This window comes from Lactuca saligna, chromosome 5 (genome assembly GCF_052625555.1).
Source record: "Lactuca saligna cultivar CGN05327 chromosome 5, ASM5262555v1, whole genome shotgun sequence".
NCBI lineage: Eukaryota > Viridiplantae > Streptophyta > Magnoliopsida > Asterales > Asteraceae > Lactuca > Lactuca saligna.
Genome location: NC_136421.1, coordinates 16,437,243 through 16,509,331, shown reverse-complemented (window position 1 = coordinate 16,509,331; position 72,089 = coordinate 16,437,243).

Below are 72,089 nucleotides of genomic sequence, written 5' to 3'. Positions count from 1 at the left end.
AGAGGTGAAGTTGCAAGGATTAACGCTGGCATAGAGACTATCAAAGGAGAAATTAGTCAAGCATTCCTTTTAATGTTGTGCTTTATTTTTCTATAATAAATATTATTCAATATTATCAATTTATTACATTTAATAACTATTAGAATGAATATTCGTATTTGACATATGATATATTGTGAAATGAATTATCTTTATTGTGTATCGTATTTTATTTTGTATTATGAGAATTTAAATGTATTATTTATTTTGAAAATTAGTAAATCAATTATATATATATATATATATATATATATGTATATCATTTCAAACTACAATACAGATAGTGTGTCGTAAGTGTGTGTCGTAAATGCGCATAGTAAGGTTACGATACATAAATGCGTGTTGTCTCTTCTTTTATGATAGTGGGTTCGTTGGCACGCATTTGTGTGTCATTTGTCCCTTTTATGACACGCATTGTGTGTTATTAAAGGCACTTTTATACTAGTGTTTGATCTCATCTATGACTTGGATTTCTCATGCTTAGGTGACCTTTATCACACAAGATTTCGATCAAGTCCTCCTTTTTTATATAACTTGTGGTATCGAAATTCTACTAGTGGTTAGGTGACCCATCACCCACTATCAAATCCGAAAACCACATCACCATCATAAGTCAATCCTAATAGTTAGGTGACCCATCGCCTACTAAAACCATACAAATGATGAGCGAGTATTCCTCAAAAGGGACAACAATGACTTGCATTTGTAAGAAAGGGTTTTATATATGTTTCACGAATATAATTATAAAAACACGGTCTCATGAATATTCCATGCATCTAACAATTCATGTACACGTTTGTAAAACTCATATTACTTGTTATAAGGTTTTTTAGGTTCAAAATAAAACTTCATTTTATTTGCCATTGGCCGCGATCAATTATACACCAGAATCCGATATTTAAAATTTAGTTGTAGAATGCTTTAAGAACGGGTTATAATCTTTAAACTAATTTTATTTAATAAACTCATTTTATACATCTTATAATAAAAATTCATATTTTGATAAACCAAAACTTAGTGATGATAAATATGTTTGAAATCTCATTTAGCATGCCTAAAACATAATATCAACATGTTGTGTTAAGTTTTAAAAAATAATATCATATATTAAGTTTTGACATAAAAAATTACTATTATTATTATTATTATTATTTTTATTATTATTATTATTATTATTTGGCGTTATAACAATATAAACCGGTTTTTAGTCTTTTTAATAAAAGTTTTATTTATTATAAAATACATAGAGTTTATATAGAGTTTAAACACTTTTTAAACCATTTTAAATACTTTAAAGTAGGTTATTTAAAAGTTTTACTATAAAACTATTTTTTTAACAAAAACTCAATTTTAACTGGTAACCTTAATAATTAATCATTTATAAACATATGATCTTACCTTTTAAATATTTTCTTTGTCAAACTCCAAGTGATATTATTTTTTGATAAATGTTATTTGAAATGTAAAAACCATTTTCATACATACAACAACTATAAAATAAACATAAAAATAATTCATTAAAATGTGTACAAACCAAGTCATAACTAGTAATAATTTTTGGAAGTCAACACAAGAATTATTAATTTTCTCTTAAAGGACTTCAGGGACACTTCAAAAACTCTTCCAGTTCCAACTTGCTAGAACAACTCTTTCTTGCAAAAAGAACTTCAAATCTTGATGTGTTTTAAAGGATGTGACACTTAAACCATTATGATTATAATTAAGCCCAAAACCAAGAGTAGAAGTTTATGGTTGGGATTATAGTCTCAAGTGGTTAAGTCATCTTCAAAGTGGGCATTTCTTCATCTTGTTACATTTAAATGAAAATACAACTAGTATAACTAATTTATTAAATAAAATAAACAAATGAAAAAAAATACATATTTATCTATTACATCATATGAATAAATAAATAACAAACAACAACAATCCAAAGGTCCTATTTACACAATAACATATGAAACATAATAACAAACACTTTGTTTTTTTCTAACAAAACATTATACAACCAAAATGCATTAAAACTTGGTTACATAAAATAACAATTAAAAAAAACAATTTGCCATAGAAAATATATTTGATGCTTTCTTTAGTAAAATAAATACCAAACATATTTTCCAAAACCAATGGTTATCAAACACTTAAATAAAATTTCTCTAACGTGTATAAGAGGCTCATATATCACAAATGGATTTTGATAACTTAAAATGATCTTTTTTTTTTATAAAAATAGTTTTATGAACGGAAAACGAAAGACTTTTCTAGTAACTAGTTTATTTGTAAATCATGTTAGCCAAACCACCAAGAGGATCCAAATACATGAACTAGAAAGATAATAACAACCATAGGTTGTTTAAGGGATAAAATTTGAAGCCTTTCATCCCACTTAGAACCAGTGAGTTGATAAAGATAGAAAAAAAATTCAAGAATAGAATTTCTCTACAGTGTATCCACCATCAAGAATATGGCACTTGGAATGCTACTTTCCATCGTGTATGAAGTACTTCTTAAGCCTTTAAGAGATTATCTCAAATAAGTACCAATGGAAAGGCCCTTCTAAGCATCAAATATTCACTAGACTTCAAAAAAAAAACAAAAAAAAAGGGAGAGATGATGGATTCAGCCATCACTTCGAAGAGAGAAAAAACTAGCAAAAAAATGCAAGTCCCATGCATTGTTTTATTGACCATGTAAAGAAAAAGCAACCCTATATAGTAATCTAAACTACTATATACACTTTAGAGACATGGGGGACAAAGGAGAAACGTTGACAAGCAACCTCTCATGCCTTAGACAACTTTTTGCCATGCAGAGACAAGGAGACAAATCCTAGTGCTACTTTCTTTAACGGTAACCAATTAGCTAATGTAAAGTTAGCCAAATTGTCCAAAAATTTATACATGATGTATTAAATCATACCATATGATATAATAACTAGTTATACACTCTTTATTTATTATTTTTCACAAAAACAATAATTTTTGTAACATCCCATTTAAAAATAATAATAATAATAACAATAATAATAATAATAATAATAATAATAATAATAAACTCGAAGCCCTGAGAAGTGATTATTATTATTATTTTATATTATTATAGCCCAAAATCAAATTATAATTACCGGGGGTGTTGGTTTCGGGGAGTAAAATGGTATGATTTAGAGTCTCGGGCGTTAAAGCGTAATTACGGAACTTCTTTTGTAAAGTTTTTTAGAAAACAGGGGCTAAAGAGTAAAATTTGGACTTAAATTGTGAAGGATTTTTGGAGGAAGGGTGTTAATGGTAAAATATGGACCTGCCTTGTAAGAAATGGGAAAAGGAGGGGCTAATGTTGTTATTATGGAGTGCAGTTTTGGAGAACCAGTATATAACCCTCAGCCTTCCGTAACCCTAACCTTAAAATCATAAACTGGCCGCCACCCCCACTTCATCTTCATCCCCTAGCCGCCAGAGAAGAGCACTATTATCCCTCCTGTTGTCAAAGTCGCAGCCTCCATTGAGCTTCTCCACTGCTTCAACCTCCGCTGAAGGCCAAGGCTGCCATTAGACACCGTGGTAGTGGGTAACCCCCGTAACTCGTTGTCGGGTGTCGTGGTGGTGGTTTCCAGTGGAAGTTGCACACCCTCACCGCCTCTTCGTTCCTGTCGCATCGCCACCACTTCAACAGTGGCTCCTCCACCGTTTCTCTTAACTCCTTTCGATTAGCGTCCACCGATAGCCGTCGCTAGGGCCAGTAGAACTGGTGTTGCCATTGTTACGCAACACCAAGTGGTGGTTGCATCCAGGATTTGCAGCATGAGCTTGATGGTGTATGTTGCTGCTGGTCAGGGAGCCAAAAGAAGTCATCACCACCATCGTATGTTTATTGATTTGCGAGTTGGTGATGTCGAAGATTGTAAAATGACCCACCATGTTTCGTCACCACCAGCCACCATCAAAGGTGGCTGTGTGTGTGATTTTGTGTGCGTTAGTTCGGGAGTCTGTCAATCAGCAGCTGGAGTTTTATTTGTGGGACTTCAACAGTCCCAGGTGAGTTATCCTCACCATACTAAAGGGTCTAAGTTACCAAGGCCGGCCCTTTTTGAATTTTTATTTGGTTATGTTATGCGGGTATGATCTGTTAGATCGGTATCCTAGAGGGTAGGATGATATTATGTGATATGTGGTATGACCTGTTAGTTCGGTATCCTAGAGGGTAGGATAATATTATGTGGTATGTGGTATGATCCATTAGATCAGTTGTTATCTATAGATTCTTATGTGGTTATCTGTTATATGTGCACATGTTTGTTTAGCGGTTGAGGCTTATCTGCTTCGTCCGAAAGCCAATAGACCTAGGCATTCCAACTTGTTGTTTTTGGGCCGTGAGTATTCCATCCCGAGGATGATTAGACTCATAGTATGTGGGCATTCCAACTTGTTGGTTGTGGGTCGTGAGTATTCCATACCAATGATGATTGGACTCATAGTATGTGGGCATTCCAATATGTTGGTTATGGGCCTGGGGTAATCCATCCAGAGGATGATTGGACCCATAGTATGTTGGCATTTTAACCCGATGGCTGAGAGGCTGGGGTATTCCAACCCGATGGTTTACTGGACCCATAGTATTTTGTTTATGGTTATGTGTATTATTGTGGGTATGGGTATTTTGGGGGAACTCACTAAGCTTTCGGGCTTACAGTTTCAGTTTATTGTTTCAGATACATCAGGGGATTGCGGCAAGCTGAAGGCATGATCGTACAGCTCCTCATGTTTAGTTTATGCTTCTGGGAAAACTCTAATATTATACGTTTTGAAAACAAAGATGTAATGATTTTTAATGGGTTGAAATGTTTTTAAAAGTTTAAATTTGGCATGATTTTTATGGGTGTTACAAGTTGGTATCAGATCCTTGGTTTGAGTGAATTAGAGGAACATTCGTGTGAATCTAGTCTCAAATCAATGAAAATTTTTCAAAATGATTTTCAAATGGTTTTCAAAATAAGTAAAGGAGAATGTAGGGTGTACGATCAGCCGAAGCCAGTAAGTTGACCCCAAAATACCATATAGTTATTTGATTATGTGATATGTTAGAACAACATGCTAGTTCTAGGCTAAGGATCTTCAGGAATTGCATGATAGAATTTCCTGATTACATGATGCCTGGTAGCCTAGGGTTTTCTTTATATAAGTACTGCAGGGTTGGTGGTAGTTTCATAGGTGGGTGCGTTGTGTGAGACCGGTAGGTCAGTAGTGAGACAGTTAGCCTTCCTTTATGGTGAGGTTGAGCGACCACCATATGTATGTATGTTATTAGGATGTTGTAGTAATACTTGAGACAAATATGGGTAGGTGTGGAAGGTAGTATGGGCTTGTACTACTGAAAGCATAGGACCTATACACATAGCAAGGAAGTCACACCCCCAAGGATTTGGTTGGGAGTTGGTACCCTGTCATTATATGGATTATCATAGATCTTTCTAGTGTATTACCAGAATGGTGGTTATGATACATCTTGAGACGGATCCGGGTCAGGATCGACAGCTGGAAGCCTGGATAGGCCAACATTGTCAGAGGATCGTGTTAGTGAGATCATCCGGTAAAGGGTGATCGGGGTGGTCCGAGGACAGTTTCCGTAGATGTTTGGGTATATTAATACTGCCATGGTAGAGTATTTTGACGATGACTAGGCATCAATTGTCGAGACGGTTTTCGCGATAGCTATAGCAGCTGTAACGACGACAAGGGGAGGAGTTGGTCGAGCTTTCTAGTACTGAGACTTGTTACTGGGACATATTCTGATGAGCAGAGGGCTGCAGTTATTTGGGATCAGGAAGATGATCTGTACTCGTTATATTTCTGCGGGTTGAGTGGGAGAGGATAACACATGAGTTTCTAGATTTGAGGCTTGGGGGTTTTGCTTGAGGTCAAAATGTGAGTCACATGGACTCGGCAAAGGAGTGATGATTATGTTCAGCTGGGGTTTTGCAGCTTGAAGTAGAAGGGTTAATTGATGGATTGGAATGTCGTTTTCCAGAGTAAGGATTGTGCCCTTTTAGTTTACGAGCTCGAAGGATTGAGCAGGCTTGTAACCCAGGATTAGGTTGTATTCCAGCTTCGGGTCAGTTTGTCTCCGATATTGGCGATAGTAGTTCAGCGCTGGTGAAGGCGAGTGAGTCGAGGTGGCATAAGTATCTTGTGAGATCCAATTCGCCTTGGATCTCTTGCATTTGACAGTAAGGATTGATTGTGCGATATATTGCACTTTTGGGATTGAAGACTATGTGTTGGGAGTAAATTGTAGCCTAGTTTAGGGTAGAGGTTGTTTCAGCTACTGCAGTTTAGCTATGGACGAGTGAGCTGGTGAGTGAGTCAGGGTGTGAACCTTGAATGAAATGATTTCTAGAGCTGAGAGTGGGATATTTGTTGGATCACTTTGGGAAGAAGGGTATTATATGGGAGGTTTGGGGACAAGGTCCCACAGGATGGTTATTCAACATTGTCAGGATTTAATGGTTTTAGTAACCGTTATTGGTTGGCAGAGGAAAGCGCCAAGGGAAGTAGGTCGTTGTAGACACACTAGTTGGAGCATCTATCTTTGGACTTCAACATTTGGCTGTGGGGTCATTCGAGCATTTGGAACTGTTGGTTTCCCTAAGATTTAGGAAATGTTCATCTAGTTATTAGAAACGTTTGATCATTTGGGGTTGGCTCGTAAAGGAGTACTAGTTGGAAAGGTCTAATTGTCATCATATCGATCGTTTGAATGTAGGAAGGATTGTGTATTCTCCAAATTTTGTGTATTGTGAATAATTAGTTAAATATAAGTGGGGGAGAATCGACCCGAAATGCAGAAGCATGATCATTTTTGAAAATGGGATAAGTTTCGCATCAGTGTCAGGAAGGAAGACAACCCAAGTGGTTTTTGGGATTGAGGGTTGTATGAGTTGGGAGTTTGTAAAACTCCCCAGTATGTGGATTGCATCTTCTCGGTGCTTGATAGGCAGAACATTGGGAAATCAGGTTGGCATTCTAGCCATGAATTGAGTTCAGTTGTGTGTCAGTTCGAGTGTGTGTTCGACCACTATGGAAAGTTTTGTAAGACTACGGTGGTAGTCGTAGCATTCAATAACAATCAATTAGTATAGGAAGTGTTGTAAGACTATGGGGGTAGCCGTACCATTCACTATCGATCAGTTAGTATGGGAAGTGTTGTAAGACTACGGGGGTAGTCGTAGCATTCACTTTCAATCAATTAGTATGGGAAGTGTTTTAAGACTGTGGGGGTAGCTGTAGCGTTCACCAGGTTGACAGATAGTGTGCGAAGTGATGTAAGTCTAAGGGTGTAGCCAAACCTTTCTCTAGGTTGGTAGATAGTATGAATGTGTTGCTAAGACACGGAATGGATAGTAGTAACCACCAGTTCGAGTGTGGCAGTGAGAATATGGAATTACATAGAGGGATTAGACCTGGTTAAGTCAGTGATAAAACTGTAAGAATGTCACTTGTAACGCCCGTGTTTCTAGGCTTGCCATTTTTAGCAATGTAATAGTCTAGGTTAAGCTTGTAACTCAACTTGAAATAATAAGAATGTATTATTTGTGAATTATTTGAATTATGTGATTTATGTGTGTATTTTCTTAATTTTTATAATTTAATGAATTAAGAATAAAATAAGCGTCAAAATTAAAGTGTGAGATAAGCCCGACATCTTTGCATAAAGTTGTAGTGGTCGAAACAAGGATTCCGGGGATATAAGGAATGCCAAAATCCGAGTTATAACGAAGAAGTTATGACCTGTCGAAGTTTCGCGACAGAACCGACACGACGCCGAATGACGTAAAATATGAATTTAAGATAGAGCGATATTTAGCCTTAGCGATCTAAACGAAAGTCGTAGATTTCGTTAAACCGAGAGCGTGCATAAAAGGAACGCCCAAATCTGACTTCGTATGAGGAACTTATGATTTTTCTAAGTTTCGACTTAGCAGTATGCAGCCCGAATACTCGATTTGAGATCGAGCGGTTTTTAGCCGAAACAATCTAAATGAGAATCGAAGATCTTGTTGTTAGTAGCGAAGCAATGAAAAGTTAGGCGAGAACGGACGTCAGACGAAGAAGTTATGAATTTATAACGAAGTTTTTCTGTCCCGGCCTTCTAAAAATAAATAATAAAAATAAAAGTCAAAATTAGCCGACGGAGTCTAAATGAAAGTTGTAGAGTATGGTCTAACCTTCGCGTGGATATAAATAACGTCGAAAACGGAGCTCGTATGCGAAAGTTACGCAATTTAGAAGTTTGACAAGTCAATTACGTCCCGCGTAATTTGAGTACGCCCCGCGTACTCAGTCGGATGCAACTTGTCTGACCAATACTCGAGTGCCACCAGTCGACGCACGCAGTGACATCAAAGTACGCCCCGCGTAACCCGAGTACGCCCCGCGTACTGAGTACGCCCCGCGTAATTTGAGTACGCCCCGAGTAATCCCAGACCCAGCAGCCTATAAATAGAACTCGAATTCAGCCATTTTCTCTTGTTCAAACTCTTCCCTCTCTCTAAGTTATGCCTTGATTTGCATGCCGTTTATACCCCAAAGCCCTGGTAATATTCCCGAGCCCCGAAGTAAGATCCGAAGCCCCGAGAATCCCGAAGAGCGTTATTCCCGAGCCGAAACGCTGCCCGCGAGGAGCCCGGTTTTGTGAAGATCTTCCAGATCTACGGAGAAACACCTCTTCTGCAAGCCGTAGTGCTGCCCGATCATCTTTTAATCATGTGAGTGTGTAGTTATTTTCATTCCAACGCAATATTATGAAGTATTTCATATAAAATACGTGTTATGTGTATATATTTGGTTGTTATACGTGTGAGTGTATATTCACTCTCTTCTATCTTATAGATCTGATGTATTCTCTATGAAATACATGTTATGTGTGTATGCCTCATCTGTTATGTGGAATATGTATTGATTAAAACATGTTATACAGGTTTTTAAACTATGTATAAAATTGTATATTTTTATCTACTAATATGTTGGGTAGAACATGGGTAGATAATTGGTGTGTAATAAACAGATGAGAGGCCTCGGTGTTATTGGTGTTATTCTAGTCATTCAGCAGAGTATGGATGACGACCACGGACTATTCTAGACTGTCCTGTGGAACACTAGCAGGCTCATTACCTGTAGGTGTTGTGAACGACGTGTTCACCGGTGTACTCTATCCCCCACATGGTTGCCTTTAGGACACTTATTGTTGAGGAAGCCCCTCTGCAGTGATGTCCGTCCCGATGAAAAATCCTGAAATAGGTTCCTTATAATAGACGTTATTTTTAGGAACATAAGGTGAGGATAACGGGAATGGGTAATCGGGTTTATTGTTGATTGTTGAAATTAAATATAATTATTGTGGGTTGAAAACCCTATATGCTCACCAGGCTCCCAAGCCTGACCCACTCAGTTGATTTATTTTACAGGAAGTGGCGCAAGAGCTTAAGATGGGCGAACATCAAGTTGTTTTGTTTACAAGTCTGTATATGTATATATTTGTTGAATGACTTGTAATGCTATCGTTTATGCTTTATGATCTGTATCGGAACATGACATCCCATCTTTTGATTATGAAATGAAATCATATTTCTTTATGAAATGTTTTGATAAATATCTATTTTATCATGTTTTGTTTTTGGAAACAAATTCCGCATCTCTTTTAAAATTAAAAGGATTTACTCTGAAAATTATTTTAAAAAGCATAAATGAAATCGGTCTTTTCTGGCCGAGATTTTGGGGATGTCACAGTTGGTATCAGAGCATTAGTTTAAGCGAATTAGGAATTTGTAGGATTTCTAAACTTAAACTTAGCATTCTAAGTGGAGATTGCGAGGTGTGTGTCTGTTGGATTTTAGACACAAGCACTAGTTTATTTTAGGAATGTTGCCTAAAATGCTTTTATGTGCTAAATGTTATATGTTGCCATATATGATATTATTTGTTCGGATCTACGGTTTATTGCCAACCGGATCTGAAGGTTTATGTGTTTAGGATTCTAAGCGTATGTATACGATATTAGAACTAGCATGTAATCGCTTGGAGTAATAAGGTGAAATTATTCGGTGTATAGATCAAAATGGTGAGAACAAGAAGCGGAGTTGGAAATGCTAATGAAAACAGGAATCAACCGCCTGTAATCGAGCAAGTACGTATCGTAGCTGCTGCACCTGAGCCGATAACAATGGCTGGTGTATAAATGATGATTCAAATGATGTTGGATCGTCAGATGGAAGAAACAAGACGCATGCTTAGGCATAATCGTGAAGAACCGTCAATTCAAGCGGAAGAGCCCGAGGAGAATGGAGGGCAGTCTGAAGGAGAAAACTTTAGTGGGATCATTGGTCAAGACGAACAACCAGTGGTTAGACACAATAACCAGTATGGAGGAAATGATGGTCATGGGTGCAAGTATAAGGATTTCATGGCATCCAAACCACCATGTCTATCCGGAAGCCCGACGCCGGTGCAAGTTATGGACTGGGTCTCTGAAATGGAGACTATGTTTGAAAGTTGCGAATGCAGCAACAGGCAGAAGACCGCTCTTGCGATCCCTCTGCTAAAATCTGGCGTCTTGAGTTGGTGGAAGCTGTTAGCTGACTCTATGCCCAAGGGAGAAGCAAGCAAAATGTCTTGGGAAGACTTTCTGGAACAACTAAAACTGCAATACTGCTCCGAGCAGGACCTTCTGGAAATCAGTAATGAGTTTCAGAATTTGAAGAAAGGGAAATTGAGCGTTACTGAATACGCTACAAGTTTCACGGAAAAGATGAAGTTTATCCCATATTTGGTGCCTACAGAACTCTCTAAGGTCAACAAGTTTGCCCTTGGACTACCAGCGAACTATGGTCCAATGGTTAAGCAAGCAACCACATTGAAAGCCGCCATCTGGGCTGCTAGAAATGTTGAGACCCAGATCAGGGAAAAAGGTCTAGAAAGGTCAGAGGTTGGTGAGAAAAGGAAAATCGATGGATTTTCAGGGTCCAGCAAGAAAAGTAAATTCTCGAAGTCTAGTTTGAGAGGAAGTGGAGGAAAGGTAGAGGCGAAATGGTGCGACAAGTGCAAGAAGAAGCATCATGGGAAGTGTGGCGGGGAAACCACATGCTGCAAATGTGGAAAGCCAGGGCATTATGCCAACGAATGCACCTTCACCAAGAATGTTTGTTATGGTTGCGGTGAGGAGGGGCACATCTCAAGGGATTGTCCGAAGAAGAAGGAGGCAGCAAGACCCAACATTCCGCCAAAGCCAAAGGCTAGAGCATTCCAGATGACACTGGAAGCTGCTAAAGATGAAGCTGATGTCGCTTCAGGTACCTTTCTCGTTAACAAATTGCCTGCCCAAATTTTATTTGATTCTGGAGCCAACTACTCCTTTATATCACATGAATTTGGTAGAAAACTAGCTTTGCCTATTGTGAGACTAGATAATGCTTTGTTAGTCGAAATTGCTAGTGGCAAGATTGTACCTGTTAGCCATCGTATGAAAAACATTTTAATTGATTTGAATGGGAATAAATTCCACGAGGAATTATTACCTATAGAACTTAATGGTTTCGACATCGTTTTGGGAATGGATTGGCTTAGTGCCAATGATGCCGAAATTTTATGCAAGAAGAAAATAGTGAAAGTGAATCTGCCTGGAAAGGAATCTTTTATGGTGTATGGAGATAAACGCAGAGTAAATTCTGGAATCATTTCCCTAATGAAAGCCAGAAAGTGTTTGACCAAGGGATGTACATCATATTTAGCATTCGTGATCGATGCTAAGAAGGAAAAGAAGGTGATGCAAAATATTCCTGTTGTGTGTGATTATCCGGAAGTATTTCCCGGAGATCTTCCTGGATTACCGCCCGATCGACAAGTAGAATTTCGTATTGACTTGTTGCCCGGAACAACGCCAATTGCAAAAACACCTTATCGATTAGCACCGACGGAGATGAAGGAGCTAATGATGCAACTTTAGGAGTTATTGGACAAAGGTTTCATTAGACCTAGTTCATCACCTTGGGGAGCTCCGGTGTTATTCGTAAAGAAGAAAGATGGAAGCATGAGGATGTGCATTGATTACCGAGAGCTGAATAAGGCAACAATAAAGAATAGATATCCGTTGCCGAGGATTGATGACCTATTCGATCAGCTACAAGGTTCAAGTTATTTCTCAAAGATCGACTTGAGGTCAGGATATCATCAGCTAAAAGTAAGAGAGCAGGATATAGAGAAGACTGCGTTCAGAACTAGATATGGACACTACAAGTTCTTGGTTATGTCGTTTGGACTAACCAATGCTCCCGCAGCATTCATGGATTTAATGAACAAAGTTTGTAACCCGTTCCTTGATAAATCTGTGATAGTGTTCATAGATGACATTCTGATTTATTCAAAAAGCCAAGAGGAACATGGCAGACACTTACGAGAAGTTTTGGAAGTCTTGAAGAAGGAGAAGCTGTATGCGAAGTTCTCTAAATGTGATTTTTGGATTCGAGAAGTCCAATTCTTGGGTCACGTGGTCAACCAAGAAGGTATAATGGTTGATCCAGCAAAGATTGAAGCTGTAATGAAGTGGGAACAACCAAAAAGTCCCACGGAGATTCGAAGCTTTTTAGGATTAGCCGGATATTACCGAAGGTTTATCCAAGGCTTTTCTTCGATCGCTAGTCCATTAACAGCTTTGACCCACAAAGTAGCTACTTATGCTTGGAGTGATAAGCATAAAGAAGCATTCGAGAAGCTAAAGAAGAAACTATGCGAGGCACCGATACTTTCTCTACCCGATGGAGTTGAAGACTTCGCTGTTTATAGCGATGCGTCTGGTGTTGGATTGGGTTATGTTTTGACCCAAAGAGATAAGGTGATCGCGTACGCATCTCAACAGCTGAAAGAGCATGAAAAGAACTACCCGACTCATGATTTGGAGTTGGCAGCGGTAGTTTTCGCTCTGAAAATATGGAGGTATTACCTCTATGGCACGAAGTGCAAACTTTTCACTGATCATAAGAGTCTCCAATATCTCTTTAGTCAGAAAGAATTGAATATGAGGCAATGATGCTGGCTGGAACTACTTAATGACTACGACTGTGAGATACTTTACCACCCCGGTAAGGCCAATGTTGTTGCTGATGCTCTCAGTCGGAAAGTCAATCTTGAAAAGAGAAGGCCAAGAGCGTTGAGAATTGAAGTTGTCTCAACCATTTTAGAAAGTATAAAGAAAGCTCAAGAGGAAGCTTCGGAGAAGAATGACCGGAAGGAGGAACGTTTGGGCAAAACGTTGGTGTTCAGTGTAAACAGTCACGGACTGAAGGTGTTCCAAGATCGGATTTGGATACCTAAGACAGGAGGAGTCAGAGATCTTCTGATGGAAGAAGCTCACAAGACCATGTACTCAATTCATCCCGGTAGCACTAAAATGTATAGGGACCTGAAACCCTATTATTGGTGGCCGACGATGAAGCTCGACATTGTGAAGTATATGGCCGAGTGTGTGACTTGTGCAAGAGTCAAGGCACAACATCAGAAACCGTATGGGAGTTTAGAACCATTGCCTGTGCCTATGGGTAAGTGGGAAGACATTACTATGGATTTTGTCACTAAACTGCCCAGAACAAAGAATGGTCACGACATGATTTGGGTGGTCGTCGATCGATTCACTAAGAGTGCGCATTTCATAGCAGCCAATGAGAAATGGTCTATGGAAAAGCTTGCGAATTCTTATGTGAAGGAAATTGTGAGACCTCACGGTGTTCCGCTAACAATTGTGTCGGATCGTGATAGTCGTTTCACCTCAAGATTTTGGAAAAGTCTACAAGAGGAATTGGGTACCAAGTTGTGTTTAAGTACAGCTTACCATCCACAGACTGATGGTCAGAGCGAACGGACGATACAAACACTTGAAGATATGTTGAGAGCGTGTACCTTGGAATTCCTAGGTAATTGGGATGAACATTTACCTTTGGTAGAATTTTCCTATAATAATAGTTTTCACTCGAGCATAAAGATGGCACCTTATCAAGCTTTGTATGGACAGAAGTGTCGTACGCCGTCTTGTTGGCTTGAGGCTGGGGAAAAGCAGTTCATGGGGCCGGAGATAGTCCATCAAACTGCTGAAAAGTTGAAAATAATTAGGGAGAGAAGGTTAGCAGCTCAGGATCGTCAAAAGAGTTATGCTGACAAAAAGCGAAGACCGATGACTTTTGAAGTTGGAGATTCGGTTTTGCTTAAAGTCTCGCCGTGGAAGGGACTTATAAGATTTGGAAAAAGGGGAAAGTTAAGTCCAAGGTTTATTGGACCGTTTAAAGTTCTTCAGAGGATTGGGAACCAAGCTTACAAGCTCGAACTACCAGAAGAACTGAATGGAATTCATAACACTTTCCATGTGTGTTATTTGAGGAAGTTCACGGGAGAAGTTCCCGACATAATTCCACTTTCAGAGTTGAGGATCGATGAGAACAAAAGGTTGATTGAGGAACCGGAGGCAATTGTTGACCGAAAGACTAAGAAATTGCGACGTAAGATGGTGGAGTTAGTGCTTGTCCGATGGAAACACACGAATGGGCCAAATCTCACCTGGGAGACGGAGAGTGACATGATGAGTCGCTATCCGCATTTGTTTGCTGGTGTGTGATTCCGGGGACGGAATCATTCTAAGGTGGAGAGAATTGTAACGCCCGTGTTTCTAGGCTTGCCATTTTTAGCAATGTAATAGTCTAGGTTAACCTTGTAACTCAACTTGAAATAATAAGAATGTATTATTTGTGAATTATTTGAATTATGTGATTTATGTGTGTATTTTCTTAATTTTTATAATTTAATGAATTAAGAATAAAATAAGCGTCAAAATTAAAGTGTGAGATAAGCCCAACATCTTTGCATAAAGTTGTAGTGGTCGAAACAAGGATTCCGGGGATATAAGGAATGCCAAAATCCGAGTTATAACGAAGAAGTTATGACCTGTCGAAGTTTCGCGACATAACCGACACGACGCCGAATGACGTAAAATATGAATTTAAGATAGAGCGATATTTAGCCTTAGCGATCTAAACGAAAGTCGTAGATTTCGTTAAACTGAGAGCGTGCATAAAAGGAACGCCCAAATCTGACTTCGTATGAGGAAGTTATGATTTTTCTAAGTTTCGACTTAGCAGTATGCAGCCCGAATACTCGATTTGAGATCGAGCGGTTTTTAGCCGAAACAATCTAAATGAGAATCGAAGATCTTGTTGTTAGTAGCGAAGCAATGAAAAGTTAGGCGAGAACGGAGTCTAAATGAAAGTCAAAATAAATAATAAAAATAAAAGTCAAAATTAGCCGACGGAGTCTAAATGAAAGTTGTAGAGTATGGTCTGACCTTCGCGTGGATATAAAGAACTTCGAAAACGGAGCTCGTATGCGAAAGTTACGCAATTTAGAAGTTTCACAAGTCAATTACGCCCCGCGTACTCAGTCGGATGCAGTTTGTCTGACCAATACTCGAGTGCCACCAGTCGACGCACGCAGTGACGTCAAAGTACGCCCCGCGTAACCCGAGTACGCCCCGCGTAATTTGAGTACGCCCCGTGTAATCCCAGACCCAGCAGCCTATAAATAGAACTCGAATTCAGCCATTTTCTCTTGTTCAAACTCTTCCCTCTCTCTAAGTTTTGCCTCGATTTGCGTGCTGTTTATACTCCAAAGCCCCGGTTATATTCCTGAGCCCCGAAGTAAGATCCGAAGCCCCGAGAATCCCGAAGAGCGTTATTCCCGAGCCGAAACGCTGCCCGCGAGGAGCCCGGTTTTGTGAAGATCTTCCAGATCTACGGAGAAACACCTTTTCTGCAAGCCGTAGTGCTGCCCGATCATCTTTTGATCATGTGAGTGTGTAGTTATTTTCATTCCAACGCAATATTATGAAGTATTTCATATAAAATACGTGTTATGTGTATATATTTGGTTGTTATACGTGTGAGTGTATATTCACTCTCTTCTATCTTATAGATCTGATGTATTCTCTATGAAATACGTGTTATGTGTGTATGCCTCATCTGTTATGTGGAATATGTATTGATTAAAACATGTTATACAGGTTTTTAAACTATGTATAAAAAGGTATATTTTTATCTACTAATATGTTGGGTAGAACATGGGTAGATAATTGGTGTGTAATAAACAGATGAGAGGCCTCGGTGTTATTGGTGTTATTCTAGTCATTCAGCAGAGTATGGATGACGACCACGGACTATTCTAGACTGTTCTGTGGAACACTAGCAGGCTCATTACCTGTAGGTGTTGTGAACGACGTGTTCACCGGTGTACTCTATCCCCCACATGGTTGCCTTTAGGACACTTATTGTTGAGGAAGCCCCTCTGCAGTGATGTCCGTCCCGATGAAAAATCCTGAAATAGGTTCCTTATAATAGACGTTATTTTTAGGAACATAAGGTGAGGATAACGGGAATGGGTAATCGGGTTTATTGTTGATTGTTGAAATTAAATATAATTATTGTGGGTTGAAAACCCTATATGCTCACCAGGCTCCCAAGCCTGACCCACTCAGTTGATTTATTTTACAGGAAGTGGCGCAAGAGCTTAAGATGGGCGAACATCAAGTTGTTTTGTTTACAAGTCTGTATATGTATATATTTGTTGAATGACTTGTAATGCTATCGTTTATGCTTTATAATCTGTATCGGAACATGACATCCCGTCTTTTGATTATGAAATGAAATCATATTTCTTTATGAAATGTTTTGATAAATATCTATTTTATCATGTTTTGTTTTTGGGAACAAATTCCACATCTCTTTTAAAATTAAAAGGATTTACTCTGAAAATTATTTTAAAAAGCATAAATGAAATCGGTCTTTTTTGGCCGAGATTTTGGGGATGTCACATCACTACAGTTATGAGATCAAGGAAGCAACGGAATGCTTAAGGTTGCATGTGATGTGAGGCTACCATTGGTCATGTAGCAATCACTTTTAGCTGTGGATTTGGTAATGACCGAATTCGATACATGGATCCAATCAGTTGGATCAGAAAGTTGTTAGAGTCACAGTGGCATGAGAACTAGTGGCAAGTAGTTCCAGGGAAGGATTTCGTTCGGAAGTCATGTGAGGTAACTATGTGGGAGTCCTTTAGCTCCACAATCGGGCCAGAACCCGGTATTTCAGATGAGTGTTACTCGGTTGTGACGAGTCAGAGAACTTTGGATGAGATGCAAGGATAGGTCCTTGGATTTCAAGTTATGGGTTAGACTGAGTTATGTATATAGTGGTATTCCAATCTAGGGTATTCCATCGTGAGGATGACCGGACCCTACGATTGAGTGGAACTGTCATGTTTGGTATTCGAAACCGAGGGTTGATTGGACCAAACATGTGTGTGATACGAGGGTATTCCATCCTAGGGATGACTGGACCCATCGTAGGCATGCCTGGTATTTAGAGATGCACACAAAAACCGGTTTCACTATTCAAAACCGGATCCAATCCGAAACCGGATTGGGTCAAAACCGGTTTTGACCAAACCGGATCGGATCGGATTTAAAACCGGATTTTCAATCGGATCCTAATCCTATATTCCAAATCGGATTTGATACCGGATCGTAAACCGGATTCGCTAAAAACCGGATCCAAATCCGCCCCAAAATCCGATTAAAACCCACTAAAATCGGTTTAAACCTGTTTCAAATCGGATTAGAATCGGATTCGGATTTCGGTTAGAACCGGATCGGATTTTGACCGGATTCGGATCGGATTTTGACTAGATCGGATTTTTGATGACGTAAGCGAAATCGGATCGGATTCGGGTTTTGTGCATCTCTACTGGTATTCCAGCACGAAGCTGATTTGGCTAGGTATGAGTATTTATTCTTATGAGCCGATTATTATATGTATGTCGTTCGGGAACTAAAGGATCATAGTTAGCAGTGTGGGATTTGTGATTTTGTTTTCTGGTAGGGACTTCAGGTTATCAGAAGTTGAGTAGCCAACTGGGAGTTAAGTGCAATGCAAACAATAATGATCCAGTCTGGGCAGTCTGTCAGGGAGTCAAACCATCACGAGACTTCAGATTACGGATTGAGTAAATGTGATCATATTGCAAGGGATTTGTTTATTTTCAGGTTTTAGAACCCTACGAGGGTTGGTTACGGTTTCCCTAGAAAGGTTAGGGTTATGCTTGAGATTCTAGTTCAAGTTGTTTGGCGTGTAAGGAATGAGAAGGAACGATTTCGAGGACAAAATCAAATTTAAGTGGGGGAGTGTTGTGACATCCCACATTAAAAAAAAATTAAATAATAAACCCGAAGCACCGAGAAGTGATTATTATTATTATTTTATATTATTATAGCCCAAAATCAAATTATAATTACCAAGGGTATTGGTTTTTGGGAGTAAAATGGTATGATTTAGACTCTCGAGGGTTAATGCGTAATTACAGAACTTGTTTTGTAAAGTTTTTTAGAAGAAAAGGGGGCTAAAGAGTAAAATTTGGACTTAAATTGTGAAGGATTTTCGGAGGAAGGGTGGTAATAGGAAAATATGGACCTGCCTTGAAAGAAATGGGAAGGGGAGGGGATAATGATGTTATTATGGAGTGCAGTTTTAGAGAACCATGTATATAACCCTCAGAATTCCGTAACCCTAACCCTAAAATCATAAACCGGTCACCACCCCTACTTCATCTTCATCCCCTAGCCGCTAGCAAAGAGCACTGCTACCCCTCCTGGTGTCGAAGTCATAGCCTCCACCAAGCTTCTCCGTTGTTTAAATCTCCGCTGAAGGCCTAGGCTACCATGGGCCGCCATGGTAGTGGGTAACCAGAAGAACTCATCATTGGGCATCGAGGCGGCCGTTTCCGTGTGGAAGTTGCCCCGCCCCCTCTTCGCCTGTTTGATCATGTTGCATTACCACCACTTCAAGAGTGGCTCCTCCACCGTTCTTCTTCACTCCTTTCTATTAGCAACCACCGATAGCCGTCGTTGGGGACAATAGAGCTGTTGCGGCCGTTGCTACGCACCACCAAGTGGTGGTTGCGTCCAGGATTTTGAGGATGGGCTTGATGGTGTATGTTGCTGCTGGATAGGGAGCCAAAAGAAGTCATCACCACCACCGTGAGGCGATGGCTGTTATCCGAAAACCTTGTTGTCGCCGCCACAAACCACTTGGTGGGTGGTGGTGTAACAATTACGGGGTCAGCATGTGTTTATTGTTGTGCGAGTTGGTGCTGTCGGTGACTTGAAAAATACCCACCATGGCCGCCAGTCATGGTGGCCGCCGCTTGCTGCCATGTTCCGTCACAACTAGCCACCATGGAAGGTGATTGTGTGTGTGTGTGTGTCATTTTGTGTACTTTAGTTCGGGACACTGTGAACCAATAGCTACAGTTTTATCTAGCATGACTTCAGTAGTGCCAGGTGAGTTATCCTCACTATACTCAAGGATCTAAGGCACCAAGGTAGGCCCTTTGAATTTTTATTTGGTGATGTTATGGTAGTATGATCTGTTAGATCGATATCCTAGAGAGTAGGATGATATTATGTGATATGTGGTATGACCTGTTAGTTTGGTATCCTAGAGGGTAGGATAATATTATGTGGTATGTGTTATGATCCATTAGATCAATTGTTGTCTATAGACTATTATGTAATTATCTATTATATGTGCACATGTTTCTTTGGCGGTAGAGGCTTACCTACTTTGTGCGAAAGCCAATAGACCTGCGCATTCCAACCTGATGGTTGTGGGCCATAAGTATTCCATCCCGAGGATGAGTGGACTTATAGTATCTGGGCATTCTAACCTGCTGGTAGTGGGCCGTGAGTATTCCATCCCGAGGATGAATGGACTCATAGTATGTGGGCATTCCAACATATTGGATATGGGTCTGGGTGTGACATCCCCAAAATCACGGACAGAAAAGACCGATTTTGTTTATGCTGTATAAAAATCAGAGTACTTCATTTTATAAAAAGGTTGCGGAATTTGTTCCCAGAAAAACATGGTAAATACGTTATTAAAACATTTTCGAAGAAACGTATTTATTTCATTTTAAAACATTTGGGATGTCATCGTTAATACAGGAACATAAGCATAAACAGAACTTACAATTATTCACACTAGTGGTCTACATCTCTTTAAATCTCTCAGTGTAATGTCACTTCATATCAACACATGTGATATAAATAAACTGAGTGGGTCAGGTTGGGAAACTTGGTGAGCACATAGGGATTTCAATCCCACAATGTTATACCATATATATAGTTTAAAATTCACAAAATATACAATTTCACCATACATATATGTAAACAACTCTTATCCCACCCCGTCGATCCTCGCAACAAGGCTATCCATACTCTCGGACCTAAGATTAGTCGTTTTACCTACTCCATACTCTCGGATCATAAATGAACGAATTTACCAAATCCATACTCTCGGACTAGGGACGAATGACTAATCCATACTCTCGGATTAAAGATGAATGATTTTGCCTAATCCATACTCTCGGACTAGGGACAATAGGTAATCCATACTCTCGGATTAACGACGAATGATTATGCCTAATCCATATTCTCGGACTAGGGACAATGACTATGTCTAATCCATACTCCCGGATAAGTGACATATACTAACTTCTATTCTCTGAGTTTAACTCACTTGTACTCGTAAGAATATACTACCCAATATTCCTCATATTTAATTTAGGTCTACTCTTTATCCTAAATTATCAAATATAATCAGGTATGTTCTTTAACACGAATTTCAAGCAACATCAATTAACTCGCACATAAACATATAATTAATACTTCAAATCAATACTTGTATTAAAATCATATTCATGAAAGGGACTATGCACTCACCTGAGAAGGTGGTGACTCGGTACTCGGACAACGCTTCATTTACTTTAAAATAATTTCCTTCGACGAGACCTAGTATTATCACCAATAGATTTTAGTCTATTATTCGCCGAGACTAATTAATAGTCTAGCTATTATTACTATTATATAAGCGTTAAAAAAATACTTATATAACCCATAATAATAGCCCAAGTATTTATTATATGTTCTTAATAACGTTAATATAATTAAATAAAAACTATATTAAAAATAGCGTAGGCGTAGCTCACTTACAGCGGGTTTTATAGAAAACCAGGCTTTGCTTGGAGCAGCGTTTCCGAGCCGAAAAGCTCTTCTTCTCGGAGCCATCGAGCACTTTGGGGCTTCCGCCTCGTGCTAGGTAGGTTCCCTAGGCATTTCGAGGGATTTCAGGAGATTTCGGGGCTAGAAAGAGGTTCTAGAGAGAGAGTAAAGAGAAGAAAGAATGGGAAAGGTGTGAAGAAAATGAGGGTGGGAGAGGTGGTATTTATAGGGTGAAAATGGCTGAACTTGGTGCCACATGTCACCATCTAGTGGCAAGACTTGGGGAGAAAGCAATGGCCAAGATTGTGCCACATCACCCATTTTCGCACAACACACTTCCGACTTCTAAAATCCGTAACTTTCACATACGACCTCCGTTTTTCACGTTCTTTATATCCACGCGTAGGTAAAAATAATATCTACAACTTTCATTTTGACTCCGTCGGCTAATTCTCGACCGATTTTAAATTTAACAGTACGAGGCGTTTAGACTGTTAAATGACCGCGAAGAATTCGTAACTCCTTCATACGGACTCCGTTTTCGTCTGTATTTTTACCGTTGAGTTCCTATTAATGAGATCTTCAACTCTCATTTATTTCACGTAAGCCAAAAACCGCTTGAACTAAAATTCGAGTTTCGGGTTGTACACTGCTAAGCCGAATCTTAGAAAAATCATAACTTCCTCATACGAAGTCAGATTTGGGCGTTCTTTTTATCGACGCTCTTAGTTTAACATATTCTACGACTTTTGTTTAGATTGCTAAGGCTAAAAAGTCTTTTATCGTAAATTCACTATTTACGTCTTCCGGTGTCGTGTCGGTTTTGCCGTAAAATTTCGGCGGGCCATAACTTCTTCGTTATAACTCAGATTTCGGCGTTCTTTATATGTACAGAAACCTTGTGACATATTCTAAAACTTGGTTAAGACTATTCATTCTAAATAATTTTTTGTCGAAAAGTCATTTTTGACCCCTATTGCCTCTAAATTGACTAGCCCGGATCTGCGGGCGTTACAATTATCTCCCCCTTAGGATGATTACGTCCCGGAATCATCAACGAAACAAGGATCGTATAATGACTCCATACGTCATCTCTTCATCCTAGGTAATAATTATAACTTCTTTATTCCTTCAAGTCTATCTCTTAGACTTATTGACTGTAAGCAGTACTTGATCGTGCACCTGCTCTCTACCTCATATTAGACTCCAAATTATGACCTATCATCATGTGATGTACGTTTAGACTCAGGTCTCTTAAATTCTAAAACAGACTAAGCCTTCTTTCATGTTCTAATGTGATATAATCACACTTTAACATGTAGCGTTTCTAGCTACCAACTTCTTTAACAACGAACGCGATACTTCTATTGATCGCTTTGATTTCAATTGTTTGGTTTAAGTCGGACGCTACATAGAACTTGGTTCCCTGAACCACGCAACATACTCATCGTAGTCGGACTCAATTCGGTATGACCACTAGGGTCGGAAATCAACAATCTTTTTAGTCTTTATCGAAATGATGGTAATGACATACTTGAAAAAAAACAGAATCAGTTACTAGCTTCTTGGTAACCTTGTGACTTTCCCTGATCCAAGTGTGAGTCCTGTGCTTCCGGTAGTATAGGCCTCTACTACCATTCACACCTACTCATACTCGTCCCAAGTATTGTCCCGCAGTTTCCCAAGTCACCATACAAGAAAATCACATAACATTTTAACACATCAGATAACAAAACGAAGGTTTTATTATTTCTTGAAACTATTACATAGGTGTCCAAGTTCACCCTAGACTATGCCTCTAATAGGCTACATCATACGACACTATGGCTACTGCATAACTTGATCTTCGGATATGAAGTCCTCATCATTGATTCCTTGCACGGTTTTCTCCTTCGTCGAGGATCATTTGAAATGCTCTCGCCTTTGGCTTTGGCGACACATTTGGCTTTGTAGCCCCCTCTCTCTTTGGGTAATCTTGCTTGAAGTGCCCTTCCTCATTACATTCGTAACACACCCTTTTATTGAATTTACACTCGTTGGCATAATGCCCATGCTTCCCACACTTGAAACAAGTTACTTCCTCACTACATTTTCCAGAGTGTTTCTTTTTGCACTTCTCGCACCATCTTCCTTCACTCCCGCCTCTTCTAAACTTCTTGGTACTGGATTTGCTTCTCTCATCGGGCTTCGCAGACCCCTCAAACTTCCTCTTTTCGCTAACCTCGGTCTTGTTGGCGGCTCTTCCCTTGATCATCTCCTCAACCGACTTGGCAGCCCAGATAGCTGCCTCCAAAGTAGGTGCCTGATGCACTGGCACTGCATATTCCCATGGAAGTCCTTTTGCGTACTTGTCAATTTTCGTCAGCTCATCCGGAACAAGACGTAAGGCGAACTCCATCTTCTCTGTGAAGTTGTTGGTGTATTCATCAATAGACATGCTTCCTTTCTTTAAGGTAAGGAATTGGTTTTCTAGCTCGAGCAGATTTTGGGCTGAGCAGTACCTACGTTTGAATTGCACCAGAAATTCTGCCCATGTCAGTTGCAGGGGCTCATTAGGGCTCAGCATCTTTCCCAACGTATTCCACCATCGTACAGCGCCTCCTCGAAACTTACGCACTGCAAACGTGGTCTATTGTTTACCCTTGCAACCGCACGTCATGAAAGCTAATTCCATCTCCAAGATCCAATCCATGACCCCGATCGGATCCTCCTTTCCAGTGAAAGTTGATGGCTTGCAAGTAAGAAAATCCTTGTACTTGCACCCATTCCTCTCGACTTCGTCATCTTGGTTGTTTTGTCGAACTATTGGTGGGTTGACTTGACCAACAGTCCCACTGTAGTTTCCTTCCTCAGTCTGCCCTTCGTTCAACTCGGGCTGTTCGATCTGAATAGTGGCTTCCTCACGATTTTGCTGGAGCAAACGTCTAGTTTCCTCCATTTGACGATCCAACATCGCTTGGATCATCGCTTGCACTTCGGCCATTGTGACTGGCTCAGCGGCGGCTTCCATCACCGGTATTTGCTCAATCACTGGGGGTTGGTTTCTGTTCCCATTTGCATTCATGTTTCCGCTACAGGTTCTTGCCATCTTGATCTATACACCGAATAAGGTGAATCTAGATCTTTACTTAGGATTGACGGTTAAATCATCCTTATCACTCCGAAACGTTTATATGCTAGTTCTAATATCGTAGTCGTACGTTTAGAATCCTAAACACATAAGGTTTCCAGATCCGGTCGGCAACAGACCATAGATCCGAACAACTAACAACATATCGGGCACAAGTATTTAGCACATAAAAGCATTTTAGGCATAATTCCTAAAATAAGCTAGTGCTCACACCTCACAATCATCGCTTAGCATTCTAAGTTTAAGTCTAGAAATAAATCCATATTCCTAGTTCGCTTAAACTAATGCTCTGATACCAACTGTGACATCCCCAAAATCACGGCCAGAAAAGACCGATTTTGTTTATGCTGTATAAAAATCAGAGTACTTCATTTTATAAAAAGGTTGCGGAATTTGTTCCCAGAAAAACATGGTAAATACGTTATTAAAACATTTTCGAAGAAACGTATTTATTTCATTTTAAAACGTTTGCGATGTCATCGTTAATACAGGAACATAAGCATAAACAGAACTTACAATTATTCACACTAGTGGTCTACATCTCTTTAAATCTCTCAGTGTAATGTCACTTCATATCAACACCTGTGATATAAATAAACTGAGTGGGTCAGGTTGGGAAACCTGGTGAGCACATAGGGATTTCAATCCCACAATGTTATACCATATATATAGTTTAAAATTCACAAAATATACAATTTCACCATACATATATGTAAACAACTCTTATCCCACCCCGTCGATCCTCGCAACGAGGCTATCCATACTCTCGGACCTAAGATTAGTCGTTTTACCTACTCCATACTCTCGGATCATAAATGAACGAATTTACCAAATCCATACTCTCGGACTAGGGACGAATGACTAATCCATACTCTCGGATTAAAGATGAATGATTTTGCCTAATCCATACTCTCGGACTAGGGACAATAGGTAATCCATACTCTCGGATTAACGACAAATGATTATGCCTAATCCATATTCTCGGACTAGGGACAATGACTATGTCTAATCCATACTCCCGGATAAGTGACATATACTAACTTCTATTCTCTGAGTTTAACTCACTTGTACTCATAAGAATATACTACCCAATATTCCTCATATTTAATTTAGGTCTACTCTTTATCCTAAATTATCAAATATAATCAGGTATGTTCTTTAACACGAATTTCAAGCAACATCAATTAACTCGCACATAAACATATAATTAATACTTCAAATCAATACTTGTATTAAAATCATGTTCATGAAAGGGACTATGCACTCACCTGAGAAGGTGGTGACTCGGTACTCGGACAACGCTTCGTTTACTTTAAAATAATTTCCTTCGACGAAACCTAGTATTATCACCAATAGATTTTAGTCTATTATTCGCCGAGACTAATTAATAGTCTAGCTATTATTACTATTATATAAGCGTTAAAAAAATACTTATATAACCCATAATAATAGCCCAAGTATTTATTATATGTTCTTAATAACGTTAATATAATTAAATAAAAACTATATTAAAAATAGCATAGGCGTAGCTCACTTACAGCGGGTTTTATAGAAAACCAGGCTTTGCTTGGAGCAGCGTTTCCGAGCCGAAAAGCTCTTCTTCTCGGAGCCGTCGAGCACTCCGGGGCTTCCGCCTCGTGCTAGGGAGGTTCCCTAGGCATTTCGAGGGATTTCAGGAGATTTCGGGGCTAGAGAGAGGTTCTAGAGAGAGAGTAAAGAGAAGAAAGAATGGGAAAGGTGTGAAGAAAATGAGGGTGGGAGAGGTGGTATTTATAGGGTGAAAATGGCTGAACTTGGTGCCACATGTCACCATCTAGTGGCAAGACTTGGGGAGAAAGCAATGGCCAAGATTGTGCCACATCACCCATTTTCGCACAACACACTTCCGACTTCTAAAATCCGTAACTTTCACATACGACCTCCGTTTTTGACGTTATTTATATCCACGCGTAGGTAAAAATAATATCTACAACTTTCATTTTGACTCCGTCGGCTAATTCTTGACCGATTTTAAATTTAACAGTACGAGGCGTTTAGACTGTTAAATGACCGCGAAGAATTCGTAACTCCTTCATACGGACTCCGTTTTCGTCTGTATTTTTACCGTTGAGTTCCTATTAATGAGATCTTCAACTCTCATTTATTTCACGTAAGCCAAAAACCGCTCGAACTAAAATTCGAGTTTCGGGTTGTACACTGCTAAGCCGAATCTTAGAAAAATCATAACTTCCTCATACGAAGTCAAATTTGGGCGTTCTTTTTATCGACGCTCTTAGTTTAACATATTCTACGACTTTTGTTTAGATTGCTAAGGCTAAAAAGTCTTTTATCGTAAATTCACTATTTACGTCTTCCGGTGCCGTGTCGGTTTTGCCGTAAAATTTCGGCGGGCCATAACTTCTTCGTTATAACTCAGATTTTGGCGTTCTTTATATGTACAGAAACCTTGTGACATATTCTAAAACTTGGTTAAGACTATTCATTCTAAATAATTTTTTGTCAAAAAGTCATTTTTGACCCCTATTGCCTCTAAATTGACTAGCCCGGATCTGCGGGCGTTACAATTATCTCCCCCTTAGGATGATTACGTCCCGGAATCATCAACGAAACAAGGATCGTATAATGACTCCATACGTCATCTCTTCATCCTAGGTAATAATTATAACTTCTTTATTCCTTCAAGTCTATCTCTTAGACTTATTGACTGTAAGCAGTACTTGATCGTGCACCTGCTCTCTACCTCATATTAGACTCCAAATTATGACCTATCATCATGTGATGTACGTTTAGACTCAGGTCTCTTAAATTCTAAAACAGACTAAGCCTTCTTTCATGTTCTAATGTGATATAATCACACTTTAACATGTAGCGTTTCTGGCTACCAACTTCTTTAACAACGAACGCGATACTTCTATTGATCCCTTTGATTTCAATTGTTTGGTTTAAGTCGGACGCTACATAGAACTTGGTTCCCTGAACCACGCAACATACTCATCGTAGTCGGACTCAATTCGGTATGACCACTAGGGTCGGAAATCAACAATCTTTTTAGTCTTTATCGAAATGATGGTAATGACATACTTGAAAAAAAACAGAATTAGTTACTAGCTTCTTGGTAACCTTGTGACTTTCCCTGATCCAAGTGTGAGTCCTGTGCTTCCGGTAGTATAGGCCTCTACTACCATTCACACCTACTCATACTCGTCCCAAGTATTGTCCCGCAGTTTCCCAAGTCACCATACAAGAAAATCACATAACATTTTAACACATCAGATAACAAAACGAAGGTTTTATTATTTCTTGAAACTATTACATAGGTGTCCAAGTTCACCCTAGACTATGCCTCTAATAGGCTACATCATACGACACTATGGCTACTGCATAACTTGATCTTCGGATATGAATTCCTCATCATTGATTCCTTGCACGGTTTTCTCCTTCGTCGAGGATCATTTGAAATGCTCTCGCCTTTGGCTTTGGCGACACATTTGGCTTTGTAGCCCCCTCTCTCTTTGGGTAATCTTGCTTGAAGTGCCCTTCCTCATTACATTCGTAACACACCCTTTTATTGAATTTAGACTCGTTGGCATAATGCCCATGCTTCCCACACTTGAAACAAGTTACTTCCTCAATACATTTTCCAGAGTGTTTCTTTTTGCACTTCTCGCACCATCTTCCTTCACTCCCTCCTCCTCTAAACTTCTTGGTACTGGATTTGCTTCTCTCATCGGGCTTCGCAGACCCCTCAAACTTCCTCTTTTCGCCAACGTCGGTTATGTTGGCGGCTCTTCCCTTGATCATCTCCTCAACCGACTTGGCAGCCCAGATAGCTGCCTCCAAAGTAGGTGCCTGATGCACTGGCACTGCATATTCCCATGGAAGTCCTTTTGCGTACTTGTCAATTTTCGTCAGCTCATCCGGAACAAGACGTAAGGCCAACTCCATCTTCTCTGTGAAGTTGTTGGTGTATTCATCAATAGACATGCTTCCTTTCTTTAAGGTAAGGAATTGGTTTTCTAGCTCGAGCAGATTTTGGGCTGAGCAGTACCTACGTTTGAATTGCACCAGAAATTCTGCCCATGTCAGTTGCAGGGGCTCATTGGGGCTCAGCATCTTTCCCAACGTATTCCACCATCGTACAGCGCCTCCTCGAAACTTACGCACTGCAAACGTGGTCTGTTGTTTACCCTTGCAACCGCACGTCATGAAAGCTAATTCCATCTCCGAGATCCAATCCATGACCCCGATCGGATCCTCCTTTCCAGTGAAAGTTGATGGCTTGCAAGTAAGAAAATCCTTGTACTTGCACCCATTCCTCTCGACTTCGTCATCTTGGTTGTTTTGTCGAACTATTGGTGGGTTGACTTGACCAACAGTCCCACTGTAGTTTCCTTCCTCAGTCTGCCCTTCGTTCAACTCGGGTTGTTCGATCTGAATAGTGGCTTCCTCACGATTTTGCTGGAGAAAACATCTAATTTCCTCCATTTGACGATCCAACATCGCTTGGATCATCGCTTGCACTTCGGCCATTGTGACTGGCTCAGCGGCGGCTTCCATCACCGGTATTTGCTCAATCACTGGGGGTTGGTTTCTGTTCCCATTTGCATTCACGTTTCCGCTACAGGTTCTTGCCATCTTGATCTATACACCGAATAAGGTGAATCTAGATCTTTACTTAGGATTGACGGTTAAATCATCCTTATCACTCCGAAACGTTTATATGCTAGTTCTAATATCGTAGTCGTACGTTTAGAATCCTAAACACATAAGGTTTCCAGATCCGGTCGGCAACAGACCATAGATCCGAACAACTAACAACATATCGGGCACAAGTATTTAGCACATAAAAGCATTTTAGGCATAATTCCTAAAATAAGCTAGTGCTCACACCTCACAATCATCGCTTAGCATTCTAAGTTTAAGTCTAGAAATAAATCCATATTCCTAGTTCGCTTAAACTAATGCTCTGATACCAACTGTGACATCCCCAAAATCACGGCCAGAAAAGACCGATTTTGTTTATGCTGTATAAAAATCAGAGTACTTCATTTTATAAAAAGGTTGCGGAATTTGTTCCCAGAAAAACATGGTAAATACGTTATTAAAACATTTTCGAAGAAACGTATTTATTTCATTTTAAAACGTTTGGGATGTCATCGTTAATACAGGAACATAAGCATAAACAGAACTTACAATTATTCACACTAGTGGTCTACATCTCTTTAAATCTCTCAGTGTAATGTCACTTCATATCAATACCTGTGATATAAATAAACTGAGTGGGTCAGGTTGGGAAACCTGGTGAGCACATAGGGATTTCAATCCCACAATGTTATACCATATATATAGTTTAAAATTCACAAAATATACAATTTCACCATACATATATGTAAACAACTCTTATCCCACCCCGTCGATCCTCGCAACGAGGCTATCCATACTCTCGGACCTAAGATTAGTCGTTTTACCTACTCCATACTCTCGGATCATAAATGAACGAATTTACCAAATCCATACTCTCGGACTAGGGACGAATGACTAATCCATACTCTCGGATTAAAGATGAATGATTTTGCCTAATCCATACTCTCGGACTAGGGACAATAGGTAATCCATACTCTCGGATTAACGACGAATGATTATGCCTAATCCATATTCTCGGACTAGGGACAATGACTATGTCTAATCCATACTCACGGATAAGTGACATATACTAACTTCTATTCTCTGAGTTTAACTCACTTGTACTCGTAAGAATATACTACCCAATATTCCTCATATTTAATTTAGGTCTACTCTTTATCCTAAATTATAAAATATAATCAGGTATGTTCTTTAACACGAATTTCAAGCAACATCAATTAACTCGCACATAAACCTATAATTAATACTTCAAATCAATACTTGTATTAAAATCATGTTAATGAAAGGGACTATGCACTCACCTGAGAAGGTGGTGACTCGGTACTCGGACAACGCTTCGTTTACTTTAAAATAATTTCCTTCGACGAAACCTAGTATTATCACCAATAGATTTTAGTCTATTATTCGCCGAGACTAATTTATAGTCTAGCTATTATTACTATTATATAAGCGTTAAAAAAATACTTATATAACCCATAATAATAGCCCAAGTATTTATTATATGTTCTTAATAACGTTAATATAATTAAATAAAAACTATATTAAAAATAGCGTAGGCGTAGCTCACTTACAGCGGGTTTTATAGAAAACCAGGCTTTGCTTGGAGCAGCGTTTCCGAGCCGAAAATCTCTTCTTCTCGGAGCCGTCGAGCACTCCGGGGCTTCCGCCTCGTGCTAGGGAGGTTCCCTAGGCTTTTCGAGGGATTTCAGGAGATTTCGGGGCTAGAGAGAGGTTCTAGAGAGAGAGTAAAGAGAAGAAAGAATGGGAAAGGTGTGAAGAAAATGAGGGTGGGAGAGGTGGTATTTATAGGGTGAAAATGGCTGAACTTGGTGCCACATGTCACCATCTAGTGGCAAGACTTGGGGAGAAAGCAATGGCCAAGATTGTGCCACATCACCCATTTTCGCACAACACACTTCCGACTTCTAAAATCCGTAACTTTCACATACGACCTCCGTTTTTGACGTTCTTTATATCCACGCGTAGGTAAAAATAATATCTACAACTTTCATTTTGACTCCGTCGGCTAATTCTCGACCGACTTTAAATTTAACAGTACGAGGCGTTTAGACTGTTAAATGACCGCGAAGAATTCGTAACTCCTTCATACGGACTCCGTTTTCGTCTGTATTTTTACCGTTGAGTTCCTATTAATGAGATCTTCAACTCTCATTTATTTCACGTAAGCCAAAAACCGCTCGAACTAAAATTCGAGTTTCGGGTTGTACACTGCTAAGCCGAATCTTAGAAAAATCATAACTTCCTCATACGAAGTCAGATTTGGGCGTTCTTTTTATCGACGCTCTTAGTTTAACATATTCTACGACTTTTGTTTAGATTGCTAAGGCTAAAAAGTCTTTTATCCGAAATTCACTATTTACGTCTTCCGGTGCCGTGTCGGTTTTGCCGTAAAATTTCGGCGGGCCATAACTTCTTCGTTATAACTCAGATTTCGGCGTTCTTTATATGTACAGAAACCTTGTGACATATTCTAAAACTTGGTTAAGACTATTCATTCTAAATAATTTTTTTTTGAAAAGTCATTTTTGACCCCTATTGCCTCTAAATTGACTAGCCCGGATCTGCGGGCGTTACAATTATCTCCCCCTTAGGATGATTACGTCCCGGAATCATCAACGAAACAAGGATCGTATAATGACTCCATACGTCATCTCTTCATCCTAGGTAATAATTATAACTTCTTTATTCCTTCAAGTCTATCTCTTAGACTTATTGACTGTAAGCAGTACTTGATCGTGCACCTGCTCTCTACCTCATATTAGACTCCAAATTATGACCTATCATCATGTGATGTACGTTTAGACTCAGGTCTCTTAAATTCTAAAACAGACTAAGCCTTCTTTCATGTTCTAATGTGATATTATCACACTTTAACATGTAGCGTTTCTGGCTACCAACTTCTTTAACAACGAACGCGATACTTCTATTGATCGCTTTGATTTCAATTGTTTGGTTTAAGTCGGACGCTACATAGAACATGGTTCCCTGAACCACGCAACATACTCATCGTAGTCGGACTCAATTCGGTATGACCACTAGGGTCGGAAATCAACAATCTTTTTAGTCTTTATCGAAATGATGGTAATGACATACTTGAAAAAAAAAACAGAATCAGTTACTAGCTTCTTGGTAACCTTGTGACTTTCCCTGATCCAAGTGTGAGTCCTGTGCTTCCGGTAGTATAGGCCTCTACTACCATTCACACCTACTCATACTCGTCCCAAGTATTGTCCCGCAGTTTCCCAAGTCACCATACAAGAAAATCACATAACATTTTAACACATCAGATAACAAAACGAAGGTTTTATTATTTCTTGAAACTATTACATAGGTGTCCAAGTTCACCCTAGACTATGCCTCTAATAGGCTACATCATACGACACTATGGCTACTGCATAACTTGATCTTCGAATATGAAGTCCTCATCATTGATTCCTTGCACGGTTTTCTCCTTCGTCGAGGATCATTTGAAATGCTCTCGCCTTTGGCTTTGGCGACACATTTGGCTTTGTAGCCCCCTCTCTCTTTGGGTAATCTTGCTTGAAGTGCCCTTCCTCATTACATTCGTAACACACCCTTTTATTGAATTTACACTCGTTGGCATAATGCCCATGCTTCCCACACTTGAAACAAGTTACTTCCTCACTACATTTTCCAGAGTGTTTCTTTTTTCACTTCTCGCACCATCTTCCTTCACTCCCTCCTCCTCTAAACTTCTTGGTACTGGATTTGCTTCTCTCATCGGGCTTCGCAGACCCCTCAAACTTCCTCTTTTCGCCAACCTCGGTCTTGTTGGCGGCTCTTCCCTTGATCATCTCCTCAACCGACTTGGCAGCCCAGATAGCTGCCTCCAAAGTAGGTGCCTGATGCACTGGCACTGCATATTCCCATGGAAGTCCTTTTGCGTACTTGTCAATTTTCGTCAGCTCATCCGGAACAAGACGTAAGGCCAACTCCATCTTCTCTGTGAAGTTGTTGGTGTATTCATCAATAGACATGCTTCCTTTCTTTAAGGTAAGGAATTGGTTTTCTAGCTCGAGCAGATTTTGGGCTGAGCAGTACCTACGTTTGAATTGCACCAGAAATTCTGCCCATGTCAGTTGCAGGGGCTCATTGGGGCTCAGCATCTTTCCCAACGTATTCCACCATCGTACAGCGCCTCCTCGAAACTTACGCACTGCAAACGTGGTCTGTTGTTTACCCTTGCAACCGCACGTCATGAAAGCTAATTCCATCTCCGAGATCCAATCCATGACCCCGATCGGATCCTCCTTTCTAGTGAAAGTTGATGGCTTGCAAGTAAGAAAATCCTTGTACTTGCACCCATTCCTCTCGACTTCGTCATCTTGGTTGTTTTGTCGAACTATTGGTGGGTTGACTTGACCAACAGTCCCACTGTAGTTTCCTTCCTCAGTCTGCCCTTCGTTCAACTCGGGCTGTTCGATCTGAATAGTGGCTTCCTCATGATTTTGCTGGAGCAAACGTCTAGTTCCCTCCATTTGACGATCCAACATCGCTTGGATCATCGCTTGCACTTCGGCCATTGTGACTGGCTCAGCGGCGGCTTCCATCACCGGTATTTGCTCAATCACTGGGGGTTGGTTTCTGTTCCCATTTGCATTCATGTTTCCGCTACAGGTTCTTGCCATCTTGATCTATACACCGAATAAGGTGAATCTAGATCTTTACTTAGGATTGACGGTTAAATCATCCTTATCACTCCGAAACGTTTATATGCTAGTTCTAATATCGTAGTCGTACGTTTAGAATCCTAAACACATAAGGTTTCCAGATCCGGTCGGCAACAGACCATAGATCCGAACAACTAACAACATATCGGGCACAAGTATTTAGCACATAAAAGCATTTTAGGCATAATTCCTAAAATAAGCTAGTGCTCACACCTCACAATCATCGCTTAGCATTATAAGTTTAAGTCTAGAAATAAATCCATATTCCTAGTTCGCTTAAACTAATGCTCTGATACCAACTGTGACATCCCCAAAATCACGCCAGAAAAGACCGATTTTGTTTATGCTGTATAAAAATCAGAGTACTTCATTTTATAAAAAGGTTGCGGAATTTGTTCCCAGAAAAACATGGTAAATACGTTATTAAAACATTTTCGAAGAAACGTATTTATTTCATTTTAAAACGTTTGGGATGTCATCGTTAATACAGGAACATAAGCATAAACAGAACTTACAATTATTCACACTAGTGGTCTACATCTCTTTAAATCTCTCAGTGTAATGTCACTTCATATCAATACCTGTGATATAAATAAACTGAGTGGGTCAGGTTGGGAAACCTGGTGAGCACATAGGGATTTCAATCCCACAATGTTATACCATATATATAGTTTAAAATTCACAAAATATACAATTTCACCATACATATATGTAAACAACTCTTATCCCACCCCGTCGATCCTCGCAACGAGGCTATCCATACTCTCGGACCTAAGATTAGTCGTTTTACCTACTCCATACTCTCGGATCATAAATGAACGAATTTACCAAATCCATACTTTCGGACTAGGGACGAATGACTAATCCATACTCTTGGATTAAAGATGAATGATTTTGCCTAATCCATACTCTCGGACTAGGGACAATAGGTAATCCATACTCTCGGATTAACGACGAATGATTATGCCTAATCCATATTCTCGGACTAGGGACAATGACTATGTCTAATCCATACTCACGGATAAGTGACATATACTAACTTCTATTCTCTGAGTTTAACTCACTTGTACTCGTAAGAATATACTATCCAATATTCCTCATATTTAATTTAGGTCTACTCTTTATCCTAAATTATCAAATATAATCAGGTATGTTCTTTAACACGAATTTCAAGCAACATCAATTAACTCGCACATAAACCTATAATTAATACTTCAAATCAATACTTGTATTAAAATCATGTTAATGAAAGGGACTATGCACTCACCTGAGAAGGTGGTGACTCGGTACTCGGACAACGCTTCGTTTACTTTAAAATAATTTCCTTCGACGAAACCTAGTATTATCACCAATAGATTTTAGTCTATTATTCGCCGAGACTAATTTATAGTCTAGCTATTATTACTATTATATAAGCGTTAAAAAAATACTTATATAACCCATAATAATAGCCCAAGTATTTATTATATGTTCTTAATAACGTTAATATAATTAAATAAAAACTATATTAAAAATAGCGTAGGCGTAGCTCACTTACAGCGGGTTTTATAGAAAACCAGGCTTTGCTTGGAGCAGCGTTTCCGAGCCGAAAAGCTCTTCTTCTCGGAGCCGTCGAGCACTCCGGGGCTTCCGCCTCGTGCCAGGGAGGTTCCCTAGGCTTTTCGAGGGATTTCAGGAGATTTCGGGGCTAGAGAGAGGTTCTAGAGAGAGAGTAAAGAGAAGAAAGAATGGGAAAGGTGTGAAGAAAATGAGGGTGGGAGAGGTGGTATTTATAGGGTGAAAATGGCTGAACTTGGTGCCACATGTCACCATCTAGTGGCAAGACTTGGGGAGAAAGCAATGGCCAAGATTGTGCCACATCACCCATTTTCGCACAACACACTTCCGACTTCTAAAATCCGTAACTTTCACATACGACCTCCGTTTTTGACGTTATTTATATCCACGCGTAGGTAAAAATAATATCTACAACTTTCATTTTGACTCCGTCGGCTAATTCTCGACCGATTTTAAATTTAACAGTACGAGGCATTTAGACTGTTAAATGACCGCGAAGAATTCGTAACTCCTTCATACGGACTCCGTTTTCGTTTGTATTTTTACCGTTGAGTTCCTATTAATGAGATCTTCAACTCTCATTTATTTCATGTAAGCCAAAAACCGCTCAAACTAAAATTCGAGTTTCGGGTTGTACACTGCTAAGCCGAATCTTAGAAAAATCATAACTTCCTCATACGAAGTCAGATTTGGGCGTTCTTTTTATCGACGCTCTTAGTTTAACATATTCTACGACTTTTGTTTAGATTGCTAAGGCTAAAAAGTCTTTTATCGTAAATTCACTATTTACGTCTTCCGGTGCCGTGTCGGTTTTGCCGTAAAATTTCGGCGGGCCATAACTTCTTCGTTATAACTCAGATTTCGGCGTTCTTTATATGTACAGAAACCTTGTGACATATTCTAAAACTTGGTTAAGACTATTCATTCTAAATAATTTTTTGTCGAAAAGTCATTTTTGACCCCTATTGCCTCTAAATTGACTAGCCCGGATCTGCGGGCGTTACAATTATCTCCCCCTTAGGATGATTACGTCCCGGAATCATCAACGAAACAAGGATCGTATAATGACTCCATACGTCATCTCTTCATCCTAGGTAATAATTATAACTTCTTTATTCCTTCAAGTCTATCTCTTAGACTTATTGACTGTAAGCAGTACTTGATCGTGCACCTGCTCTCTACCTCATATTAGACTCCAAATTATGACCTATCATCATGTGATGTACGTTTAGACTCAGGTCTCTTAAATTCTAAAACAAACTAAGCCTTCTTTCATGTTCTAATGTGATATAATCACACTTTAACATGTAGCGTTTCTGGCTACCAACTTCTTTAACAACGAACGCGATACTTCTATTGATCGCTTTGATTTCAATTGTTTGGTTTAAGTCGGACGCTACATAGAACTTGGTTCCCTGAACCACGCAACATACTCATCGTAGTCGGACTCAATTCGGTATGACCACTAGGGTCGGAAATCAACAATCTTTTTAGTCTTTATCGAAATGATGGTAATGACATACTTGAAAAAAAAACAGAATCAGTTACTAGCTTCTTGGTAACCTTGTGACTTTCCCTGATCCAAGTGTGAGTCCTGTGCTTCCGGTAGTATAGGCCTCTACTACCATTCACACCTACTCATACTCGTCCCAAGTATTGTCCCGCAGTTTCCCAAGTCACCATACAAGAAAATCACATAACATTTTAACACATCAGATAACAAAACGAAGGTTTTATTATTTCTTGAAACTATTACATAGGTGTCCAAGTTCACCATAGACTATGCCTCTAATAGGCTACATCATACGACACTATGGCTACTGCATAACTTGATCTTCGAATATGAAGTCCTCATCATTGATTCCTTGCACGGTTTTCTCCTTCGTCGAGGATCATTTGAAATGCTCTCGCCTTTGGCTTTGGCGACACATTTGGCTTTGTAGCCCCCTCTCTCTTTGGGTAATCTTGCTTGAAGTGCCCTTCCTCATTACATTCGTAACACACCCTTTTATTGAATTTACACTCGTTGGCATAATGCCCATGCTTCCCACACTTGAAACAAGTTACTTCCTCACTACATTTTCCAGAGTGTTTCTTTTTTCACTTCTCGCACCATCTTCCTTCACTCCCTCCTCCTCTAAACTTCTTGGTACTGGATTTGCTTCTCTCATCGGGCTTCGCAGACCCCTCAAACTTCCTCTTTTCGCCAACATCGGTCTTGTTGGCGGCTCTTCCCTTGATCATCTCCTCAACCGACTTGGCAGCCCAGATAGCTGCCTCCAAAGTAGGTGCCTGATGCACTGGCACTGCATATTCCCATGGAAGTCCTTTTGCGTACTTGTCAATTTTCGTCAGCTCATCCGAAACAAGACGTAAGGCGAACTCCATCTTCTCTGTGAAGTTGTTGGTGTATTCATCAATAGACATGCTTCCTTTCTTTAAGGTAAGGAATTGGTTTTCTAGCTCGAGCAGATTTTGGGCTGAGCAGTACCTACGTTTGAATTGCACCAGAAATTCTGCCCATGTCAGTTGCAGGGGCTCATTATGGCTCAGCATCTTTCCCAACGTATTCCACCATCGTACAGCGCCTCCTCGAAACTTACGCACTGCAAACGTGGTCTGTTGTTTACCCTTGCAACCGCACGTCATGAAAGCTAATTCCATCTCCGAGATCCAATCCATGACCCCGATCGGATCCTCCTTTCCAGTGAAAGTTGATGGCTTGCAAGTAAGAAAATCCTTGTACTTGCACCCATTCCTCTCGACTTCGTCATCTTGGTTGTTTTGTCGAACTATTGGTGGGTTGACTTGACCAACAGTCCCACTGTAGTTTCCTTCCTCAGTCTGCCCTTCGTTCAACTCGGGCTGTTCGATCTGAATAGTGGCTTCCTCATGATTTTGCTGGAGCAAACGTCTAGTTTCCTCCATTTGACGATCCAACATCGCTTGGATCATCGCTTGCACTTCGGCCATTGTGACTGGCTCAGCGGCGGCTTCCATCACCGGTATTTGCTCAATCACTGGGGGTTGGTTTCTGTTCCCATTTGCATTCACGTTTCCGCTACAGGTTCTTGCCATCTTGATCTATACACCGAATAAGGTGAATCTAGATCTTTACTTAGGATTGACGGTTAAATCATCCTTATCACTCCGAAACGTTTATATGCTAGTTCTAATATCGTAGTCGTACGTTTAGAATCCTAAACACATAAGGTTTCCAGATCCGGTCGGCAACAGACCATAGATCCGAACAACTAACAACATATCGGGCACAAGTATTTAGCACATAAAAGCATTTTAGGCATAATTCCTAAAATAAGCTAGTGCTCACACCTCACAATCATCGCTTAGCATTCTAAGTTTAAGTCTAGAAATAAATCCATATTCCTAGTTCGCTTAAACTAATGCTCTGATACCAACTGTGACATCCCCAAAATCACGCCAGAAAAGACCGATTTTGTTTATGCTGTATAAAAATCAGAGTACTTCATTTTATAAAAAGGTTGCGGAATTTGTTCCCAGAAAAACATGGTAAATACGTTATTAAAACATTTTCGAAGAAACGTATTTATTTCATTTTAAAACGTTTGGGATGTCATCGTTAATACAGGAACATAAGCATAAACAGAACTTACAATTATTCACACTAGTGGTCTACATCTCTTTAAATCTCTCAGTGTAATGTCACTTCATATCAATACCTGTGATATAAATAAACTGAGTGGGTCAGGTTGGGAAACCTGGTGAGCACATAGGGATTTCAATCCCACAATGTTATACCATATATATAGTTTAAAATTCACAAAATATACAATTTCACCATACATATATGTAAACAACTCTTATCCCACCCCGTCGATCCTCGCAACGAGGCTATCCATACTCTCAGACCTAAGATTAGTCGTTTTACCTACTCCATACTCTCGGATCATAAATGAACGAATTTACCAAATCCATACTCTCGGACTAGGGACGAATGACTAATCCATACTCTTGGATTAAAGATGAATGATTTTGCCTAATCCATACTCTCGGACTAGGGACAATAGGTAATCCATACTCTCGGATTAACGACGAATGATTATGCCTAATCCATATTCTCGGACTAGGGACAATGACTATGTCTAATCCATACTCACGGATAAGTGACATATACTAACTTCTATTCTCTGAGTTTAACTCACTTGTACTCGTAAGAATATACTATCCAATATTCCTCATATTTAATTTAGGTCTACTCTTTATCCTAAATTATCAAATATAATCAGGTATGTTCTTTAACACGAATTTCAAGCAACATCAATTAACTCGCACATAAACCTATAATTAATACTTCAAATCAATACTTGTATTAAAATCATGTTAATGAAAGGGACTATGCACTCACCTGAGAAGGTGGTGACTCGGTACTCGGACAACGCTTCGTTTACTTTAAAATAATTTCCTTCGACGAAACCTAGTATTATCACCAATAGATTTTAGTCTATTATTCGCCGAGACTAATTAATAGTCTAGCTATTATTACTATTATATAAGCGTTAAAAAAATACTTATATAACCCATAATAATAGCCCAAGTATTTATTATATGTTCTTAATAACATTAATATAATTAAATAAAAACTATATTAAAAATAGCGTAGGCGTAGCTCACTTACAGCGGGTTTTATAGAAAACCAGGCTTTGCTTGGAGCAGCGTTTCCGAGCCGAAAAGCTCTTCTTCTCGGAGCCGTCGAGCACTCCGGGGCTTCCGCCTCGTGCTAGGGAGGTTCCCTAGGCTTTTCGAGGGATTTCAGGAGATTTCGGGGCTAGAGAGAGGTTCTAGAGAGAGAGTAAAGAGAAGAAAGAATGGGAAAGGTGTGAAGAAAATGAGGGTGGGAGAGGTGGTATTTATAGGGTGAAAATGGCTGAACTTGGTGCCACATGTCACCATCTAGTGGCAAGACTTGGGGAGAAAGCAATGGCCAAGATTGTGCCACATCACCCATTTTCGCACAACACACTTCCGACTTCTAAAATCCGTAACTTTCACATACGACCTCCGTTTTTGACGTTATTTATATCCACGCGTAGGTAAAAATAATATCTACAACTTTCATTTTGACTCCGTCGGCTAATTCTCGACCGATTTTAAATTTAACAGTACGAGGCATTTAGACTGTTAAATGACCGCGAAGAATTCGTAACTCCTTCATACGGACTCCGTTTTCGTTTGTATTTTTACCGTTGAGTTCCTATTAATGAGATCTTCAACTCTCATTTATTTCATGTAAGCCAAAAACCGCTCGAACTAAAATTCGAGTTTCGGGTTGTACACTGCTAAGCCGAATCTTAGAAAAATCATAACTTCCTCATACGAAGTCAGATTTGGACGTTCTTTTTATCGACGCTCTTAGTTTAACATATTCTACGACTTTTGTTTAGATTGCTAAGGCTAAAAAGTCTTTTATCGTAAATTCACTATTTACGTCTTCCGGTGCCGTGTCGGTTTTGCCGTAAAATTTCGGCGGGCCATAACTTCTTCGTTATAACTCAGATTTCGGCGTTCTTTATATGTACAGAAACCTTGTGACATATTCTAAAACTTGGTTAAGACTATTCATTCTAAATAATTTTTTGTCGAAAAGTCATTTTTGACCCATATTGCCTCTAAATTGACTAGCCCGGATCTGCGGGCGTTACAATTATCTCCCCCTTAGGATGATTACGTCCCGGAATCATCAACGAAACAAGGATCGTATAATGACTCCATACGTCATCTCTTCATCCTAGGTAATAATTATAACTTCTTTATTCCTTCAAGTCTATCTCTTAGACTTATTGACTGTAAGCAGTACTTGATCGTGCACCTGCTCTCTACCTCATATTAGACTCCAAATTATGACCTATCATCATGTGATGTACGTTTAGAATCAGGTCTCTTAAATTCTAAAACATACTAAGCCTTCTTTCATGTTCTAATGTGATATAATCACACTTTAACATGTAGCGTTTCTGGCTACCAACTTCTTTAACAACGAACGCGATACTTCTATTGATCGCTTTGATTTCAATTGTTTGGTTTAAGTCGGACGCTACATAGAACTTGGTTCCCTGAACCACGCAACATACTCATCGTAGTCGGACTCAATTCGGTATGACCACTAGGGTCGGAAATCAACAATCTTTTTAGTCTTTATCGAAATGATGGTAATGATATACTTGAAAAAAAACAAAATTAGTTACTAGCTTCTTGGTAACCTTGTGACTTTCCCTGATCCAAGTGTGAGTCCTGTGCTTCTGGTAGTATAGGCCTCTACTACCATTCACACCTACTCATACTCGTCCCAAGTATTGTCCCGCAGTTTCCCAAGTCACCATACAAGAAAATCACATAACATTTTAACACATCAGATAACAAAACGAAGGTTTTATTATTTCTTGAAACTATTACATAGGTGTCCAAGTTCACCCTAAACTATGCCTCTAATAGGCTACATCATACGACACTATGGCTACTGCATAACTTGATCTTCGGATATGAAGTCCTCATCATTGATTCCTTGCACGGTTTTCTCCTTCGTCGAGGATCATTTGAAATGCTCTCGCCTTTGGCTTTGGCGACACATTTGGCTTTGTAGGCCCCTCTCTCTTTGGGTAATCTTGCTTGAAGTGCCCTTCCTCATTACATTCGTAACACACCCTTTTATTAAATTTACACTCGTTGGCATAATGCCCATGCTTCCCACACTTGAAACAAGTTACTTCCTCACTACATTTTCCAGAGTGTTTCTTTTTGCACTTCTCGCACCATCTTCCTTCACTCCCTCCTCCTCTAAACTTCTTGGTACTGGATTTGCTTCTCTCATCGGGCTTCGCAGACCCCTCAAACTTCCTCTTTTCGCCAACCTCGGTCTTGTTGGCGGCTCTTCCCTTGATCATCTCCTCAACCGACCTGGCAGCCCAGATAGCTGCCTCCAAAGTAGGTGCCTGATGCACTGGCACTGCATATTCCCATGGAAGTCCTTTTGCGTACTTGTCAATTTTCGTCAGCTCATCCGGAACAAGACGTAAGGCGAACTCCATCTTCTCTGTGAAGTTGTTGGTGTATTCATCAATAGACATGCTTCCTTTCTTTAAGGTAAGGAATTGGTTTTCTAGCTCGAGCAGATTTTGGGCTGAGCAGTACCTACATTTGAATTGCACCAGAAATTCTGCCCATGTCAGTTGCAGGGGCTCATTGGGGCTCAACATCTTTCCCAACGTATTCCACCATCGTACAGCGCCTCCTCGAAACTTACGCACTGCAAACGTGGTCTGTTGTTTACCCTTGCAACCGCACGTCATGAAAGCTAATTCCATCTCCGAGATCCAATCCATGACCCCGATCGGATCCTCCTTTCCAGTGAAAGTTGATGGCTTGCAAGTAAGAAAATCCTTGTACTTGCACCCATTCCTCTCGACTTCGTCATCTTGGTTGTTTTGTCGAACTATTGGTGGGTTGACTTGACCAACAGTCCCACTGTAGTTTCCTTCCTCAGTCTGCCCTTCGTTCAACTCGGGCTGTTCGATCTGAATAGTGGCTTCCTCACGATTTTGCTGGAGCAAACGTCTAGTTTCCTCCATTTGACGATCCAACATCGCTTGGATCATCGCTTGCACTTCGGCCATTGTGACTGGCTCAGCGGCGGCTTCCATCACCGGTATTTGCTCAATCACAGGGGGTTGGTTTTTGTTCCCATTTGCATTCACGTTTCCGCTACACGTTCTTGCCATCTTGATCTATACACCGAATAAGGTGAATCTAGATCTTTACTTAGGATTGACGGTTAAATCATCCTTATCACTTCGAAACGTTTATATGCTAGTTCTAATATCGTAGTCGTACGTTTAGAATCCTAAACACATAAGGTTTCCAGATCCAGTCGGCAACAGACCATAGATCCGAACAACTAACAACATATCGGGCACAAGTATTTAGCACATAAAAGCATTTTAGGCATAATTCCTAAAATAAGCTAGTGCTCACACCTCACAATCATCGCTTAGCATTCTAAGTTTAAGTCTAGAAATAAATCCATATTCCTAGTTCGCTTAAACTAATGCTCTGATACCAACTGTGACATCCCCAAAATCACGGCCAGAAAAGACCGATTTTGTTTATGCTGTATAAAAATCAGAGTACTTCATTTTATAAAAAGGTTGCGGAATTTGTTCCCAGAAAAACATGGTAAATACGTTATTAAAACATTTTCGAAGAAACGTATTTATTTCATTTTAAAACGTTTGGGATGTCATCGTTAATACAGGAACATAAGCATAAACAGAACTTACAATTATTCACACTAGTGGTCTACATCTCTTTAAATCTCTCAGTGTAATGTCACTTCATATCAACACCTGTGATATAAATAAACTGAGTGGGTCAGGTTGGGAAACCTGGTGAGCACATAGGGATTTCAATCCCACAATGTTATACCATATATATAGTTTAAAATTCACAAAATATACAATTTCACCATACATATATGTAAACAACTCTTATCCCACCCCGTCGATCCTCGCAACGAGGCTATCCATACTCTCGGACCTAAGATTAGTCGTTTTACCTACTCCATACTCTCGGATCATAAATGAACGAATTTACCAAATCCATACTCTCGGACTAGGGACGAATGACTAATCCATACTCTCGGATTAAAGATGAATGATTTTGCCTAATCCATACTCTCGGACTAGGGACAATAGGTAATCCATACTCTCGGATTAACGACGAATGATTATGCCTAATCCATATTCTCGGACTAGGGACAATGAGTATGTCTAATCCATACTCCCGGATAAGTGACATATACTAACTTCTATTCTCTGAGTTTAACTCACTTGTACTCGTAAGAATATACTACCCAATATTCCTCATATTTAATTTAGGTCTACTCTTTATCCTAAATTATCAAATATAATCAGGTATGTTCTTTAACACGAATTTCAAGCAACATCAATTAACTCGCACATAAACATATAATTAATACTTCAAATCAATACTTGTATTAAAATCATGTTCATGAAAGGGACTATGCACTCACCTGAGATGGTGGTGACTCGGTACTCGGACAACGCTTCGTTTACTTTAAAATAATTTCCTTCGACGAAACCTAGTATTATCACCAATAGATTTTAGTCTATTATTCGCCGAGACTAATTAATAGTCTAGCTATTATTACTATTATATAAGCGTTAAAAAAATACTTATATAACCCATAATAATAGCCCAAGTATTTATTATATGTTTTTAATAACGTTAATATAATTAAATAAAAACTATATTAAAAATAGCGTAGGCGTAGCTCACTTACAGCGGGTTTTATAGAAAACCAGGCTTTGCTTGGAGCAGCGTTTCCGAGCCGAAAAGCTCTTCTTCTCGGAGCCGTCGAGCACTCCAGGGCTTCCGCCTCGTGCTAGGGAGGTTCCCTAGGCTTTTCGAGGGATTTCAGGGGATTTCGGGGCTAGAGAGAGGTTCTAGAGAGAGAGTAAAGAGAAGAAAGAATGGGAAAGGTGTGAAGAAAATGAGGGTGGGAGAGGTGGTATTTATAGGGTGAAAATGGCTGAACTTGGTGCCACATGTCACCATCTAGTGGCAAGACTTGGGGAGAAAGCAATGGCCAAGATTGTGCCACATCACCCATTTTCGCACAACACACTTCCGACTTCTAAAATCCGTAACTTTCACATACGACCTCCGTTTTTGACGTTCTTTATATCCACGCGTAGGTAAAAATAATATCTACAACTTTCATTTTGACTCCGTCGGCTAATTCTCGATCGATTTTAAATTTAACAGTACGAGGCGTTTAGACTGTTAAATGACCGCGAAGAATTCGTAACTCCTTCATACGGACTCCGTTTTCGTCTGTATTTTTACCGTTGAGTTCCTATTAATGAGATCTTCAACTCTCATTTATTTCATGTAAGCCAAAAACCGCTCGAACTAAAATTCGAGTTTCGGGTTGTACACTGCTAAGTCGAATCTTTGAAAAATCATAACTTCCTCATACGAAGTCAGATTTGGGCGTTCTTTTTATCGACGCTCTTAGTTTAACATATTCTACGACTTTTGTTTAGATTTATAAGGCTAAAAATTCTTCTATCGTAAATTCACTATTTACGTCTTCCGGTGCCGTGTCGGTTTTGCCGTAAAATTTCGGCGGGCCATAACTTCTTCGTTATAACTCGGATTTCGGCGTTCTTTATATGTACGGAAACCTTGTGAAATATTCTACAAGTTGGTTAAGACTATTCATTCTAAATAATCTTTTGTCGAAAAGTCATTTTTGACCCCTATTGCCTCTAAATTGACTAGCCCGGATCTGCGGGCGTTACACTGGGGTATTTCATCCCAAGGATGATTGGACCCATCGTATGTTGTCATTTCAACCGGATGGTTGACGGTCTGGGGTATTCCAACCTAATGTTCGACTAGACCCATAGTATGTTGTTTATGGTTATATGTGTATTATTGTGGGTATGGGTATTTTGGGGGAACTTACTAAACTTTTCGGCTTACAATTTCAGTTTATTATTTCACGTACATCAGGGGATCGCGACAAGGCAAAGGCATGATTGTACAACTCCTCATGTTTAGTTTATGTTTCTTGGAAAACTTTGATAGTATACATTTTGAAAAAAAAAATGTTGTAATGATTTTTAATGGGTTGAAATGTTTTTAAAAGTTCAAATTTGGCATGATTCTTATGGTTGTTACAATTATTCCCTAATTAAATACAAGAGTTGAATTTATTTATAAATAATCATATTAATAATAAATATTCAAAATGTGCCAACTTGATAAAGGTGTGACCCTATAGGATCATATGTTATTATCCATATCATTTAATAATGATTCTTGAGCATATAGATGAAACATGTCACTCATTATGGATAAAAAGAAGGTTACACAAAACCCTACACTAGTAGCAAAAGGACAGACTATAGAGAAAAAAATAGGAAGAAATGAAGCCAATGAAATCCTAATTCATCAAAAAAAAAGCCTGAGGGCCATTTATCACGTGAAGGTCAGGCAAGGTACCGAAGGAGACGTCGCCAATGGGAAACACCAAACCAAACGTCATAGTTATTTTGTCTACATAACCAATCTTCTCCAACTCTAATGAATCCACTTTTCCTTGCAAGAGGGAAATCTCTTCCTACAAAAAATGAATTTCAGTTATTTTACTATCTAAAATTACTTTTTTCCTCTTGTAGAAACCTTATCTCACCTCTCACATTTTTCAATTCTGACTTCGAAACCGTAGAAACACTAGAACTTTCTCCTTCTAATTCAACAACAATTTTTTACATTTCCGCAAACTTATCTTCAAGTAACTAGACATTTCGAGATAAACTCATAAAACGGATAATAAAAGGCTTCACAATCTCAACTACTTTTTTGCACTCATCTCGCACTCATGATTTTCTCGATGTAATTCAGAATTTTCATCACACTATGTCATTATTTCACTTCCCAAAGCCAAGTTCTCAACAAGCATGATCTTGAGCATATCTTGAACATGCTCCTGATGCTTATTCTTCAAACTAAGTTGGGTCTCGTCCAAATCAAATTTTTAAAGAATGACATCACGACTTTTGGATCTAATAATATTTGAGCTTGGAGGTACTCCCAATAATGAGCATAAACATGTTCACCAGTATAACGAACACCCAAGTTCTGAACAAGGCTCGTGGCATTCAATTTATCAATATAGGTAGCGGGTATCTTCACCCCAAGACTGCTCGTAAATTAATGAAATTTAGTCAGATCCAAAGAACAGGATCCCACTCATGTGAGTCTAATGGGGACTCATGCTTACCTACCCTAATATTGGTTTGGGGAAATTTTTCATAGACACATTCAACCTATAGATTTGGATATGTCTTGCACAATATTAGGGGATCTGTTAGGCTTTATGTATCAATCCAAAATTTATATCATCTAATCTAATGGGATTTTCAAAGTTACTGCTAAAAAATTACAGAATTTTATTAAATGATAAAAATAAAAACATTTTATATCTTAGGCATAGTTATGGATTTACAATAAAAATCTAACCTCAAAAGAACAAGAAAACACAATTAGAATAACAACCTAGTCTAAGTCATTGTGCTCCTATCTTCACTTCTGGTACCATGGTTGCTGCTACCTGGACCTACAAAACACTAAACATCTCTATAACATAAAAAAAACAATATCTGGTGAGTTAATCTTTCTAATATCATGTTCATATTCTCATTCAATCTTTCATACTCTAATCTTTCCTCTTCTCTTCTATCTCATATTCTACATCTTAAACTTTTCTTCGTATGGCATAGAATGACAATCCTTACTCATTTCATCACATCTATCTCAATTCTTCTGTCTATCCTCATTCCTCAGCATTCTATTCTCTTACACTTGTACTCTATTCTCTACTATTTTTGTCCAATAGCACACATTGTTATTCTTACCAATCATATATCTATTCTATCTTTCTTAGCCTCTTCTCAATCTCATATCATACTCTTTACATACTCTATGTCTATCTCTAACTATGTCTCTTACTTTGTTATCTTTTCTTTCTCATCTCTGCCCAACGCTTTCGTTACTCTACTCTTTCTCTTCACTATTCTCATGTCTAGTACCTCAACACTCTATTCTCATCTAGACCCAACAATCACATCTCATACTATGATATTCTCTATATTCTAAGTGAATCAAAATCCCACAAGCTCTACTAGGTATTCTTTTCCATACTTACCTTTCTCTCTCTCTCTCTCTCTCTCTCTCTCTCTTATGATCCGTCGTGGATCCTTAATCTTTCTTCTTACTCTTGAATCTCTCAAGTATTCCTTACTCTTAACCCATCACAGGTTATTTCTTTGTTCTTAAAAGAACTTCATTACCTTGTTCCACTCGTGGAACCTTTTCTCTAACGTTTCTAATTGTACACAATCTTTAATTCCAACAGGAATCATCTATCTTCATCCCTAAAGATATCATCTATCTATGTTCCCTTATGAACCATCATCTCCTTACCGAATGGATCATACTCTTTTCATTGAATCTACCTTTATCTCATATATGAAGGAATCATAATGTTTTCCCCAAAGGAACATCTATCTCATTCCCGAAGGAATCATGATCATTTCCCCAAAGGAATATCTATAGCATTCTCTAAGGATTCAACTTTCTACGAATCTTTGTTACATGACTCATCACATAATGCTTGTCTCCTCAAAATTATATCTCTTTTAATAATCAAGAGATCTTCCATTACACTTTTATTACTTAAACCATTAAGTAATTAATATTTATCTATGTCTAGTAACATATAGGTATTTTACCTAATACCATCATATCTAGACATATATGCATACATTTATGATTATATTACATATAATCATTCATTATCTTTATCTAAACTCTCTTAGGCATGCACAAATACTTTTTTCTCGTCATCTACTCTTGGATAGGATTATAAGACATATAATCCTATATTTTACTTATCTACTCTTATGGGTATTACTCATAACACCTTTATTCTTTATCTATATGTCCCTACATAATTTGATTATACACACATGCTCAGATACATGATCTTAAGTGTATAGCCAAAAGTATATGATCATACATTGGATTCTAATTCATATAATCTTCTTTTTTTTTTCTCTTTGTCATGCTCTGATACATGAGTCTCATACAAAAAACAGATATATATATATATATATATATATATATATATATATATATATATATATATATATATATATATATATATCCTCCCTAATAAATAAAGATCTCTTTGCCACGTGTCACATTCTCATTTATTTTGTCACATGTAATTTTATGGTTTTTTTAAAAATTAATTTTATTCCACATGTCATTTTATGCATTTTTTCATTTTATTAAATTCCATATAATTCTATAAATGCAATAATAATGCATATCAATTTTATTAATGAACTTTTCTTCTAATTTCAAAATTACTACTCCCTCCGTCCCAAATTCATAGACATATTTCCTTTTTATTATGTCCCAAAATTATAGTCCATTTTCATAAATAAATATCATCTTTACCAAAATACCCTTCTAACAAAAGCAGATTTGTTAATGATATTAAATGCATAAAAAGTAATCTCTTTACTTTTTACCTTTTTTTTTCCTTCGTTTGTTTTCTTCAGACAACCTGAATAGTTTTTTTTTTTTTTTTTTTTTTTTTTTTTTTTTTTTAAAGTTTTCATTACCTTTTTCAAGTTATTGGTTTTTGCCGTTTTCAATTTATTGCAACATTTGTTAGAATTTTTTTATCAAAATCAAATTCTCAATTACTTTTAAACAATAAAGTTATCCATATATCTCTTTAGAAAACCAAAACAATTTTTTAAATTGTTGTGATACTTGACTAAGGCTACTGCGATTTTTTTTTAAAACTTTCCAAATCACAAAATACAATACACTTACAAACACACAAAATATAAAAGACCAACGTCTATCAAAATTTTAACTACGCAGCCAAATGCAATAGAGCTTCGTCTATGAGATTTTGATCACATTCAGTTTGGAGTGGTAGGTTTCCTTCTCATTCCAACCTATTCTTACCAATATGCGGTATTTGGTAATTGTTGCCACCTTGAACGTTTATGATTTTCTTCATACACGTTTGTAGAGTTAAAAATACGTTGTTAAGTTGTTGAGATTCAATTTTTTCAAAAAATGTTTCAACCGCATGAACCAACTCATCAATTGTACCCAAAACCTCTTGCTCTTGAAGTGATTGGATTGCTCGAAAGAATCCAAGGTCTAACACATTCAAATTCGGACTATTAGGGGGTTGAAAACTTAGACGGATATCAAATCCATCTCGAGATGCCGCTTCAAGAAACTCGATGTCGTTAACATGAATATGGGCTTTGCATTGTCTTGTTGAATAAATATGGGACCAATTTTACTTCCCGACCATTTAGTTCTAATATCCTGCAAAACTTTTTCTATCAACCATGACCTTGTTACTTCTTTAGTTACCGATAAAATAGGTTTTGTCTCCAACGTTCCCGCAACACAGTTTTTGCTTGAATGCTTAGCGGATTCTAATCTTGTAAACGGGTAGATACCGATTTTTCCCGAAAAAATTTCGTCACCAGATGCATCAAATCTTGGTCTTGCCACAGCCGCTAGGAACATCACTTTGGTGATAAACTTTTTGCTTTTACATGTTCTTAATGGTTCATCCTCGCCGAGGACAAGGTAGTAACGTCTTGATGGTTTTCACATGTAAAACCACTTCTCGTCAATGTGGACAACATTGAACATATCATGGAATGTGGGAATTTGGCTTGATAATGATCGACTAATCTTAGACAAACAAAATTCTAATGTTGCTCTCTTATTGTCATGAGTGAGAGTCGGCTTGATGGCATTTGTGTGTGGTCGAAGGGCACCTTCCTTGATTCGTCTATGCATAGTTGATTTAGAAACATTTAAACAATTTGCAAGGGACCATATATTAGTTCGGCGACGTAATGGAATATCTAAAACTTGATTTAAATTTACTTTCACCCTTTTTCATCCAACAACCATTGACAAATTTGAAGATAGATTGACCGGTAGTTCTTGGTCAAACTGAGATTTATCCTGATGCCAAATGCGACTAACAGTTCGGTTCAATACCGAGAAATGTGCAGCAACAGTACCTATGACACCCCTTCTTAACTCTCCAGAATCAGTTGCTTACAACAAGGCTTCATATATAGCACGACGTTGTACAACACTAATGTATTTTCTTTTAGTGACTATAATCGTGGAATGCTCCATAAAAACCTGGAATAAACATAACCAGCTAAAGTTAAACCACAGTTGCAGTAGCAGCTCAAAATAAACCAAAATATAAAAGCAGATACATAGCAGTAACAATAAAGCAACATATTAGAGGCCTTGTTTTCAACAATTGGTCATGGCACACAAGAGACCCTCTATTCTTTTGTCACTTCAAAAGGTAACTTAGTAAATGAGTCAACATTTTAAGTATGAACAAGAAATTCCCAGCATGTAAGAGTGTAACATACAGAGTACTACAAAAGATAAACTTTGAATTTGAGGTCAACCATACAAAAATTCCTAGCTTGTGCCAAAATGGAATCATAAAACTCATACACAACAATAAAAGATAAACAACAAATGTGTTCTGAAATCGAAACCTAAAGTAGCAATAAAATGAAATTTAGATGAACTTACTTGTGATAATCAGATTAACAACAAATCAAAATCATAGAAATAACAAATCGAGTCCACGGAATGAGAGAATCGCCGAAATTAGATGAACCGTTTGCGACCTAACTCGTGAAATCGTCAAAGAATCAAACCTACAAAACCTACAGAAGTGTTATGAATGTTTTGTTGGTTTCGTTAAAAACGAAAAATCGAACATAGAATGATTGAATCCGAGAACTAACCAGCAAGTTTTCTTAAATAAAAAAATTATGATTGAAGCTATGAAATGATCTCTGTGACATCCCCATTTTCACGGCCAGAAAAGACCGATTTGTTTATGTTTGTTTTTAAAATCAGAGTAATCGTTTAAAGAAAATTGTTGCGGAATTTGTCCCCAAAACAAGATATGATAAGAATTTATCAAAACATTTCTTAAAGAAGAGTATTTTTAATATATAACAAAATCTCGGGATGTCATGTTCCGATACAGACACATAAGCATAAACAGAACTTACATTTATTTACACTAAATGATTTATGTCTCCTTTAATCTCTCAGTAAAATATGTCTTCGTATTGATACCTGTGATACAAAGAAAACTGAGTGGGTCAGGCTTGGGAGCCTGGTGAGCATATAGGGTTTTCAACCCACAATAAAACATTTATTATATTCAATTATCAACAATCGACCCAAATACCCATCCCCATTATCTTCTTTATTTATTAAGGTTTTATCCTAAGAATCGATTATACATTCTTCATTCATTCCTAAGGATTTGCCTAAGGAACTGGCACATAGTTCATTTGCTACCACGGTTTATACAACAGGCACTACGTCGCATAGTCACCAGGGTTCATACAATTGGCACTACGTCTCATAGTCACCACGGTTTACACAATAGGCACTACGTCTCATAGTCACCTGGGTTTATACAATTGGCACTACGTCTCATAGTCACCACAGTTTACACAATAGGCACTACGTCTCATAGTCACCTGGGTTTACACAAAAGGCACGAAGTCACATCGTCACCAAGGTTTATCAAATAGACACGGTGTCGCATCGTCATCAAGGCTTACTCAATAGGCACGAAGTCGCATCGTCGCCAACTATTCCATCTACCCATGTTCTACCCAACATTTTTGTAGATATAAATACAAACACAATTTAAATCATTTAACACCCGTATAAAAACATCAATTCCAAATCCATCTCAAATAGATAATTAATATATAACACATAGCACATATTTCATAGCTAATACTTTATATTTATGTATTAGAAGAAAGTAGTATGCACTCACGCATATAAACAACAATATATATATTTATACACATAACACGTATTTTATAAAATACTTCATATTTATGTGTAAGATGAAAGTGACTATACACTCACTTTATCAGAAGATGATCGGGCAACACTACGGCTTGCAGAAGTAGTGTTTCTCCGTAGATCTAGAAGATCTTCACAAAAATCGGGCTCCTCGCGGGCAACGCTTCGGCTCGGGAATAACGCTCTTCGGGATCCTCGGGGCTTCGGATCTTGCTTCGGGGCTCAGGAATATTACTGGGGCTTTGGGGTATGATTGGCATGCAAATCGAGGCAAAACTTAGAGAGAGGGAAGAGTTTGAACAAGAAAAAATGGCTGAATTCGAGTTCTATTTATAGGCTGTTGGGTCTGGGATTACGCGGGGCGTAATCTCAAATTACGCGGGGCGTACTCAGCTTATGCGGGGCGTACTTTGACATCACTGCGTGCGTCGACTGGTGGCACTCGAGTATCGGTCAGACAAGTTGCATCCGACTGAGTACGCTGAGCGTACTCAAATTACGCGGGGCGTAATTGACTCGTCGAACTTCTAAATTGCGTAACTTTCGCATACGAGCTCCGTTTTCGACGTTCTTTATATCCACGCGAAGGTCAGACCATACTCTACAACTTTCATTTAGACTCCGTCGGCTAATTTTGATTTTTATTTTTATTATTTATTTTTAGAAGGCCGGGACAGAAAAACTTCGTTATAAATTCATAACTTCTTCGTCTGACGTCCGTTCTTGCCTAACTTTTCATCGTTTCGCTACTAACAACGAGATCTTCAATTCTCATTTAGATTGTTTCGGATAAAAACCGCTCGATCTCAAATCGAGTATTCGGGCTGCATACCGCTAAGTCGAAACTTCGAAAAATCATAACTTCCTCATACGAAGTCAGATTTTGGCGTTCTTTTTATGCACACTCATGGTTTAACGAACTCTACAACTTTTAATTCGATCACTAAGGCTAAATATCGCTCTAACATAAATTCACTTTTTACGTCATTCAGCGTCATGCCGGTTCTGTCGCGAAACTTCGACAAGTCATAACTTCTTCGTTATAACTCGGATTTCAGCGTTCTTTATATGTACGGAAACCTTGTAACATATATTATAACTTAGTTAGGATTAATCATTCTAAATAATATTTCATCAAAAATTCATTTTTTTGATGCCTATCGTCTCTAAATTGACTAGCCCTAATCTACGGGCGTTACAATCTCCTTATTTTTAGAGAGAGATAGTGTTTGTTTAAGGAGAGAGAGGGATAATGTTTAGTTTATAGGTGGATAAGTTGGCTTATGGGTGGATGAAAGTTAAATACGTCTGCTGTAACTTTTGGCTTCATGTTTTACATTAAAAGAAAATTTTGGCTCCATGTTTTGTGATTAAACAAAAATTTTGGCTCCAAATTTTTAAGATCAAAGTTCTTGGTAAAAAAAATGGAGGGAGAAAAATAGATTTTTGTTTTTACAAAAAAATAACGGTGGGAAAAAGTTGGTGGGAAAAAATTAGTTCCATATTGTAGCATAAAGGTAAAACTGTTAATTCATATTGAAAACTTAGTCATCATTAATGTTTTCTTAATCTTCGTGTTTTTTGTCTGTGGACTATCATTTTGGGACGGAGGGAGTAAATTAAAGATTCATTAATTTTCTTTATTTATCTATCTAAATTATTTGTTTAAATTTAAATGAGAAAAAAAAAACTTTAATTTCTATAATTCAATATTTTCTCACTTTTTTTTATAAATTCAAACTTCTCAAAGATTTAGAATTTTGTATTTAGTTTTTCTCTTAAATAAAATCATGTAATATATGTGTCTCACACATAATGTATATATATATATATATATATATATATATATATATATATATATATATATATATATATATATATATATATATGAGTCTCACCTTGTTAATTAGTGAGGACTAACTACCCTTCTTCACGCATTTCTTCAATTGATTCATATTAGCTCATTGTCTTGCTCAACGCCTATTCATACAACAATTCAAGTTCCTTAAAACTAGTCTTAGCCTATTAAGACCTTATCTCCTTCTTAATGTCAAAATGATCAATTAATTGATTATCATTCTAACATTTCATTCTCTAGTTCTAATTTAAATCCAGACAATGAATTAAGTATCCCATAATACTTAATTCATCATCATCTAACTTTTAATGCTCCAATTGACATAATTTTTAGTTTAGGGTTTCAAACTCTAACTTCACACATAGTGATTTATCCATTGAAATCACACATGAAGGTTGTTCAAAGCTTATAAATACTACTAAAAACATCAATTAACAAGCTTCTTAAGGCTAATCATTCATATCTAACTCAATTCCATTAATCACCATTAAAGACCTAAATGCTTAAGGAGGAAGAACATGATTACCTCATAAGATTTTGATGTCTAACCCTTGTCTCTAGCACTTTAAACATTCACACGATTACCATTCATCTCCAAATTCATAGGAACTCCCCCCTCTAAGGAAAGGATAGTGTTTTTGGCTAGAATGATGTTGATAAGGAGGTTTGTAACAACGTAAATTTCCAAACTAATTTGTCATTTTAAAACCATACTTTTAATCATCAAAAACAATATAAAAAACATAATGTATCCAATGTCATCATAACAAACAATTCCCAGAATCTCAAACATAAACTCTGAGTGTGTACGAATCATGCCGGTGCCTTCCCATGATCCTTGCTAGTACCTGAAACACATATCACAACAACTGTAACCATAAATGCTTAGTGAGTTCCCCAAAATACCACATACAACACATACGCCTTTCCAGGCCATAACTCTATAGGACTTTCCGGTCCAAGTCTCTCAGGGGACTTCCGTCTTGAATCACGGTAGACCTTTCGATCCTACCCGTATCGACCTTCTGGTCTGTAACCTCTTGACCTTCCAGTCCTCTTGACCTTCCAGTCCATATCATCTTGACATTCCGATCCTTGTCATACATAACATACATAATACATACATATCACATAGCAACATACAGCACATACATCTCATAGCATATAAGACCTTCCGGATACAAATAGGTACCCTTCCAGGTACAGTATAGTGAGAAGACTCACCTCGAATGAATTCGGATAAACTCTCGTGCTCAACGTCCCGACCTAGTCTCCTCCTATCATTCAAATAACATCCTCGATCAATACTCTTTCATAGTCTCATCCCTAAGGATTAGGTAGAAGACTATTCTACCCTTCCCTGAATTCTCTTGAATCAGTCTTGACCAAAACCCTAAGGTCAACAGAAGTCAACGGACAAACTTTGACCCAACTCGTCGAGTGACCATGGGTGACTCGGTGAGTCCATGCGGGTCCTCTGAATCCTTCTAGCCTCTCATGGCATGTCGAGTCATCCATCCACTCGACGGGTTCCTCATGTCACGAATCATGGGGCAACCCCGACTCGATTTGTCGAGTCCACCTATGAACTCGGAGAGTTGCTTCCATGATCTTAATCAAATGACCTTCTGAGGTCAAATCTGTTTCTCTAACCTATAGATCTGACCTTCCCAAACATGATAATCACGTGAAGGTTCAAACTTTAGGCCCATGCATCACACTATCACCTCAATATGCCAAAATAATCCTTAATATGATAACCTAAGCCCCAAACCCATAAAGGATTGCATAAAGCTGGAGAATAGGGACTCTCTGGACCTTTCAAGGTCCAGATATGATGATATTGATAGAAAGGGACATCACATACTCTAGATCTCTTACCAAAAAGAAGAGAAAATGCCCTAGATTCATGAAATCTATTACTTCAATGAAATTGGACATGAATCCTTACCTCCCACAGCATCTCTGCACGAAATGATGGAAGATTGAGTCCCACAAGACTGCCTAGCTCGAAATCCTCCCTTCCCTTTGCTAAAATACACCAAATAATGATGAATTAGCCCTCCTCTTGCACTACAAACGTTCTCTCTGCTCTCTAGTGTTTCTCAGGGGTTCAATCGCTGCAAATGAAGGACATAAAGGCCTTTAAATAGGGCACAGACCCTGAGATTTTGGGTTTTCGCCGCCAATGCAGACTCGTCGAGTCACCAAGCCGACTCGTCGAGTCCAATCATTAATCCATTCATCAAATCGCTATCCTACTCGATGACTCTAGGTGCTAAGTCACTGATTCCTTCTCTCTAACTCAAAGAATATAATGATGAATATAGAATACCTGGGAACCCGAATGTTACAAGGTTTAACCCATGCAACACCGCATCATGTATGCCTAATTACCACATCACTATGACTTTTGATCTGTGGTCAATGGCTGCCATTTGAGTTCTATGTTGTGGCCATCTACTTGCAATATCATTGTTGGGTTTTAAGCATTCTAACACTCCTAAGGTATTTATGCAACCCTAAATACCTTGGATCTATGTGTTTACTAATTATACATGAAATGGTGTTTCCAAGATGTTAATCCTACGACTAGCATACAATTGTCATATACCACACAAGAATCTAGTTAGGATAACATACCTCATGGTGGAGATTGAAGTCTTGATGAATCTAGCTTTAAGAGCTTAGCCCCAATAGTGTGGAAGTCTCAAGTGGAATCACAGAAGATCATGGATAAAGGAGGAACTTGAGAGAGAATCTTCATGCACCCAAAACCACCATGAACTCCAAGAATACACAAGTGTCGATTTTGGGCAATGAAGTATGTATTTATATGTGGGATTTCTACGGTCATTGATATAACTGCGAATCCATACTCATGGGTCTTATGATCCATGGTTTATGTGTCCCAAATCTTTATGTATCCATACATAAACTTGGTCAAACATGGATCATAAGCCCAACACATATAAATATAAGTAATAAGATAATTAGTCCTCATAGATTTAATTAGTCTCTTTTTGATCACTAAATCAATTCTAAATTACTTCTTGATCAATACTAATTAAAACCATATGATTTCATATTAATATATTAGTACTTATAATATATTAATAAATCATATATAACCTTCTCTCAACATTCCATCCTAACAAATTGTCGTGATGATATGCAACACAAATGGACCATACTACTCTCGGGTCAAGTACATACCAATAATAGTAATGGGCTTAGACATCTAATCCAATAGTCTCCCACTTTCATAAGTCTAAAACTATTATTGCAAGTACGAATTCATAACACGACTAGCAAACGTAGTGTAACAACCCGAAGTTTTCTATCGTCAAAAACTTGTTCTACCCGTAAGATTTTGGCGTTAGTCGGTCCGTTTTGTTCTCGCTTTGGGTTAATTAATTAAATTTAAACATTTATTATAATTTAATGAGTGTTCAAATCCCTTAGGAACTCATGAAATTAACCCAAAAGTGTTCATTTCAAAAAGTTAGAAACATTCCAGCCGGGTGACGATAACTTAATCGGGTGCGACCTAAAGCCCCGTTTAATGCCGGTATCGGGTAGAATTCCACCGCGTCCAAGTTTTGGGAACTATATAAACATGTTAAACCTTTCATTTGAAGCTTTTTCCTTCTCTCTCTACTGTCTCTCTAACCTCTCTCCTAAAATCCAAGATTTAGGGTCCAAAACTCAATTTTAAGGCCTCAAATCCTTAAGGTAACTTCCTAACCTCATTGTATAGCTTATTTGACTTCCAAATTCGAGACTTAATCATGAAATAGGACACAAAGTATGAGTTTACGGCCCAGGAAGGTGCCTAGGCCGTAAACACCAAAAATGAAGGGTTTTGAGCCCTTAAACCCCTCCTTGACAATTTTGGGACCTAGATATGGCTAAATGACTTCAAGATATGGGCTCTAAACATTTAAAACATAGATTTTGTGAGGTTTGAAGGAGTTTACGGCCAAGGCATGTGCTTGGGCCGTAAACTCATATAAATGAGGTTTTCATGCCCTTAAACCCTTCCAAATCACAAACAAGGCTTAGATATGAATTATAGAATATTGGTCTTAGCATTTGGACACCTTAAACATCATTTTTGAGGGGTTTGTGTGAGTTTATGGCCAAGGCATGTGCTTGGGCCGTAAACTCCTTAAACATGGGTATAAATTCAATTCTAAGGTGTTAGAAAGCCATCCAACACCACCAAAAGCCTTGGAATAAATCAAAGGACCAACCAAAAATAGTTTTAGGGCTTTAAAAACATCAAAACCACACATATGAGAGTTTACGGCCATAGAACATGTCTCATGGCCGTAAACTCATAAAATGGTGTCAATTGGTGCCCCAAACTCATTTCTAGGCTTGTGGGAATTTTTAGAATCACATGTGATTAATTTTAACACCTTAAAAACACTAAATCAAGGGGATTTGAGAGTTTACGGCCAAAGATCCCATGCCTAGGCCGTAAACTCCCTGAAGTGTTGCAAATGGTGTTTTTAATTCAATCCAAGCCTTAGGTAAAATTATTCCAAGCATTTCCAAGTGTCCATATCCATTTATGACCCAAATTTGCACCATAAACCACCCTACCATGAGTTTACAGCCGTAAACTCATGGGGAATGGGTGTTTTGGACCAAAAACTCTTGTATGAGTTTATTCATGGGGAGTAAACTCAAGTCCCAAGTCCCTCGCTTCAATTCCCGTCCTTAAACGCCACCCGGGTCCCTCCAAACACTTGTATCGGGGTGTTATCGCGACTATAAACAATTGTCCTTATCAAATAACCAACCTAAGTTCTAATTAGATACAAATGTGTATCTTAACATTATACTTAGGAACCTCGTGTGTTTGCAAGCCCCGGACCAACACTTAGCATCCGAATTCGCCACATTTCTCGTCCGGTGAGTTCATACCCCTACCTTTTTTCAACTGTTTTCACTGTTTTCAGGGGGGAATACAAGCAAAAGTACAAGGAAATCTTGTACTCAAACTTATTGTTTTTAGTTTAATCATTTTCATTATGTATGTTCTAATATCAATAACTGTGTTTATCAAATAGTTCGTATTACAAATTTAGCTTTCAAACTAATCATAGATTTCTCGATAAAATGTTCTAATCTAGACTATGCTTCATAATCTAAGAATAACTTATACTAATTTCCAATTACAACTAATTTCGAATACGAATATGAATACGAAGCTATAACTAGGAATAGAACGAATACGAAACTATAATTAGAAACAGAACGAATAATGAAACTACAACTAGAAACAGAATGAGTAACACATCTATAACTAGGAACAGAATGGATAACGAAACTATAATTAGGAACAATACGAATACGAATACGACTGCGAATACGAATACGACTGCGAATACGAATATCACTGCGAATAGTATTAGGAGTAGGATTAGGGATAGGAATGCGACTACGAATACGAATACGAATACGAATACGAATGGTATTAGGAGTAGGAATAAGGAAACGAATACGAATATGAACACGAATAAGTACAATTATAACTAATTAAGAATAAGAACACGAATATGACGATGTGAATCTAAGTATATTCCGAGATAACACCATTAGATTATCAGAATACCTAGTTAATACAATATGTACGAAAAGAAATAAATCAGTATATCGAAGTTCAATAACTAACTATTACTTTTAGGAAAGTACGGGACTTTCCTGGGGGAAACAAAACATTACTTAATCACGTTTAAATCTTTTACACCTTTAACATCGTTCACATTAGAAACCAACATGCAGGAAAGCATGGGGCTTTCCTGGGTAACACTTATATAACTAGAAAGATTAACAAACTGAATAACATTACATCTTTTACAATTGGTAATATACAATAAGGAAAGTATGGGACTTTCCAGGGATCATAGTTAAACAACTAGAACCGTGTAACCTAACAATCAACCGACTTTCTCTTTTAAGAAAATATGGGATTTTCTTGGATAACAACTTTTTGGTAAACTAAAGGAAACTCGTACATATTCACAAAGCAAACATCTTATGAACTCACCAGCTTTTTGCTGATTTTCAAACTGCTTGTATTCTCAGGTCAACATTAGACAGGTACCTAGCGAATCTTTTGGAGAAGACAGAGCGTACAGAAGACTCGTCTCTACTTTTGGTCATATATATTATGTATTATATATGTACAACTTTACTTTTGAACAAATGTAAACTTTGATATGTAATGTAATGGTTGTTTACTTTGCTTACTATGTACATTGGATTTGATACTCAACTTGGAGTCAACCCCGGAGACGTTTCCGCCTTTGGTTTTCGGGGTGTGACAGATTGGTATCAGAGCCCTTGTTTATAGTGAATGGAGTATACCAAACCTTACATGGTATAAAACTATAAACACTAAAGGGCCTAAATGCTCTGAACTAAAAGTATACCTCAAATATAAGTATTTTCAAAAGTATACAAGTATACCCGACAGTCGAAAATCTGTAACTACAAGTAGAACAAAACATAAGTAAATGGGTGTTGTACACTGCGGTTAAACCTGGGCAGTTATGTAGTCGTGTCTAGTATCAATATAGCCTGGCCAACTATATTCATTCAAGACACGGCCAACATGTGCTTGGGAGTGACTGTGGTACGCAGCATGCCTAAAACTTACCCAATACCCAAGCAATGAGCCGTCACTGCAGCGAATCATGAAATACTATGGGAGTATTTCTCGAGCCAAATCCGTTATAAAATTTCTCATCCTAGCGTTACTCCTTAATCATTTCTTTAGCGATAATTTATCTGTTTGATAAATCCTTCCTGCTTTATCGCTTAATAGAATTATATGTATCCCATAAAGAGATATCCTTTGTATCATATCTCTTGATTCAACTTAGAGGGCTTATCATCCTCTCTTCCTGATCTTATTAGATCAAGATGCCTCCAAGAAAGAGATCCAACTCGCAGAACAACAACAACCCTCCTCAAACACCACCTTCTCTTCAAATCGACCTGGCAACCCTTCAGTCAGTTTTAACTACATCATTTTCAGCAGCCATGTCGCAAACGAACCCCGGTAGTTCGGGAGGTGGTCCCCAACCTCAAAACCAGGAAAATAGTCAGGGACACCGAAAGGAGTGTTCCTATAAAGACTTTATGCATGCGAAACCTACATTCTTCGATGGCACAGGAGGTGTCATTACTCTAACTCGATGGTTAGAAAGAATCGAATCCATCTTCGAGATTTGTGCTTGTTCAGAATCCGACAAAGTGAAGTTTGCCGCTTGCACTCTCACCAACAAAGCTCTGACTTGGTGGAACAGCCGAGTCAAATCTCTAACTCTACCTGTAGCCAATGCTATGGGTTGAGAAGTTATGAAGGAACTTCTGCACGCTGAGTATTGCCCTCGGGGTGAAATCCAGAAGTTGGAGTATGAACTTTGGAATCTGAAGATGAAAGGTTCCGATATCGCTGCCTACACATCCAGATTTGATGACTTAGCACTTCTTTGTCCAGGGATGGTTACCCCTGAAAGTAAAAAGATTGAGAGGTTTATCTGGGGATTAACCCAGCCAACCAAAGGGAACGTCTTAGCTGCGAGGCCGGATACATACGACAGCGCCAAATGCCTAGCGCAAATCTTGATTGACCATAGTGAGGACGTAGAGGAAGCAGCCACCACTCCTGAGCCGACAGAAAGAAGTGGTGAGAAAAGAAATTACTGGGAGGCAGGGGATAAATATCAGCCTTCCGAGGAGTACTCAAAGAGACAACAAATGGTGACAGTCCACGCTGCCACTACCCCTGCTGTTGTACCCGTCATCGGTTCCTCAACTCAGGCACCTATTACCGGATATGTCGGTGTTCTCCCATGGTGTAACCAGTGCAGTTACCACCACTATGTCCCCGGTCCCTGTCGTATAAAACTTTGCAAAAATTGTGGCCAAGAGGGTCACCTTGCACGGAATTGTAGAACACCAACAAATCAAGCTCCCGGAGCGGGCATTAATCAGGTCTGTTATGGTTGCGGAAAGGTCGGGCATTATAAGAGAAACTGCCCCAATGCAACAACAACTGGCAACTCTAGAAGATTCCTAGCTATAGGACAAGGTGAGACAGCCACTGATCCCACAGTTGCCCCAGGTATATTCCTTTTCAACAACCATTTTACTTGCAATTCTTTTTCAACTCTATTCTAGAAAGATAAACTGTTATCTATTCATTCGAATCTCTCCATAAACGTAGAACTTTTCGAAATCCTCATTAGGATTGATCCCATAACATACAAACTTCGATTAACCTCGAAACTTAGAAACATTCCTATGGTACGTCACGTCTCGGTCTTTTAGAAATATCTACCCAACGAAACCAAGATCCTTCCCGATAGTGAGGGTTCACTAGAACGTCTAGTGGAGACTCGATTCCACGTGGAAGCGTGAAGATCCGAAGCAGTAAACTCATCCACGATTCTCTTTTCAACTTGCAATTTGAGTCAAAATCTTTGAATTTCGGGACGAAATTCCCTCTAACGGGGGGATAATGTAACAACCCGAAGTTTTCTATCGTCAAAAACTTGTTCTACCCGTAAGATTTCGCCGTTAGTCGGTCCGTTTTGTTCTCGCTTTGGGTTAATTAATTAAATTTAAATGTTTATTATAATTTAATGGGTGTTCAAATCCCTTAGGAACTCATGAAATTAACCCAAAAGTGTTCATTTTAAAAAGTTAGAAACATTCCCGCCGGGTGACGATAACTTAATCGGGTGCGACCTAAAGCCCCGTTTAATGCCGGTATCGGGTAGAATTCCACCGTGTCCAAGTTTTGGGAACTATATAAACATGTTAAACCTTTCATTTGAAGCTTTTTCCTTCTCTCTCTACTCTCTCTCTAACCTCTCTCCTAAAATCCAAGATTTAGGGTCCAAAACTCAATTTTAAGGCCTCAAATCCTTAAGGTAACTTCCTAACCTCATTGTATAGCTTATTTGACTTCTAAATTCGAGACTTAATCATGAAATAGGACACAAAGTATGAGTTTACAGCCCAGGAAGGTGCCTAGGCCGTAAACACCAAAAATGAAGGGTTTTGAGCCCTTAAACCCCTCCTTGACAATTTTGGGACCTAGATATGGCTAAATGACTTCAAGATATGGACTCTAAACATTTAAAACATGGATTTTGTGAGGTTTGAAGGAGTTTATGGCCAAGGCATGTGCTTGGGCCGTAAACTCGTATAAATGAGGTTTTCATGCCCTTAAACCCTTCCAAATCACACACAAGGCTTAGATATGAATTATAGAATATTGGTCTTAGCATTTGGACACCTTAAACATCATTTTTGAGGGGTTTGTGTGAGTTTACGGCCAAGGCATGTGCTTGGGCCATAAACTCCTTAAACATGGGTATAAATTCAGTTCTATGGTGTTAGAAAGCCATCCAACACCACCAAAAGCCTAGGAATAAATCAAAGGACCAACCAAAAATAGTTTTAGGGTTTTAAAAATATCAAAACCCCACATATGAGAGTTTACAGCCATAGAACATGTCTCATGGCCGTAAACTCATAAAATGGTGTCAATTGGTGCCCCAAACTCATTTATAGGCTTGTGGGAATTTTTAGAATCACATGTGATTAATTTTAACACCTTAAAAACACTACATCAAGGGGATTTGAGAGTTTAAGGCCAAAGATCCCATGCCTAGGCCATAAACTCCCTTAAGTGTTGCAAATGGTGTTTTTAATTCAATCCAAGCCTTAGGTAAAATTATTCCAAGCATTTCCAAGTGTCCATATCCATTTATGACCCAAATTTGCACCATAAACCACCCTACCATGAGTTTACGGCCGTAAACTCATGGGGAATGGGTGTTTTGGACCAAAAAATTTTGTATGAGTTTATTCATGGGGAGTAAACTCAAGTCCCAAGTCCCTCGCTTCAATTCCCGTCCTTAAACGCCACCCGGGTCCCTCCAAACACTACTAGAAACAATTGTCCTTATCAAATAACCAACCTAAGTTCTAATTAGATACAAATGTGTCTCTTAACATTATACTTAGGAACCTCGTGTGTTTGCAAGCCCCGGACCAACACTTAGCATCCGAATTCGCCACATTTCTCGTCCGGTGAGTTCATACCCCTACCTTTTTTCAACTGTTTTCACTATTTTCAGGGGGGGAATACAAGCAAAAGTATAAGGAAATCTTGTACTCAAACTTATTGTTTTCAGTTTAATCATTTTCATTCTGTATGTTCTAATATCAATAACTGTGTTTATCAAATAGTTCGAATTACAAATTTAGCTTTCAAACTAATCATAGATTTCTCGATAAAATTTTCTAATCTAAACTATGCTTCATAATCTAAGAATAACTTATACTAATTTCCAATTATAACTAATTACAAATACGAATACGAATACGAAGCTATAACTAGGAATAGAACGAATACGAAACTATAATTAGAAACAGAACGAATAATGAAACTACAACTAGAAACAGAACGAATAACACATCTATAACTAGGAACAGAATGGATAACGAAACTATAATTAGGAATAGAACGAATACGAATACGACTACGAATACGAATACGACTACGAATACGAATACGAATACGACTGCGAATAGTATTAGGAGTAGGATTAGGGATAGGAATGCGACTACGAATACGAATACGAATGGTATTAGGAATAAGGAAATGAATACAGTAACGAATACGAATACGAACACGCATAAGTACAATTATAACTAATTAAGAATAAGAACACGAATATGACGATGTGAATCTAAGTATATTCCGAGATAACACCATTAGATTATCAGAATACCTTGTTAATACAATAGGTACGAAAAGAAATAAATCAGTATATCGAAGTTCAATAACTAACTATTACTTTTAGGAAAGTACGGGACTTTCCTGGGGAAAACAAAACATTACTTAATCACGTTTACATCTTTTACACCTTTAACATCGTTCACATTAGAAACCAACATGTACGAAAGCATGGGGCTTTCCTGGGTAACACTTATATAACTAGAAAGAGTAACAAACTGAATAACATTACATCTTTTACAATTGGTAATATACAATAAGGAAAGTATGGGACTTTCCAGGGATCATAGTTAAACAACCAGAACCGTGTAACCTAACAATCAACCGACTTTCTCTTTTAAGAAAATATGGGATTTTCTTGGATAACAACTTTTCGGTAAACTAAAGGAAACTCGTACGTATTCACAAAGCAAACATCTTATGAACTCACCAGCTTTATGCTGATTTTCAAACTGCTTGTATTCTCAGGTCAACATTAGACAGGTACCTAGCGAATCTTTTGGAGAAGACGGAGCGTACAGAAGACTCGTCTCTACTTTTGTTCATATATATTATGTATTACAAATGTACAACTTTACTTTTGAACAAATGTAAACTTTGATATGTAATGTAACGGTTGTTTACTTTGCTTACTATGTACATTGGATTTGATACTCAACTTGGAGTCAACCCCGGAGACGTTTCTGCCTTTGGTTTTCGGGGTGTGACACGTAGGTCTTAAAGTCGTTGCCGAACTCTGAACAAATTAATGATGCATCCATTAGATAAGTGATCATATATTCCTCTATTCTAGATATCATATGGACTGATACATGGACTATAATCATTCTCTATGTCCATTTGTTGTTTCCCAATTTTCGACTTATGACAACTGACTAATTGAACAAATCAAATTAGCCCATGCTTGGCCAAGCACTTAGGGGTGTCATCACTAAATCATCAAGGAGCCCACACATATCGCTTTTATCCTTATGAGGTAAAAGGAATGGATAAACTTTGACTCATATGCTTGTACTAACTTCTTGTTGAATCATACACAAAGGCACATTTTATAACTGCAAGTTACTGATGTGTTTTTGTACAATCAATGTATAACCAAATCATAGTCAACAACTCATATCTCTAGGTTTGAATAATATAATATATTATAGTCTCATGATTCACTAGTGATAAAATTCATGAAGCGATTCAAATGAGCGTGGGTTTAATCCAATACTTGAATCTTATTCCAGGAGCACTCATGAACACTGCATCTAAGTCTAGCCACCTAGACAAACTACAGACCCATCCATGATAGTCTTGCCTTATTACCTAATTCTAAAGTACGATTGACTATGGACGGTTTGAATAACCTAGTTATTCGAGTAGTCAAAACATGCAAAGTGAAAAACAAGAATAATAATACTAATCCTATATGGCCCCAACACTTTGGGAGTAAATAAAAACACCTTTTATCTAAGCACCATATTGATTAGTCATTATTCATTGTGTAGTGTTTCGATTTATCAACTTAATACTTGAATTAAAACAGTAGTCATGCCATGCTCCAATCATACACACTATGTTTACCTGTGGTCCTTTCTTTTGTGAAATAGATCAATTGAACATGACTCCAATGATGCTTATTTCACAATCCCAATCCCTTTTGTAAATGTAAGAATACCAAACTTTTTCCATTTACTGTAATCTATTAGATTCTAAACTTATATGCAATCATTCTCATGTAATGACTATGCACAAAAGTCACAAAGACTTGGCAACAGGCATTACAAAGTATTCTAATGGAGATCAATTTAATGGAAACGAAGTCTCATATTCAAAGTACATTCCTTTGAACATCCTTCTTTACATTAAGTTTTCTAGTTTTACATAGATTTAAAGAATAACTTTCACCTAAGGAAACAATTCCACATTTCCATTTTGACCATCACTTATGAATAAGAGTTGCCTCTTTTCAAAATATATCAATATGGTGCTTTCTAAAGTTTACATTATACTTCCAATTGTCCACGAGCAACCAATCTTTGGTAAACCTCAGATTGTCCTCAACAATTGTTTAATTATTTTAGTCATATCAAGTTCTATTCCTTTTCCCCTCTTAATTCCCTTAGCATTTAGAAAATTTAGAATGGATGCAATCGATCCTATACCCGAAGCATATGTGACACGATTCATGCTATACAAATTTTTATTTGCCATGTTCTCACAATTGAAACTAAGAAAAGGGATGTCGTAATCATAATCAAATTTTGAGAATGTAACATATATAGAATTTCCTTATGTTGAACCATTCCAACATAACATTCATGTATATCTTTAACTAAAGTGGATTAAAATCTCAATCTAAGCTTGTAGAATTGGAATGAAGTATAAAATCCTTTCCCTTAATTATAGCAAAACAACTTTTCAAAGCGAATTGAAAATTTTGTTTTCTATAATTAACATTCCTAACCTGCAACACATAACATAATAACCGTGCTCCAACTAACATGATAATTATAATTTACCTAGCATAACACTTTATGCTCCCACTAGCTTTGACATGTACCTAGAAATCAGTTAGACTTCTAGAAATCAATACTTTATTGACTCCCTTACCAAAATTTAGTTTTCTGATACGAGTGGAACACTGTAAATTTTAAGACAATTTTTCGCATTTTAAAACACATTTCCAAACACATTCATTAATAATATCTCATTGTTCACAAAAAATTTCCCAAGATCAAATAATAATAAACTCCGCGGATGTGTGTATAGATCATGTCGGTGCCTTCCCGCGATTATCACTATTACCTGAAACACATAACACATAACACTATAAGCATAAAGCATAGTGAGTTCCCCAAAATACCACACATAACACATACTAGCCACTCGAGGCTATGACTCTGTGGGCCCTTGGGCCCTAACTCTGTGGACCCTATAGTCCTAGCTCTGTGAACCTTCCGGTTCCAACTCTGATATACTCTGATATACACATGGCATAAATCACATAGAAATAATACAGTGCAATACATCACATAAATAGCATACAATAACTCTATCACATAACTCTAATTACCACTCAAGGTAAAGTATAGTGAGAAGACTCACCTCAGATGTCTCGGTAAATCCCTGACTCGGTAGCAATATAGTCTAGCCTCCACCTAATCACATAAAATAAGATACGCTCATAAATATAACTCTCGAGACTAGACCCAACCCTCTCTTAGCATCCTCAGATGGGTAAAAGACCATTTTACCCTTCTCTTGACTCAAAGACCCCATTGTTGACCAATCCCTAAAAGTCAACATAGTCAACGGTCAAACTTTGACCTGACTCGTCGAGTGCACTTGGGCAACTCGGCGAGTCTACACATGAAATCTTGTCCTCTGATTCTCTTTTGACTCACCGAGTCACTCACTTAACTCGGTGGGTCACTCTCTAGATTCACAGTCTCGGGACAACTCGACTTGACTCGTTGAGTCTGTTCATGGACTCGGCGAGTCCAATCCATGCTCACTTCCAATGGCTTCCTGAGGTCAGATCTGATGCTCTACTCAATAGATCTATCCTTTCTATTCCTAATAGTCATGTAATGTTTGAATCTTGATGCCCATGCAAAGGCTCCAAGGTTCTATTTGAAGAAATGACCTATAATATGGCATCCTAAGTTCATATTCGCCATCAATCCACATAAAGCTCAAATGATTAAGGTCTCTGGACCTATATGGATCCAGATCCAAGATCATAATATGAAAAGGAACCATATACTCAATCAAAACCATCTACCAAAGGGTCTAGAAAACCCTAACTCTATAAACAATCACCAAAAAAGAAGATGGATCGAGATTATACCTCAAATAAGCACTCCCGAGCTCAGAATTCCTCCAATAGCACCTCCTTCAGCCTCCTCTTGATCTTGATCACCTTCTTCTCGCTAAACTAATGATAGAAAGATCAAATATCGCCTCTCCTCCTCACAAACGATTTAGCTCACTTAGGGTTTCTCTCAAGGGACTGGTAGCCGCAATGGGAGGCTATGAGTGCCCTTTAATAGGCTCCAAAACCCGAGATTTAGGGTTTCAATTGCCAGCGCAGTCTTGGTGAGTTATATGCCCGACTCGTCGAGTCTTGTCGCGAAGATTCACAGAAACTTCCTCACCTAATCAACAAGTCGTAGCACCAAATCATCGAGTCCCTCCCCTTCCTTGAATAAATAAATACAATTAAATCATACCAGAAACTCTGGATGTTACAATTCTCCCCCACTAGAATCAGACTTCTCCCTCAAAGTCTTGCACTGCAAACAGCACAGGGTACTGCTCAATCATCTCCGACTCCACTTCCCACGTCAGCTCAGATCCTTTACTATGCTGCCACTGGACCTCAACCAGAGGAACTTCCTTGTTCCTCATAAGCTTTACGCTCCGATATCGAATTGCAATCAGCTTCTCAATATAATTCAGACCCGTATCCACCTGGATAACCTTTAATGGAACCATTGTCGACTCATCAGCGATACACTTCCTCAACTGGGACACGTGGAACGTATCGTGAATCTGACTCAACTCTGCAGGCAGCTCTAAGCGGTATGCTACCGTGCCCACCCTGGCGGTCACCCTGAAAGGACCAATATATTTAGGCCCCAACTTGCCTCTCTTCCTGAATTGGATCACTCCTTTCCAAGGAGATACCTTCAGCAGTACGTAGTCACCGAGCTGGAACTCGAGCTCTGACCGTCGTCTATCCGCATAACTCTTCTGACGGCTCTGGGCCATCAGTAACCTCTGTTTGACCTGCTGAATCTGCTTGGTTGTCTGAAGCACAATTTCGGTACTACCCATCACACGTTGCCCTACTTCTCCCCAGCAAATGGGAGTTCGACACCTCCTCTCATACAACAGCTCAAAGGATGGCATACCAATGCTCGAATGATGGCTATTGTTATAGTAAAACTCAGCCAAGGGTAAGTACGTGTCCCAACTTCCTCCGAAGTCCAATACACATTCTCGAAGCATGTCCTCGAGCGTTTGAATCGTCCGCTCACTCTGTCCGTCTGTCTGTGGGTGGTAGGCGGTACAAAAATGCAACCTCGTGCCCAACTCCTCATAGAATTTCTTCCAGAATCTGGAAGTGAAACGTACATCTCGATCTGAGACAATCGAGATCGGTACTCCGTGCTACGATACCACCTCCCTCACGTACAACTCTGTCAGCCTTTCCATAGAAGAGCACTCACTGATGGCAAGGAAATGAGCGCTCTTCATCAACCTATCCACAATCACCCAAATTGTGTCGACACCCCTCGCAGTTCTCGACAATTTGGTGATGAAATCGATGGTAATATGTTCTCATTTCCACTTGGGAATCTCTAACGGTTGCAGCTTACCATGTGGACGCTAGTGCTCGGCCTTAACCCTGCGACAGGTCAAGCACCTGTCAACGAACCATGCAACATCCCTATTCATACAGGGCCACCAATATTCTTTCTTCAGGTCCAAATACATCTTAGTAGCCCCCGGATGGATCGAAAACTTCAATCTATGGGCCTCCTCCATCAAGATGGTGCGTGTTCCGCCCACAAACGACACCCAAATCCGTCCCTGGAAGGTCATAAGTCCTCAGCTATCGGTGACGAACTCCGATACATACCTGATAACCCACTCCCTCTTATGGTTCTCTGGTCTCACGGCCTTAGCCTGGGCCCCTCGAATGGCGTCAAATATTGGGGTCATCACTGTCAGCCTCATACAAACATCCTGTATCGGGGCACCCTCCGCCCTACGACTTAGGGCATCGGGTACAACGTTAGCCTTCCCTGGGTCGTAAAAGATCTCACAATCATAATCCTTCACCACATCCAACTATCTCCTCTGTCGCATGTTCAGATTGGGCTGATCCATCAAATACTTCAGGCTCTTGTGGTCCGTGTATATGGTACACCGAACCCCATACAGATAGTGACGCCATATCTTAAGGGCGAACACTACTGCCCCTAACTCCAGATCGTGGGTGGGATACCTCATCTCAGGAGGCTTCACCTTCCTCGATGCATATGCTATCACATTCCCCCTCTGCATAAGCAATGCTGCTAACCCTGTTATATGCTATCACAATACACCACGAAGTCCTCCATCCCCTCCGTAAGGTCTAACACCTAGGCTTCGCATAGTGTCTGGCGAAGTGTCTCGAAGGAGGCCTGCTGCTCTGGGCCCCATGATAAGTCAACACCCTTCCGGGTCAACGTGGTGAGTGGTATGGTGATCTTGGAGAAATCCCGGATAAATCTCCGATAGTAACCAGCCAACCCTAGGAAACTCCTGATCTCGGTAGGTGACCTCATCACCTCCCAACTCATCACTTCCTTAATCTTGGCCGGATCGACCAATATCCCTTTCTGGTTAACGAGGTGTCGTAGGAACTGGACCTCCCGTAACCAGAAATCACACTTGGAGTATTTGGCATAAAGCCTCTCCGGTCTCAATACTCCGAGGATCTCTCTCAAATGTTCCTCATGCTTCTCTCTGGATCTCAAATACACCAATATGTCGTCAATGAACACGATCTCCAAGCGATCCAACATCGACCTGTACACTCTGTTCATGAGATCCATGAACACCGCCGGTGCATTGGTGAGTCCG